This window comes from Alnus glutinosa, chromosome 12, assembly GCF_958979055.1.
Source record: "Alnus glutinosa chromosome 12, dhAlnGlut1.1, whole genome shotgun sequence".
NCBI classification, from domain to species: domain Eukaryota; kingdom Viridiplantae; phylum Streptophyta; class Magnoliopsida; order Fagales; family Betulaceae; genus Alnus; species Alnus glutinosa.
The window spans coordinates 19,974,964-20,035,911 of record NC_084897.1 but is presented as its reverse complement, the minus strand read 5'-3'; the positions used below and the strand labels follow the sequence as shown (position 1 = coordinate 20,035,911).

At 34.5% G+C, this 60,948-nt stretch overlaps 6 protein-coding genes across 12 annotated transcripts; all 6 read right to left on the bottom strand.

Moving 5' to 3' along the window:
- Positions 1-5,780: 5,780 nt before the first annotated feature.
- LOC133851367 (uncharacterized) lies at positions 5,781-12,074 on the bottom strand. The gene is made up of 4 exons (XM_062287756.1): positions 11,979-12,074; positions 8,433-9,252; positions 7,136-7,252; positions 5,781-7,042 (listed from the first exon to the last, which is right to left on the bottom strand). The coding sequence occupies exons 2-4, from the start codon at positions 9,210-9,212 to the stop codon at positions 6,164-6,166; spliced, it is 1,776 nt and encodes a 591-aa protein (XP_062143740.1). The 5' UTR covers positions 9,213-9,252; positions 11,979-12,074; the 3' UTR covers positions 5,781-6,163.
- A 1,003-nt stretch (positions 12,075-13,077) lies between these two features.
- Positions 13,078-16,549, bottom strand: LOC133851883 (uncharacterized). 5 transcript variants are annotated; one of them, XM_062288498.1, is made up of 4 exons: positions 16,442-16,476; positions 15,422-15,562; positions 15,074-15,266; positions 13,078-13,666 (listed from the first exon to the last, which is right to left on the bottom strand). In XM_062288498.1, exons 3-4 carry the CDS (start codon positions 15,182-15,184, stop codon positions 13,214-13,216), a joined length of 564 nt encoding a protein of 187 aa, XP_062144482.1. In that variant the 5' UTR covers positions 15,185-15,266; positions 15,422-15,562; positions 16,442-16,476; the 3' UTR covers positions 13,078-13,213. The 5 variants fall into 5 exon arrangements, with proteins under 5 accessions (XP_062144482.1, XP_062144481.1, XP_062144480.1 ...); XM_062288497.1 differs by lacking the exon at positions 15,422-15,562 and having other exon boundaries at positions 15,074-15,250; positions 16,442-16,549; XM_062288496.1 differs by lacking the exon at positions 15,422-15,562 and having other exon boundaries at positions 16,442-16,541.
- Positions 16,550-18,308: 1,759 nt separating this feature from the next.
- On the bottom strand, positions 18,309-23,472 carry LOC133852162 (uncharacterized). 3 transcript variants are annotated; one of them, XM_062288852.1, is made up of 3 exons: positions 23,326-23,472; positions 22,432-22,592; positions 18,309-22,272 (listed from the first exon to the last, which is right to left on the bottom strand). In XM_062288852.1, the coding sequence occupies exon 3, from the start codon at positions 22,147-22,149 to the stop codon at positions 18,682-18,684; it is 3,468 nt and encodes a 1,155-aa protein (XP_062144836.1). In that variant the 5' UTR covers positions 22,150-22,272; positions 22,432-22,592; positions 23,326-23,472; the 3' UTR covers positions 18,309-18,681. The 3 variants fall into 3 exon arrangements, with proteins under 3 accessions (XP_062144836.1, XP_062144835.1, XP_062144837.1); XM_062288851.1 differs by having other exon boundaries at positions 22,436-22,592; XM_062288853.1 differs by lacking the exon at positions 22,432-22,592 and having other exon boundaries at positions 23,326-23,470.
- Positions 23,473-27,629: 4,157 nt separating this feature from the next.
- Positions 27,630-33,027, bottom strand: LOC133852474 (bifunctional 3-dehydroquinate dehydratase/shikimate dehydrogenase, chloroplastic-like). The gene is made up of 11 exons (XM_062289240.1): positions 32,889-33,027; positions 32,300-32,532; positions 30,875-30,980; positions 30,376-30,594; positions 29,900-30,246; positions 29,562-29,625; positions 29,279-29,384; positions 29,052-29,192; positions 28,674-28,822; positions 28,109-28,271; positions 27,630-27,989 (listed from the first exon to the last, which is right to left on the bottom strand). The coding sequence occupies exons 1-11, from the start codon at positions 32,910-32,912 to the stop codon at positions 27,946-27,948; spliced, it is 1,596 nt and encodes a 531-aa protein (XP_062145224.1). The 5' UTR covers positions 32,913-33,027; the 3' UTR covers positions 27,630-27,945.
- A 4,490-nt stretch (positions 33,028-37,517) lies between these two features.
- On the bottom strand, positions 37,518-42,207 carry LOC133883140 (bifunctional 3-dehydroquinate dehydratase/shikimate dehydrogenase, chloroplastic-like). The gene is made up of 11 exons (XM_062322360.1): positions 42,051-42,207; positions 41,696-41,931; positions 40,228-40,333; positions 39,874-40,092; positions 39,424-39,770; positions 39,190-39,253; positions 39,004-39,109; positions 38,768-38,911; positions 38,371-38,519; positions 37,849-38,011; positions 37,518-37,741 (listed from the first exon to the last, which is right to left on the bottom strand). The coding sequence occupies exons 1-11, from the start codon at positions 42,063-42,065 to the stop codon at positions 37,698-37,700; spliced, it is 1,593 nt and encodes a 530-aa protein (XP_062178344.1). The 5' UTR covers positions 42,066-42,207; the 3' UTR covers positions 37,518-37,697.
- A 4,154-nt stretch (positions 42,208-46,361) lies between these two features.
- Positions 46,362-51,995, bottom strand: LOC133852100 (bifunctional 3-dehydroquinate dehydratase/shikimate dehydrogenase, chloroplastic-like). The gene is made up of 10 exons (XM_062288775.1): positions 51,521-51,995; positions 50,442-50,547; positions 49,713-49,931; positions 49,063-49,403; positions 48,704-48,767; positions 48,442-48,550; positions 48,155-48,304; positions 47,749-47,897; positions 47,501-47,663; positions 46,362-46,484 (listed from the first exon to the last, which is right to left on the bottom strand). The coding sequence occupies exons 1-10, from the start codon at positions 51,733-51,735 to the stop codon at positions 46,441-46,443; spliced, it is 1,560 nt and encodes a 519-aa protein (XP_062144759.1). The 5' UTR covers positions 51,736-51,995; the 3' UTR covers positions 46,362-46,440.
- Positions 51,996-60,948: the final 8,953 nt, after the last annotated feature.

Sequence of the window (60,948 nt, the reverse complement as noted above, 5' to 3'; positions counted from 1 at the left end):
AAATGATTAAAACACTCACAATGCACAACAATGACACAACACCAAGGCACATTGGGTGGAGTACACACATTGGGTCACACCCCAATGTGCCTTGGTGTTGTGCCATTGTTGTGCATAAAGAGTGCAAGGATCACTCCCCTTTCACTAATGAGAAATGATCCATACACTCATTTCTCACAACAGCCTCACAACAAGCTGACGTGGCTGGTAATATTTTATTATTTTTTTGTTTTGTTTTATTTTCTTTTTGTAAAAAAATAATAAAATATTACTAGCCACATCAACTTGTTGTGGGGCTGTTGTGAGAAATGAGTGTAGGAATCATTTCTCTTCACTAATATATTCATTTTACACCACATTTTCTTAGAGGATAAGTTTTGTTCAAAGCTCATTGTAGTTAGAGGTTACAATTCTTGTTTACATGTTAGGTTTATGTCGTGTTAAGGCATTGGTATATAATTATATAGGTCAACCATAATTCAACATTTTTATTTAAACAAGTCAAACTCATCAATCTTAATCCGTTAATTTCGTGTTAGGTTCATGTTAGGTTCACATGTTGTGTAAAAAATTGGCAACCCCGAATGTTGCTCATTGAGTTTAGGTCGTATCGAGGCATTGATATAAGATTATATAGATCAACTATAACTTAACCTATATATTTTAATTAAACGGATAAGACCCATCAACCCTAGCAGCTAATTATTTCGTATTGGATACGTGTTACGTTCACGAATGATATATTAGGCTTTCATGTGCACCAAATTAGTGAAATTAATATTTATGAAATTTTGGACTTCTAACCTTTTCAATTGAAGTTTCTTCATTCTTGGTATATATTTTTTATAGTATAGTTTGATTATATTTCCTCTTAAGAATATTTTTTATTTAGGTTTAATTCTAATCAAATCTCAGATATTTGATTATATACTTGTGTTATTTCACATACTACAGTTTTTTTTTTATAAATATGAACATTTGTACTATAAAATAATAATAATAATAATAATAATAATAAAAATAATAAGAGCAAAATGTAGCTCTTTGGACAATACACAATGCCAAACGTAGATATCCAATACCGAACTACCAAAAAATTCTTTATATATTTTTTTTTTCTCTATATTTACTTTCACTATAATTCTCATATCCGTGTACCATTTGGACGGGAAACGGATCCTCTCCATTCCAAAATGAAATGGAGAGGAGCCAGTTAGTTCATTATTGAAGGGTAAAATGGTTTTTTTTTTAAAAAATCATTTTACCCCTTTTAAATATACTAATTAGGGATGTAAACCCGAAGCGGGTTCTTGGTTATTAGGTAATAACCGGGAACCGGCTCCGGGGTCCTTAGTTATTGGTTTTTAACATCCGGCTCCGGAATTGGGTACCTCGGTTAACCGGTTTTTACCCGGATACCCGGGTAGAACCGGTTATCCGGGCCGGGTAGTATTTTTTTTAAAAAAATTCCTCTATCCCTCCGTCTCACTAAAAAGAAATTCCAGAAATGCTTCCAAAATCAGCAATCAAAAAACAGCTGGATCTTCAAAAAACCCTTTTCTAACTCTCACTTTCAGAAGACACTGACCCAGAAAACAGTTTCCCAGAATCAGATATGGCCAGAGCTCATTTTCGTTCCCTAAGGAAGAAACTGACATCAAACGGTCGAAATCATTTAAAAGGGGGAAAAAAAAAACCCAAGAAAAAAAATACAGAAGAATCTTCAACCTGGAAAAAGAGGAAGAGATCCAAGTTTGAAAAACGCACCTAAAGAATTTCAGCTTTTACTACTATAAGACACACACAGAAATAGTGCATAACAATCGCAAATAAATTCAAAAATCAAACTTCTTCTCTCTCTCTCTCTCTCTCTCTCTCTGTGTAATGGTCCTAATTAATGGAAGAAAATGTCACTCTCGATCTGTCGAGTCGGCGACTGGCGAATGGCAAGTGGCGATTGGCGAAGGAGAAGACTCAAGAGTGAAGGAGCTAGGAGCCGCGGCCGCGGCAAGTCTGAGATCCGCATGGTAATAATTTTGGTATCCCAAATATGTGTTGATTATGGATGCGTTTGGGATTGTGATTTCGTAGTGAAAAAGTGTGATTTTAAACAAAATTGTAAAAAATAACCTTTTAGAAATTGCGTTTTTAAAAAATTGCAATTTAAAAACACAAAAAAGTGCTTATTCAAATCGCAGGCAATGTGATTTTTTTTTTTTAAAACACAATATTTTAAAAGGTTAACCTAGGATTTTAAAAGTCAAACTGCGATTTTATCAAACATTTAACTGCGTTTTTAAAAATTACTTTCTTAAATCGTACATTTAAAATCATTATTTTAAAATCGCAAACTCAAACGGAGCATAAGTATAAACGGACCCTAAGTATAAAGTGTAAACCCAGAAATCAAATCAATCATTTTCACTTAGATTTATTAAATGGATCGGTAATGGCAACGCAATACATGCCCTTGACTTGTGCCTCAAGACGGAAGACTCAACCGGTCAACCCTTCCAATTCAAGATACACGTTTTTTTTGTTTTTTTTTGAGAAATATCCTTCCAAAAAAAAAAAATTGAGAAATATTATTATTTTGCATTCTAATTTTTTATTTTTTTTTAGCAAATTTTGTTGACCTGGTATGTTTAATTCACCTTTAACTTAATTTTAATTAAAAAAAAATTATAAAGATGGAATGAATTGGGGTGTACATACAGGTGCAATTATTTATAATATCTGCAACCGCACCCGCAGAATGCGGATATCACTTTTAGATATCCGCATCTGCATAATTCTTTTTGTTATCCGCATTCCGCGGTTATTACGTTTATTAAATGTGATTATTATCCGCTATTCGCATATTAAGTAATTAGCCTTTTTTGGGTTTCTATTATGTCATATTTTAAACGATTTTAAAAATAATTTAAGCCTAATTTTAGTATTTTGGACTTGTTTTAATTTTTTTATAAGCCCTAGTCTTTTGAAAATATATTGATTTCACATTACTTTTACCTTTTTGCCCAAGTGTTACACGATAAAATAACATAACCAACCAAACAAATGTAAACTTTATTCATACCCAATCCAAAATGACGTCGTTTTAGTGAATGTATGTATTAAATATAATAAATGGTTTGCAAGTGCGGTTTCGCATACCTTAAAACCGCTATCCACATCTGCATATGCGGATAATAGTTTTTACTAATCACATTTGCATGTGCGGATAGCGAATACAAACAGTTAATATTCGTCTGCATATATACCCCTAAAAATAAATATGTCCCGTTAGCCAAACATGCTAAGAGAAAAACTGAAAAATAAATAAATAAATACGCAAAATGCAAAATAACTCGTCTCTAAATATACAAGTGGAATTGCATTCGAAGAACATAAGAAAGGGAAACCAAACAAATATTCAAGAAAATTGACTTTTCCCCGCGTACACGAAAAGGTCCATATTTTTCTGGTCAAACTTCCTTACCCTTAACTTTTTGTCTTCCCTTGACCAGGGAATAAATATTTGCTGGTCAAAGTTTAAGGATATTTCTTGAGAAATAGCTTAGCCTTTGATTCATCCAATCTGGACGGAAACGACCATACATTCATTGTTCAATTGTCCTATATCTGCTTTTGGTATGATCAATTATCGTTTGTAAACTTCCCATGATATTCACATGAAAAATGCTGCAAAACTCAAGACAAATTAAGAACTCTGATTATCAACAAGAAACGGTAAAACCAAACGAGTAGAATTAGAATTGTTGCAAGGGTTGAATCTTCTAATTATGAACTTTTGGCTTCTTCCTTGAAATTCAGGAGTAGGTGTCCCAGAATATACAATCCATTGCCCAAGAACGACTTGCTTCTGAGCAAATGTATCTGGCCAATTTGCATGCAATCACAAAGCCATATTCAAGACCAATCGACCAAGTTAGATAGTCCACAGTTTAGACCAGTTTTGTTTGTACCCTTCTTGACAACAAGATAGATCGAAGATATCTCTAACCCCGAAAAATCCTACAAGAAAACGGTTGTAAATGAACAGTTCTATTTGATTTTGTCAGACCGTGAACTGCTATTTCACCTCAAACCAATCGGTGTTAAGGAAGACAAATTCAAATTTTTTATGAACCTTGGCATCGTGCCCAACATGCTTGTTTTTCGAGCGGTTGCAAGAAGTGGCATTGTGTCCAAACAATCCCTCCCTCATGATGACGCTTCCGTGATCTCGTACTATTTGTCGAACTGTGGCTTGATACCCGCTCGTATAAACTAGACTCTAATTCGGTTTGTTTGATAAATGAGTCAATCATGAAAATAAAATTAGGCTAAATTATTATACAAGCTATACTTGTATAAACTCGTATAACTTTACGTTTGTAAAGAGAAATTATTTTCCTAATATAATAGATATAACTTGAATTATTATAATTGTAAATCTTGATATAGATATGTGTGTGCTTGTAGAGTAATGATAAACGTCTAAGTCATGTCTTCCTTATGTCCCCAAAATTGATGTGGCGTTTAAAATCAATATTTTATCACAATATAATAGTGATATATCACAAATTCAATGATGATTTTAAAAGACATTATATTTTATTAGGAGACACAAGGGGGATATAGGTCATACATTTTAGCATTACTTGTGTTTGTTTGTATGTATAATACATGTGTGCATACATAATGAACTTAAAAATTTGAGTTCGGACGGTGGCCTAGGCCACTCCCAATTGCTTTGGGGGTGGTCGCACCACCCCCCCGAATGCCTGGGGGGTGATGCGACCACCCCTGGCCCTCCATAGTGGCTGGCCGACCACCCCAATGGGTGGTCGGCCAGCCACTTTAGGGTTTAGTTTTTCTCTTTTCTTTTCCTTTTTTTAAAAAAAAAAAAAAAAAAGAAAATATTTGAAAGAAAATAAAAAATGAATTTTTTTTTTTTTGAAAATTGTATTCTTTACCCTAAGGAATAGGTATTCATCTTCGTAAGAGAATAGCTATTCCATGGAATAGACTCCTACCAAACAAAGAAATGGTTATTCCATAGGAATAGCCATTCCATTCCAAGGGTCTATTCCGCAAACAAAACGGGGCCTTAATACTCAGCTCGATTACAGTCCTATCCATCATAGAATTTGGATTGATATGAAACCATATGGCTTGTTAAGGATACTACCGGAAAAGACTCTAATTGTGAGTCTTATGCAGCTCCATAGGAAATCAATTTCTACTCAAACTCTAGTGTTAAGCAAGATAAGGTTCAGTTATCTTAAAGTTCAAACTCTATCAAAGATAAATAAGAGAAGTTTATATAAGAGTTATAGTCCTATTGTATAGGAAGCAGACGCGGTTATGTGTTGTTATTCAAACTCTCTTGTAACCTTCTATATATATCAATGAGAGCTCACATAGATGAGCACAATTTAATAGCCAAATTATCCTTGTTCTATCATGATATCAGAGAGAGTTTGAATAACACATAACGGCATCTTATTCCTATACAATAGGACTATAACTCTTATCTAAACTTATCTCTTATCTATCTATAATAGAGTTTGAACTTTAAGATAACTTAACCTTATCTTGCTTAACACTAGAGTTTGAGTAGAAATTGATTTCTCATGGAGCCGCAAAAGACTCACAATTGGACTGAGTCTTTTCCGGTAGTATCCTTAATATGGCTTAAACTCGGTTGGCTTCAACGTTTGTAGCCAAATTCGTTCCCTCACCCATACATTATGCAAATGAAAAATGGCTGAGCCGCCCGTCATGAGCCCATAAACCGAAACCCAAATGCATACACGTAGATTATCGTACTAGAAGTTCCTAGACCCCAAATGAGAAAGTTCATAGCCCAATCATCACTAGTAATCATCCATCGTTTCAACAGCCCATTGCAACAAAAGTTTATCAAAGGAAAGAATAAAATAAGGGCAGTAACAATAACTGCAAGCAACCGTAGTTACTAGGCAGTCTCATACGACTCAGCCTTTGTCAAAAGTTATCAGAGCCTAGAGCCCAGTGCTACCCTTTGTAATCCTTCCTCCTCCTCTTCTTCTTCTTCATTACCCTTTGTAATCCTAGTTTGCGATTCACTAAATTTATGGCCAACAATTGGTGACAAAGCAATCACATTCTCTGTCCATGAAAGATGCAAATTCAGTCACTGGGGTGGGAATGATAGACAAGCAAAAGAGTACCGAGATGAAACTGGCACATTTCCAGCTTCAGGCCGGGTACCCTGATAGTGCTGTGTCCGGTTATAAGGCGGTGGAGCATCGGCAGCATATGTGGAGTATAACCCCTCAACTTGATCACTTTCTGTATGGCGCAAATGAGCGATCTCAGTCGAGTACGCTCCGCCAACAGGATAAGAACCTGAAGGTACTTCCTGCCTCCTCAGATTTGGATCATATGGATCCACTGATGAAGCACCATAATGATAAGCATAGTATGGATCGTTGGTATAGGAGCCTAAAGCAGTAGCTGATGCTGCAGTTGCAACAGGAACTGAAGATGGCAATTCATGTCTACCAACAAGACCATAAGCCTGATATTCTCTCTCATTCAAGTAGAGAGGATCAGCACGAATAGTTTCTCTGTGTGCAGAGACGGCATCCCTATACATATGGTCTGGCTGTCTTAGCAGGTGCTCTCTTTCATAGTCTCTCTGGTACGTTTCCAAAGTAGGAGCAATATGAGATGGGGGAGTTAAATTTCTTCTATCTCCCTGAAGCCCAAAAGCTCTGTACTCCTTTTCAGTCAGGTAACGTTCACGAGGAATTTCCTCTCTCTGTATGGTTGTCATGTCTTGGTATGCAATACGCTGATGATCCCTTTCGTGAGACAGCAAAGGGTAACTAATAGAATCACCCTTGGTATAAGGATCCCTAGCAAGTGTTTCCATATGAGAATGGGGCCATGTTTCTCTTGCTCTTTCATGAACTTCCCTATCCCGAACTCTAGAAACTTGTGGAGGGTGGATAGGCAGCATGTTCGAATGGACTTCAGCTGGTCGAAAAAGTTCCGCGAGCTTCCTAACCTGAAGGGGAGAATTGGAAACATTGTAAATACTAAATTATCAAAAAAAGGAAACGATGACCCCAAACTACCTGAGGAAACAAGTGAATCTTACTTGTTTGACAGTAAGTTCTGTTTTGAATTTGTTCTTTTCATTATAATTTTCCTTGATTGCCTTCTTAAAAATAGTCTCAGGTACCGGAAGACAGTCCTTCTTAATACCGAACCGCACCTGAAAATTGAAAAGTCATCAGCACACAAATTGGGCTAGATGAAACTGCCCTTTGTTTCACAAAATATGCTGTTCTGAAAGTCCACTTTTTTCAGGAAACTGCGCGATTGTGTTAGTGTTCAGCGAAAAAGGAGAAAATGTGCTACGAAGACAAAGTGCTCCTCTCTACTGACAGGAAGCATGTTTGCGAGAGAGATTGAATGTTAACTAATGACGAATTGTAATAACATCCAGTTTTCAGAACCAGATGTGAAGAAAAGACAACAATTAGTATATCAACATGAAAATAATATTTACGGCCAGACTACAGGTTTTGTTTCTAACACTATTAATCAGTATCTCTGCGATGTAAATTACTAGCGCTTCAGGACTGGGGATTGACTTGGGGAGCCATTTTCTTTGCTCCAGGCTAGGGGAGAGCTAATTCCCAAAAACCCGACTGACCTGACTGGAAATGGACTGACATCAGTTGGTTTACAAACAGTCGGTAGGTCAACTCGGTTTCTGGGGTTCTATTCTCACCCTCCAACTTCAAGTCTCTCATCTTTCTTTATCCTCCTCAACTACCACTAGACAAGCTTTGTCCTCTCGAGCCCAACTCCACCGCACGTCTTCAACACAATAGTATCCATGTTGGCTCCTTGTTCTCATCATTGTTGTTGTTGTTGTCGTCGTTGTCGGGGTCGGGGTCGGTCAAGTTATGGAGCAATTAGACGTGGATGGCAATGTTGGTATTCTTGTGGGTGAGAAGGTTGAGGGGGAGAATGGCATTGAAATTGATGGGGTCAGGCCCATTGGTTAGGATTTTGAGCTTGGAGTTGGCAAAGGCTTTACCGCAAAGCAGCTAGGCTGGTTGGGGTACTTGAGGCAAGCTTCAAAGGCCAAAATTAAGGGTCAATAGTAAAACACAAGCCACTCTATGTAATCGGCCCAAACAGGTAAAGTAAAATCCATAAATCCAACCTAATTGACCAGCCACTGAAGCCAACTGAGGACAGTCGATTCGGCTTAGTTCAGTCTCTGAGGTTTCGGTTCATGTTCAGTGGCCAGAGTCCGCCAACTGACACCATTGGTATCCGAAGAACACCAACCCAAGGGGTCCATGCTCACCCCTAGGCTAGTCAAAGAAAGAAAACCACAATAATTATAGTAGAAGAAGTCCGCTACAAGAAAACCTGACCTGAACAGGGAATGCCCCACCGAAAGCTCTTGGCTCAAGTTTCATGCCACCATTAGAGGATGCCTTATATATCCCGTACAGAAGCTTCAGATCAAAGTCATAGAGAAAAAGTGCAAGCCCAGGTTTGACATCCATCACAACATCTTTTTTACTTGGTGGAACTCCCATTACACGATAGCGGAAACAATCAGGTTTCGTCTTTGCATTGCACATAAAGATCAAACCACCAAGTTTTTCTTTGTTTTTCTCATCATGGTGGCTCTTTTCCATGCCATCATGCTTTTCTTTGTTGTTTTGATTCTTTAAGCTACTGTCTGACCCACCACGCCTTCTTTTGTTTCTCTGATTTTGGTTGTGCTTTTCCAACTGGATGATCTTCTCTTGGTCCTTTTGAGGCTGACCGCTCTCATCCTTACACTCTTCATTATTAATATTCTTCTCTGTCTCTTCTCTAGATTTTAGCTTCTTCACATCTCCTTCATTATTGGTACTTTCTTTGTTGCCCTTAAATACATGCTTATTCTTCTTTCCTTGTTTCCACTTTGCAATTCTAGTTTTGGACTTTAATGATTGGGGGGTGTTCTTCCTTGATGACTCTGATCTAGTAGATGCCTCTGCAGGAGTCTCTGCTCCCTTCTTGTTAGAATCTGGTTTAGTAGATGCCTCTGCAGGAGTCTCAGATTTGTTTTTGTTATCTTGTTGTTCCTTCATGTTAGATTCTGGTCCGGTCGATGTCTCCACAGGAATCTCTGCTTCCTTCTTGTTTTGTTTTGGTTCCATATTCCACGAACCGCCCAGGCTGCCCAACCAAGATGTATCCCTGCAAGTAATTTGCCAATGAAATGATTTTTCTTTGTTTTCAGTTTACCAGAAGCAAATGGGATTAAGTAATTACGAGAGGAATGAAACTGAAACTAAAAAGAGACAAAATGAAACCAAGAAAGTCACAAGTTTGCAGCAAACTTTTCATTTTTATTATGGCTCCATTGGAATTGCACCTACATTTTTGGGTAAAACTAAAACAAATTATACTATCATACTAAAACAAATTATACTATCATAATAAGAACCTCTTCCCTCGTTAATGATTGACATGCCAAATGGGGGAATCATATTTCTATCAAAACTAGAAGTAGTGCCATACCAACTAGTGCCTATCACCTGACTTCAACAAAAAAATGAAAAAAGAAAGAAAAATAAAAAGGCTATCAACACCACATCATCAAATGGGCGAGCAAAGGAAATAAGAGAAGAAAAAACCCTAAGTTCAGTCTTTATGTGCCTTATACTCCCAGAACGTTGCATTATGTGCTACTCTGTATATCTGTACTGCCAGAACGCTTATAATTACGACTTATGGGGACGAGAGAGAAAGAGGTATCCTCAGGACCACCAATTTTTGGGCAGACTCGGTATTTTATTAGCCTCCTCAATCAAATTAAGGATAGTCCTACATATCAAACAAAGTAAGTTGCCATGTTCACATTTTAACTTCCTCTCATTTATGAAGACATGATTTCCGCAAATTTCCTTCAAGAAAGGAGTAAATCAAAACTACATTCTCCAGAATCACCATTGACTATCTTATTTAAAATATACTTGCCACCTTCTTTAGTCCCCTCCTATGACCAAGAAATGCCAGATTCATGGAAAAATATCAAGCATGGAAGGAATCGAGGGCTTCCTGAAATGCCACATTTTAATATGGAAGGGATCAAGCTTCCTAGAATGAGAGTTGCAGAGCAGTCAGAAAACAACTGCAAATGCCATTTGGAATATTGAGTTCTTTCTCATTTCAGCAACGAGTTCATGGGATGGAAAGCTTCCTCGAAATCTGTTCAGTGAGTAAGTTTTACTGTCATGCAAGGAAAAATGAGAAAATATATGTTCAATGCGAATTTGGAAGGTACAGACAACGGTGCCAATTGTCGCTGCAAGACATCTGATCTCCAAAATTCTATTTGACATCTTCAAAGAACGTCTCAGATGCAAAGAAAGCATTGAAATAGGGAAAGGGGAGTGGGAGGCTTATTCACTGTTAAGATATCAAAGAAATCCAAAAAACAAACGAAAGAAAGGTGCACAAGACAGGCATCTGGTGAAACAGCGATTTAACAAATGAAAATTCAATATATATATGACGAGGAACCTCTCCAAGGCAGGGCCACTTCATGTACCTACCCATGTAGGGTAAACCACGGACCCGTGCAAAGCATCCCCTCCACACGGATTGGGTAATACTTTGGCTTCGCTAGTAGGCTGCCCCAAGGAGAAGCAGGGAAAATATGAAGTATCACTATATCATTGCTAATCCTCCTTTACCTCCATATTTTGCTTTTCCATATACTTACTGTCTTTACACTTCCTATAGTCAACAACTTCCAAATATGGAGAAAATACATTAATTTTGGCCTAGCCAATAACCACAACAAATGGTCTCTAAAAAACCATGATACAATGCTTTAACCACTGAATTTCCGGCCATACTTGCTGTCTCAGCAGGAACATGCCGCACTTGCATAGTTAGGGGCAATATCCCAGCAGCCCAAAGATCTTAATTTCATTTAATTTTTTTTTCTTTTTCTCATACTTTTTGGTACCTTTTACAGGAAACCACGAGGAAAGTTAACTTTGTAGCCTTTCCACCAGTAGATACGTTATTTCCCACCATCACTCTTCTGAGCAGGCAATATAACAATTTCAATAATATCTAGCCGATAACAATAATTCGAATGACGTCCAATGCTATTCAATAACACTAGCACACATCTCTGTATATAGTGGGGAAAAATGTGCAGAAAAATCCTTTTTCCATTACTGCCTTTCTTTTCCTCCCCCTTCCTCTTAGTTTATTTAAAACACCTTTTTCTGGCAAAACCACCAAAAAAAAGTTTAACTGTGTACCACCATCACTCTTCACGGCACACAATATAATTATTTAAATAACATGTAATGTATCCAGAATTGTCATATCATCATAAGAATTTCGATAATGTCTAAAGTATGCATTGCTGTTACAGTCACCTCCACATGCTTCACAAGATAATGCCACCACACACATCCCTACAGTAAAAAATTTCTGGGAAAACCCTAAAATCCATCATAAATAATTCCTTTAGAAACTCACCTCCAATAAACTACATCTATCATGTGAGAAACCATTCATCCACTTAAAACCCTTTCTTCTATCATCTAAATACTTCTCCAAATGAACAACATAAACCCGTGAATAATAGACTTGATCCCAACGAATCATTCCTATCGATAAAGGAACAAATTCAAAAACCCAAACTGTATTTACCTTCAAAAAAGCAAAGTAATCGATAATATTAGATGTAGAAAACCTCAGCCCTGTGCTTGGCTGACCAGAAAAACGGAAATGAAAAGAAAGTAAAAGAAAAGAAAAGAAAAAAAATCCTAATCTTTTCCCACCTCATTTTCTCGGCAACCAAACAGAACCCAGTAAATTTTGAGAAAGAAATTAAAAAGAAAAGAAATCAAAATAACCAGTTATAATTAAAACCCTAAGAGAGGCAGAAAGAGCACCTGGAGAAACAGAGAGAGATCTGAGCAACGTCAGAGAAAAATCTGGCCGAGGAGTGAGGACACTACACGAAAGAGATTAGAAGCGGTGCTTGAGTGCGTTGGAACGTGAAATGACGATATTGGCCTCCTCTATATCGAATCGAGATCCCATGCAGCATGGGTGCAATATCTTTTTTTTTTGGACCGTCCTTTTGAATGGACGGTCCAGATCTCGCCAATCAATGCAAAATTGCAAAAAGAATAATAATAATAATAAAAAAAAAAAGGGGGGTGGGGTTGAGGAGAGGATCTTATTCCGAGTGATGGTCGGCGGTGATATGGCGGATGATCGTGGTAATTATGGCGGTAGTTTTGGAGGGGGGATGGATAGTGCTGGCAACAACCGTGGTAAAAGTAATAGTAGCTGCTACAACAGTTGTAACGACTAGTAAAAGTTTCGCAATAACACATTTCTCTATAACATTTAATTTTCAAATTTAAAATTCTCTTCAAATAACTTTTTTTATTAGTAAACAAGATAAATGTTACATATACTTAAACTTTTACAAAAGAAGTCTTATTAACTGATATGGAGCTTATTCACTGAAGTTAAATCCGTCTTCCATCTAATAAACAATGAGACTTTCCAAATTATAAATCTAATAAAATATATTACTTTATAATCCATCTTCCAAACACAGGTACAAATTTATTTCAATTTCTTTATGAGCTTTTAATTGCGCTAACAAGAATTGAAATTCGTAAATATCTCATCTTTAGATTGAAGTAAACAAGGTGAGAAGTAGATCATTTTCCTCAAAACTTAACATTAGCGAAAAGATTTTGAGGTCTTCTTGTATGAATTCAAAATCAAGCAACATCAACCACTCATGTCCCTTGTTGATTGCTTTTATAAAATAGTAATAGTAGATTATGTAATAATGCTATTTAGTATATTGTTATTGGACAGCGTAATGATGTAATAGTAAAAATTAATCATTGAATCAGCACTTAAAAAAAAAAACGACCTGATTTTTACTGCTTAGTTGAATGACAATCATATGACAGTCTACTAAATAATATTACTCAAATACCTCAAAGAGAGAGAGAGAGAGAGAGAGAGAAAGAAGCAGCCACTTCACTTTTCTTTGATTCTCCCAAAAGATGACTTCATGATCGTTACAGATAAAAAGAATTACAGACACCATTTTTGCAGGGGTCCCAAAGAAAGTTGATTAACTAACAATCGCAACAATTCAATCAAGATAAATTTTGATATCAATCCCATTATCTATAAGGGATTGAACCACTGCTCTGATCTTCCCTTCAAACTTGTCCCTGTCCCTGGGAGTATAGGAAGCAGTGTACACATCAGCTTCTCTTGCCCTATCAGACAAAATACGACCAACAGCCAAACACGCAGGTATATCTGATCGGGACTTGAGCACAGCTTTAATGTCTTTAGAGTTGGTACCAGCAACTGCAACCTGTTTGCTCGTCACCCTGTGGGTGAGTGAGGCTGACACAAAGCGCTTTGAGATGAAAACGTCGAGTGTAAATGGCTCCAAGTAGGCAACAGTGCGTTGTTTGAATGATACATGCTTGGTTGGATTTTTCGACTTCTTTCCCTTCTGGTATGTGTATGGCCGGCTATTGTCATCATCTAGGAAATCCTCTACCCCAAAGAAGCTTCTTGGTGCGTAATGAACCTGTAAAAATAATACATTATTAAAGACTTTATCTTGTCAAAAGTGACAAGTTCTGGGAAAAAAACCATGGCTGATTCTATCCCCCCCTCAAGCAAAGAAGGAATAAAATCAGCCATTAACAAATTTGAAGGGGTGACAACAGGCATAAACAATTACGACTTCACTATCAATCAGTTCATAATTCATGGAAAGTGTTTAAGGAATTTGAACATTCCAGTTCCTGTACTTCATTATTTATCCGGTAACTCATGCTGATACATCAAAGTGCCCCTGACATTAATCAAAATATTTTTATGTTCATTACCAATCACTATATAGCAGCTAACTCAATATCATTAGCTCTCTAAATAAATGCCCACATAAATTGCAGCCAAAATCTTAGGCTTTTACAAGCTCTACAAGCAATTACATCATGATTCTTTTGTGTCACTAATTTGGCAAAGGTTTCTAAGCATCTTTCATCGCGAGTTCATTCAAGGCCAGCCAACCATATTCTTTCAACATAAAACTGGCAGCAAAGTTTGCCAAACCTCACAAATAACTGAAATAAGCAATGTTGTGGATTTATTGAGGGGTTGGGGCACTTTGCTGGGTCGTGGTCCTGTTTTTCGTATATGGAAGCAGGTTCCTTTATGTGTTTTGTGGGACTTGTGGCGTGAGAGAAATTCTAGGCTTTTTGAGGATGTGGAGTTTTCAGTTGGGGCTATTTGTAGAAAGGTGCTTAATTTGTTATATCTTTGGGTGTCGGCGCATAGCCCGGGTAGTTTGTTGTTCGCTGACTTTTTACTTTCTTGTTCTTTCATTTCCTCTGTTTAGAGGCTCTTTTGTATACTTCCTGTGTACTAGGGTTGCGCCCCTCTGCGCTTTTTAATGAATTCTTACTTATCAAAAATAAAAAGTAAGAAAGACCTAATATTTAAAAAAGACAAAAAGCTAAAAATCCAATAATAAAGTAGAAGCTTTTACAATCATCAAATGACTTTCATTCCTGCATGCTTCTGCCGACTGCCAATATCTTCTGTCAGCTACCTCTTGGAGTTACTTAGATTAACAATACAAGAGTACATCCTACAGTCTCATTGATACATACACTCACCATATCTTTGTTTTATATGTGTGTAGCACTTGTGTCTATGTCAAAAATCTATATTCCAACAGATTCAATGGCACTTGCAAGTTGCAAATATGTTTAAACCAATTATCCCCACTGTACCACTTACTTCAATTCCAACTTGCTACTGGCAGTAACTAATACATGACACAAGAGAATTAACTATTTGACTCTGCTAAAACCTAATTGAATTAGGGACCGAGGATTCAGCGGTGCCTGTATTTATTTTTACTTTTCTTTCAATTTATAGTTCTGTATAGTGCATAGAATGTCCAGAGCTAATTGTAATCAGGTACCTGCCCATTGTGGAAACCACTTGTGAGAACATACAAGCAAGGCCTAACTTTGTCTCCTCCATATGTATTAACTCCTTTGTTCCACACCTTGCCAAGTACATGCTTCAACATTTTTTTTGCACGCCAAACACCCTTTTTCTAACAGAAAAAACTTATTTCAGTTGCAACACAGCCTACCTGAGAGAAAAGAAATCTGAAAAGAAAAAAGAAGAAAGCATACAGTTAAAACACCCTCGCTAAGAGCTATATAAGAAAAAACTGAAATTGTACATTAAACTTGTTATTGAAACAAATTAAATTCTCAAGACAAATAGCGAATGCTTTCGTAGGTCTACATGCAGACAACACCTGTTTTTCATATTGGTTGTTACATGTGCACTTGGCAGGTGTTGAACCCACGATTGCACCCTCCACCCTATTCTTTCAGTTGGAGGAGATGCCAGTTGAGCTCTAGCTCATTGGCGCGCACACACACCACCTTCTTTCTAACTTTCTAACAAAGACAATTTGTTTCAGTTGCAATACAATCCCCACAAAGACAAAATAACACAAGATTAAAAAAAAAATTAAAAATTAAACAATAATGCCAAGAGCTATATGTATAACCTCAAAGCAAAAAATCGACTGTAGACTACACTTAGCACATAGACAAGTTAAATTCTAGGGATACTAGATAGCCAAGACTGTAGTCACCAAGAGGTCAAAGCAAGCAACATTGGGCAGTGCCCATCAAAAGAAAATACCCTCAGTCGCGCATAGAATCGTGCCAGCTCATATCTATGCGAGGCATGAGATTGGCAAAAAGTATGAGGCAACGCAAGATAATTTATTAACAAATTCAGATAATGAGAAATGTGAAAGACTGTACACAGTTGAGCAATTTGTCGAACAACTAACGTGCACTGTGAAAAGTCCAGCTTTGGGAAGAATCCGTCTGTTCTAACGATCTGGGGTTTTTGGGAAAAAGGTGCATTTTCAATCAGAGGAATCTCTTGTAGTATGGAATTATTCAGACAACATCAACCTGGTTTGTGGAGCATTTGAAAAACCCACACCTTCCACTTCAAATGGGATAATAATTTCCAAGTATTTCAGCTGGAACAGCTATATACGTTTTAGATTTTTTATTCACTCCAAATCACGCATGAGCTAACCTCAAAATCTTGATTTAAAACTCAAAGAGGTTAAATTTGCCTATAACCCATCCTGTCTATGTCGATTGGAGAAAGGCAGTGTCTGCGTTTCTCCACTCTCAATCCCATGAACCCTATCGTCTACACTTTGTTTTTTTTGTTCTTTGGTTCTCTCCTGTGATGAATTCGATTGTTCTGAAGCAAAAAGCAACGAGGGAGAGAGCCTGAGACTGACCTGGAGAAAAATGACTCGGTAAGAAACGGGGATGAGTTCCTTCTGCGTTTTTCTTCAACTATACAGTATTCATTAATTTCCAAGATGGAAGATATATATATATATATATATATATATATATATATATATATATATATATATATATTCTTACAACCCCGTTTCTAAAAATTGATCCGGCCAGTTTTACCAGTTTTTGTTCGATTCGTTTTACTTAAAAAATCGTATTTTTTAAGTGGTTTGATTCTTATACTACACCATTACAACAACTGCACAACAACCCCTCACATGAGGGTGGGTTTGTTGTGCAGTTGTTGTATTAGTGTTGTAAATTTAACATTTTTCATTTTTTAATTCTGATATCGGATCGAGACATACTTGATGGCGTTAGAAAGCTTATTTAGAGGGCTACAATTTTGTATTTAATGATAATTTCATAATTTCAACTTTTACAAGGCAAAATTTGTTGTTTTTGTATTATTTGTATTATTATTTTTGGGTTTCAAATTTAGGCTTTACATAAGCCTATTAAGATGTCTTAGCCTCTAGCTTATGTGTTTTGATGAGTTTATCAATATGAAACATCTATCGAGTGATTTTCTATCTCTTTTGTCTCAATTTCATGATAGAACTCACTACGCCACCCTGCGTTAAAAATATCATGTGTCTCTTAGCATATTAAAAGCTTATAAGCTTTTTTAATATAACATTAATAAAAAAATAAAATAAAAGTATTTCTTTTTCTTTTTTTGGATGGATAAAAAGATATATATATTTCTCACATGATCAAACGACACAACATTTTTTAAAACTGTGTAAAAAAAAAAAAAAAATCTTTCAACCAAATTTGAATGAAATTTATATCCCTTCTTTTGGGCATTATAGTCAATGTGGGTAGTGGTAAGATGTGATAAATAAGAGCAATGCTATACATTCCAAAACTTGGTCCCTAAATGATGTGTCATAATTTCACATGATCTATTATTTTGAAAAATGTATTATCATCTCGTGAGATTGTGACACGTTATTTAGAAATCAAATTTTAGAAGAAAAAAAAAATGAGCAGTCTAGCATTTATCGATAAACAATGCGTAAAAATGTCAGAATCAGGAGCATCCCAAATCAAGAATCATACCAATAGACCAGATGCCCAACATGGTAAAGACTTCTAGTAACTTTTATAGCAATAATTTTGGTCCTTAACATACATAACAAGTGCCTAGACTTGCGGCGCTGAGGGCTGCGAGTTTTACTAAGGAATTGGGATTGTTAAAGGTGAAACTCTAAGGCAATGCTTTTTTCAGATTGTGCATGCATTGAGAAAAGAATGAAAGAATTGGTAGAAATATGACCCAATTGATTTATGACACCAGAGTTGTATTGAATAGTTTGCATTTTTAGAGTGCGAATCATGTTAGAATAGAGGCGAATCAAATAGTTCATGGACTTGGATCTTCTCCAGTTGTACTCCTAATTCGAAGTTCATAGGCTAGCCAAGGAAGCAATTTTTCTAATTAATGAACAATTTGATAGAGAGGAAGCTCTTTTTTGTATTCTTGCCATTGCAATTGTTGAATGCAGTATTCAAGATTTTTCTCATTAACGTGACTGAATTCAAAAAAATAGACCTCTTTTTCAAGGCGGAAGAATAGTAGGCTATAAAATTTCCTTTCTATTTATAAACATAGAAATCATAAATAACTTCATAAATCATAATGGCTGATATCTTTTTAATTATAGAGCATCATTGTTTCATTCCCACCAGAAAGAACTTCAAAAACACAAGGAGCCAAAACATCTCTGAGTCATGATACTCGTTCAACAGTCACAAGGAAATCACAAGGAAACCAGTTTTCTAAAGAAGTATGAGTTGTTTCCAAAGTTGCTTTAGAAATAGGCATATTAAATACTGCACACAGAGAAATATCCTGAATTTAAAGTTGGGAGTTACATCAAGGACAACTCGGCTAATACTCCAGCCAGACACTACATGTCTACATCCAAAAGGCCAAGATACATTGCAAGGAAAAAAAAAAACAGAACAAGGTGTATCAGAAACTAGCCAAAAAACCACCTCTTCTGGGAGACTGGGAGACTGGGATAAATCTGGACTGACAAAAGTTGACTTTTGAAGCTTCCCACGGTTACAGACAAAAGAGAATAATCAAACTTGACTGTTTCTCCTAAACTCATTTCGTTTTTCACATGGTGCATTGTGGCACAAGTGTCTGCTTACACTTGTGTTAGCGGACATACGATGTATAAACAGTACTGCATTGCTGATTCACTCTAGACAGATAATAACGAGGAACTGCAGCAGGATCAAGCTCCCAACAGCCCATCAGGCGACTATCTTTTTCCCCCAAGTGCTGGAAAGCAGGAATCTGATGGGAGAATCTGGCAATCTCAACATGCGGTATACCAATCATACCAGATTTTGATCTCTGGATTCTTGGAGACTTGAAAACTGATGTAAACCCACTAAGAGGTGACAAAACAACAATATCTGTGCTCTGGTCATTAGCTTCTAGCACCTCCACTATGTCACATTCTCCCTTCCTCGTGTCAGAACATGTCACCTTGAAGTTCAGGTTCTTGTATAATGCCCAAACCTCACCTTTCCTAGGGTGAATTTTGTATATGTTCTCACCAGTGGATTCAGCTCTTAATCGGTGAGAAAATGCAGAGCGGGAAAGGACCTTAGTCTTTCCATTTTTTACCTTGAACAACCCACAACAAACTGACTGACTTGTGTCTTTCGGCAATGAACAGGGTTTAAGCAAAGCCACATGCAATCTGAACTCAGGGGTAGATTCAATCTTCTTAACTTGTGCATAGTTCTTAGGCATACCATCCCTTTCACTATATATTGCCCATATCTGATCAAGCTGAAAGTTCTCTTCTGACTTTTGGCCATTAAAGTAGTTGGGCTCAGCTTCTGAAATTTTGCAACCTGAAGTCATGGGTGGAGAGACACCAGGGCTTTTCGTGAAACTATTGAAAGAATGGTACTTCGCATCTAAATGCATTTTCTCATCAAACTGACAAGAAACACTGCCTTTGGACTTGGTGAGGCTGCATTGGTTTTCTTCTTTGTCATCATCTGAATGCTTAAAAGTTCCCTCCTCATTTGTGGATTGAGGTTCATTTACTTGACTATTTTTCTTGCTTAAATTCCTTGGTGATCTTCTAAGATTTAAGGATTGTCTTTCGATATCTTGCTTCTCCTGCTTATTTGGTGTCTGGAATTTTTTTGGTGTGTTGATATCCTTATCAGCCTGACATGAAGTAGCCATTCCTTTGGGCTGAGCGAGGTCACAATGGCTATTTTCTTTACTAGCACCCTCTTTAGCTATACATCGACTGGCATCTACTTCAGCATGATTTGTATGTGTGCCGTTTGACTGTCTTGATGACCTTTTAAGCATTGGTGTCTCTCGTTTTGGTTCAATTCCGTCAGAACCCATAACATGTTCCACTTTATTTTCTGAGGACTTGCAATACAAACCACTGAATTCAGCATCCATGTGTCCATTCTCCATCTTCACAACACCAGGATCATCATGCTTGTCAAGATCAGTAGGCAGAGAAGCAGGATCGAGTTCAAAAGATCCTTTGGGAACACCTTCTTTTTCCTCCCCGGTCATTCTGAAGGATGGTATTCGATGCGAAAATCTATATAGCTCTTTAACTGGAACTTGAAATGAAACAGTTCCATGCTTCTCAGTTCGCTGAAACAGGCTAACAAACCCCTTCAACTTTCCCAAATACGCAACCTTAATGCCAACATCCTCAAAATCTGAGAGGACTTCCACAAACTCAAATTTGAATGGCAAATGCTTTTCTGGGTCAGAACTCCATCTAATATCCCAATCTTTAAAGAGGGCCCACGTTTCACCCTTTCTAGGATATATCAGGTAAGAAACTCTATCACTGCCTTTTATACACTGCATCTGATGAGAAAACATAAGACGATCGACAGTTTCTTCAGTGGCACCAAGTCTGTACTTACCACATGCAATAGGCAAATCCGCACTAAGCCAATCAATTTCGCCTTGGTCATGTGGATCAGCCTCCAACCATGTGATATGCAGCTTAAAACCAAGGGAAAACACTTTCTTGACACGAGCATAAAATCTCGGCATGCTATCTATTGGATCATACATAGCCCATGTTTGATTAACAACAAAGCAGTTTTCTTTCTTACAAGTCTCAAAATCACTGAACTCTGGATCGGCAACTTCAATGCTACCGACAGATTTCGCTTCAGGCATATCGCCAGCTTTGGACTTCGAATCGTCACGATCTGAAGTAGCTGCTTCTTCTCTTTCTGTGTCATATTTACCGGTTTTGCTCTTTTTGTTTAGCAAACTTTCTTCAGGGGCATTTGCTTTTTGCTTGACCTCTTTCCTATGTCTATCCTCAGCTGCATAAGGAGCTGAATTATCATTGTTACATACCCCTCCATCCACAGCTGCTTCTTTCATCTCCTCATCACTGATACTGAATGATCTACATCCCCGCTTGGGAGGATTCACAAAATCATCATCATCAGCATTAAGATTTTCCTGGCAAGAAACATTTTGCTTTTGTCTTGACAATCTCCTATCATTTCTAGAATTCTTTCCAGAAGGATTGCTACCATATTTGTGAATACTCACACCTTTGTCATTGGCATCACTGCTTCCAGCCTCATAGCTTTCACTGGATTCCAAAGCCGACTTCCTCCTCTTCCTGCTTCCATTTTTTGATAATCCTGGTTTGCTGGACTTTGCTGCATTTGACTTGGGCACTTCAACACCTTCCTTTCCCCTTCCCACATCCACATGTCGATCTGCTTCCACTTCAGTTTTAGAACCCCCGTGAACCTGAGCAGTACCTCCTGCCTTTGAAAATGGATCTAACCCGACAAATCTATCTGGAAATCTCATAGCGGATGGCTTTCTACCATCAATTTGTGAGGTTACTTTGGACGGCCCCTGATTTGAAGCTACTTTCTGATTGGGAGATCGATGGCAGGGATTTCCTTTTGGCACACCTTGAGTACCCAAGTCATGGGCAATAAAGGATTTTAAGCAACTTTGACAACATAACCGTTTATTCACATAATCTTTATGATATTCATACCATATATTGCAATTGATGCAGCATGTCCAGAATGTCTGCTGTGGTGCTACCCGCTGATAATGCCCCAAATTTGTATATGGATGAGGAAAGCTATGAAGATTATTTTCCACCCTAGGCTGTTTTGTGACAAATGAGTTCTTATTCGACTGAGGGGGTGGTGGCATTGGTGCAGTAGGTTTTAATGAGCATGTATATTTCATGTCATATAAAGAACGTTTTGCCTGGTCTGTGAGCACCCTATGTGCTTCCCCAACTAGCTTGAAAGCAGCCTCCGCACCAGCAAGTTGATTCTTATCAGGGTGAAGTAACAGTGCTAGCTTTCTGTACTGTTTCTTGATGGTTGCCTCATCAGCCGATTTTTCAGTCTGAAGAATTCTATACCAGTCCATTCCTGACCCATATAATTTGTTTAGTGCAGAGCAGTGAACCTCACAGACTGCAAGCAATTGAGACATGTTCTCAAGCTCAGGAAACAGCTGCTGAGCCTTCTTTGCAATCTTCATAGCCCCTTCAAAATCGCTGCTCTGCATCCTCTTCTCTGCAATCCCCTTAGCCCTGATGGCCTCATCTTTGTTGCACTCCATGATTGGTTTGAAATTCAATGAATTAATCACCTAGATTATATAAAATAAACTATATGAACCACAAAAGGGCAAATTCCCTTGCCCTGTCTCTTCACAATCCAACAATCATCCAAAATCCTCATCCTACAAGAGCACGAGCCATCAAGCTCAGTCAAATTCTACCAAACAATTCTGTAGTTATCAACAAATATGTGTAGTTATCAACAAATATGTCTCTACACATACCCATGACGTGTGTGTTTGTGAATTAATTTAATATATAAAACAGAAATAGCAGCTCACCCACCATCCCAGTAACAACCACCAAAGCAACATGAAGCAGCGACAGCCACTAAACAGATTAGACACTACACATTGGCCCTTCAGAGCCAAAAGTTTCTTAGCAACCCCAGTGATTCACAGTACAATCTGAGCCCCAGAGCCTCACACCCTGGATTTCAGACCTGAAACCCAAATAGAGATACATGAATCAATGAATCAGTATCACTTAATGACTACCAAAGAGAAAGACAATAACATAATGTTAATAGTAACCAGGGAAAAAAAAGTCACATGTTTAATGGTTCCGGTTATATAACTTCAGATAAAAATAAGGAAAAATGTCACATTCACATAGAGGAAAGGAGGCAAATCCAGCCCTAAAGACCCTCACGTAAACATTCTAGTCAACTTATGAGAACAAAAGGCCATACCCATTTTCAGAATAACAACTACCTTACACATGAAAGCAAAAACACTCTGTTTGGTGGCTCAGAAAGTGTACGAAAACAAATCAGATAACCAAGATGCTGAATCAGAACTTCTACTCCCTTACCGACAGAAACCAAAAAAGACAAAGTTCCCCTGAACTAAGCCTAACAAAACTATCAATAAACTGAAAATCCGTTTCCCTCCATTCTCTCACCTACCAAACAAGTTCATACACAACAAAACAGCAAAAAACAGTGTGCATATATATCAGAACCCTAGATTATCTGCACCCAATACCTGAAGCACATTATAAAACAAACACAACGCATAAAGAGACATAAAATTCGACAAAAATAAATAAAAGGAACACAAACCCTAGGAAGAGAACGAGAACAAAAAGAAGATTAACATTGAAACATAAATGCAAGTAAATTACTGCGAAAGGAAGGGCATTTATGTAGAAGAAGAGTTCCAAAAAAACCTAACCTTACAGAGAAGAAAGCGATTCCACGCAGAGAGAGAGTGAGAGAGGACTTGAAGCTGTGGTTTATAATTTGGGTTGAGAGGGAAAGAGTAGCGGGAAGAGAGAAAGTGAAGCAGATTTTTTTTTTTCTTTCGATGTGAAAAGGACAGCCTTTGGTTTATGTGAAATTTTCTTGTTTGAGAGGGGATTTTTTTTTTTTTTTTTGATTAAATACATTTTATTCTCTTAAACTGACATTCATGTGGGACAGTAATGTGTAACAGGGCTTAGATACATCAAATTATTTTATTTTATTTTGTCGAAACTAAGCCCCTCCAATAGCGTAGATGAAAAAAAAAATCAAATTTGACCAAAATTTTCTTATAATACTCTCATTTTTATCATTGAAAAACTAAATTTGTACAATTATTAATCAATAAAAGAAAATTAAATTCATTTTTAAATATAAAAAATAGAAGGTGGTCTGCCACCCAAATGGAAACGGGGCTGGCTTGCTGGCCATCTCCTCGATTTTGGGTGGCAAACTACCCCATCCTTTGGGTTGTGTTCTACTTTTTCTTTTTTCTTCCTTTTTTTTTTTCTTTAATTTCAAATTTTTAGTTTTGTATTATTTTGGTTTTTAAGAAATGAAAAGTATTATAAGAAGGATGACACCACTTTTCCATCCAAATTAGCAGCTAAGGCTAACGAACGAACTTAATTGCAACAAAATAGTAGTTTGCTATATATAAGTGTTATACTTGTCAATTCGTGAGGTTAATTTGAAATGGATGGTCATTTCAGGAGGTTAAAGTATATTTACCCTTTTTCTTTTATAGTATAATTTGTTGTCGTCACGTTAACTACATTTACCCCTTCAATTTACTATTATTCTTAGAAGAATAATGTTACACACACTTTTTCTATTATGTTTCATGGAGTGTGAGAGTGGCAGTGTGTATGTAGCATTACTCTTCTTGGAATGTTCTCAAAATTTTAATTTTTTTCAAAGAATATTTTTGTATTTTGGGTAAAAGAGGCCTTGCAACCCAATACTCGATATAGATATTTTAGGAAGACATGACCACTTTTCCATCCAACCTACCTGTCAAGGCTAATAGACGGGCTTAATTGTTACAAAATAGTAGTTTGATGTATCTAAATGTCACACCTATCAGTTTGTAAGACTTTTTTGAGAATAGCTAGTAGTTCAGAGAGTTTAAGTGTATTTAACCCTATTATTTATTATGGTTATCTTCCTATAGGGCCGGCTAAACGATTAGTGGTCACCTAATGCCCCTAATTTAATAAGGCATTCGATTAATAGTTCTTAATAAATATTTATTCCATAAAAAATATTTAAAGCCATAATTACAGTAAATATTCTTTAATTAAGGCTCTTAATTATGGGTATACAAGTGATTAGAGAAAGCATTAATATAATTTGATTCTCTTTAAAACTTTAATTCTCCAATACTCTATTCTTGAAACAACGTTGCATTAAAGAGGGGAATCAAACAATATTAAAGCCATTAAATGCTAAAAACATGGGGGAAAAAAAAATCATTGATCTCCTTTCACACGTTCAAAACTTCTAATACTCCAACAGTCCAACCCAACAACATTCAGGATCCCAACATTCATACACTATACACGTCCTTCAAAATGAGAAAAAAAAAAAATGCTAAGAAGATGAATGTTCCATTATTTAAAGAGATAATTGCACCGTTGGTCCATGTGGTATGCCATAATTATTTTTCACTCCATATGGTTTAAAAAGTTCATGGAGGCCCCTGTGCTATGCAATAATTACGTTTTATTCCCTGGGTCGATTTTTCGTCCATCATTTTGACGAAATCTGTTAGCTCTACACATCAGCGCCACGTGTCGCCAATAAGATGGCATTTATTTATTTATATTTTTTAAAAAAATAAGTTTATTTATTTATTTTTTATTAAGATGGACACGTGTCGCCATTTTATTGGCGACACGCGACGCTGACGTGGCATTTGACGGAATCTGTTAAAAAATTTAACAGAATTTGATGCTAGGGATCGATTTGTAATTATTGCATAGCACAGGGACCTCCCATGAACTTTTTAAACCATAGGGAGTGAAAAATAATTATGGCATACCACAGGGACCAACGGTGCAATTATCCCTTATTTAAAATAAGATAATATTAAAAAAAAAAAAAAAAAAAAAAAAAAAAACCAAATTCAAAACTGATTGATGGTTTAAATTTATTTCAGAACTAAAACTTTCAAAAGAATTTTTACAAATAGAATAACGTGCTTGAATTTACATATTAAATTATATAAAAATATTGGTTTTTCCCTCTAAATGCATGTATCGCTTATAGAATCTTATTAACAATACTTATTACAATAGCTTTTACATAAAAAATTAAAATTAAAAAAATAAAACTTTTCAAAAGTAATATTGATAAAATCCTACCTAAGATTAACGTCACAGGAAAGATTAAATGAGTTAGTTGATATTAGAAAAAATTGAATATAAAACTTATTTAGGTATTTGCATCACGAAAAGCGATAATAATGATTTTTTAATAAAAGTATAATATTAAAATAAATATTATTTAATTAATATTTAAATATAAGGAAAGGGTCCTGTTTAAACTTGTCGCCTTAAGCTTCAAAATATATCAACTCAACCCTGTCTTTGAGTTACTTATTAGGATTTATGGAGATCATTGTTAGAATATATGATTGTAATCATATTTGATTATAATTTCCTACATTTTAAGTAATGATATTTGATTGTATTCTAATCTAATTTGATATTATCTCTACCTACCATACTTATATTATCTTCATATACCCCAATTATCCTGTAAATACGAGTCTTTTGTATTTTAAATATTTTCAAATAACCACCTGTAAATCCATTATATTATTATTATTATTATTTTCTTCTTTCCTTTCTTCCACAATTTACATTTTATTAAGAGTTTCTTCATGGTATTAGAGCCGGTGTTCGATCCTAATGGCCATGTGGATTATTGTTTCCTTCATTTTCCCAGCAGTGCCTCCTTTTTTGGGATTCTTCACTACCATGCAATAACCTTTTTGTCTTGGATTCTTGTTTGCCAAGAATCCCATCAAGATTTTGACCACATCAATTGAAATATTATTGGCCGATCTACACAACACCATAAAAATTAGCCCCAACGGAGGTCTCACGCACCCACACGCGCCACCAAAAGCTTCTACCAAAATGACAAGTTGTTTAGGTACTTCATCTTTCTATGTTCTAAAAGACAGGTCATTTAGATGACTTCATCATTTTAAAAACGACATGTTGTTTAGGTGGTTCAACAATTTTGACCCTTAAACGAGATGTGGTTTAGCTCTTGTTCCAAAAAAACAAAAAAAACTGTTCTTCTTTGTTGTGCATGACACGTCGTTTAGGTGGTTCAACAGATTTGACCCCTAAATGACATGTCATTTATCTGCTGGAAGAAAAAGAAAAAAATTGGTTGAAAAAAGAAAATAGGGGCCAAGTGGCCTTTGGCCCATGTCGCCCATCTTTAGGCCCCTTGTTGGCCAAATCATTTGGCTTTTGTTGGTCTTGTTTAATGACCTAGGACTTTTTAAGACTCATAGTTTGCATCATTTCGATCCATTTCGACCAAAGTTGACCCTCACATGTGGCCCATAGTTGGCTCTGTTTTGTCCCACTGTTTGACTTTTTTTTGGGTCTATTGATTTTAAAAGCCTATCTTCGATCAAAGTTGCCGACCACTACCATTTCTAGCCACCATCACTGGCCGCCACCAACTACTGCAATTTTCCAGCCACTGTTGCTGGCCACCTTTATCTCCTTTCCACAAAATAAAATAAATTAATTTTTTTAATTTTTTATTAAAAAAAAAAAAACTCAAGATTCCATAGATTTCACCCTGAGTTTGAGGGGGATGTTGGAATATATGATTGTAATCTCATACCTTTTAGGTAATGATATTTGATTGTATTCAAATATGATTTGATATTATCTCCACTTAATATAGTTGTATAATCTTCACCTACCCCAATTATCCTATAAATAGGAGTATTTTGTATTGTAAATTTCATCAAAGAATAAAAGCAAGATGTAGCCCTTTTGGATTCTTCTCTAGTGGTAGGTATAGATGTCTAACACAGAACCACCCGTAAATCTTTTTTGTTATTTTATATTTTCTTCTTCCCTGTTCTTCCACAATTTACATTTTATCATGAGTTTCTTCAATCATGACATGGTTCAACCTATCTTCTAGACAAGCTGGTGAAGCTACAGCAGAAATCCATATCGTATTGGACAATCAATCTGAATAAAAGAGAGGCAAATGACCCCATCCTATTCTAAACTTGATTGGAAAAGCATGTCCCAAAAATTTAGAATTGGCTACATGAATCCTCTCTAGTGAATCTGCCCTACTATCTGTGCTTGCCTATACACGGCATAAGGCAAGCTTGACAACTTTTGAAATTCATGATCACAAGTCACTCCATAAACAAAAATGAAAATTTTATTGTTTCAACAGAATAATGCAACAGCTGATGGCACATTTAGGAATTGAAATGAAATAGCTATGGTGGAGAAACACAGGTTCATCTGCAGTGAGTCACCAGATATATTCCTTCTTATGTGTTTCTTGCCAAGGTGTCCCTAATCAGTTGCTTTGGTGCTGCAAGAAAAATTGAGGGAAAGATGATGAGAAGATAAAAGAAAAGAGTGAAGATACATAGATATGTAGATTTTGATACAGAGAATCCTAGGTTTGATGATTTTTTTGGTTCATCTTACCTGGCAAACCACTGAACTTTTCAAACTGTACAAATGCTTGGTTAATGAACATTTCTGTCCCATAAACAGTAATGGCTCCAGACTCTTGTGCTTCTCTTAAGAGTCTGGTCAATTTTGGTGTGTAAATGGCATCAAAAACCAAAGAATAGTGTTTCAGAGCTTTCTGCCAAGACAAAGAAAGAAAAAGGTATCAAATTACTCATCACATGAAGATGAACTGTTAATACGCACCATGATAAACAAATGTACTAGACTATATGATATTTTTGTACGTTATTTCAAGAAGCAAACTTTTAAAGGAAACAAGAGCTTGTATGTAAATGCTGCAGATTGAACATATAATTTTCTTAGCATTTTTGGAAGAGTATTATTTCAACAATATAACTAAACAGTCGAGTCCATTATATGTACCCACTAGTCCACTCAAAAACGAGAATCAAAAGTAAAATAGAGAAATTATGCATAATAGTAATTTTGGCAAGACAACAGTGAAATTCCCAAGAAACATTGTCCTGCATTACATCACTGACAGAGCATAAAATATGAAAATGACAAGGAGGCAAACCTTGGCAAGGGGTGTGTCCTCAATTTTTGGTTTCATTCCAACAGAAGTAGTATTTGCAAGAATCATCCCTTCTTCTGGATGGAAATTTTCTAAGTCGGCTAGAGTTATAGCTTCTCCTCCAACTTTACTGGCAAGTTTTTTGGCTTTGTCTAGCAATCAGAAGAAACAAAAATTATTTCCCAACTAAACAAAAAATATAATGCAGTCTCAGAGTTTATGGTATTGTTTGGCATATGCCTGCTCTTAACTGAAATTGGAGATGATTCATGGAGGAACTCTAAGACACCCTTAAAAGTTCAACTCAGATATCATTGTGCATCAAATACATATTAATTACAAAATAAACCATAACTGTAGCACCAAGTAAAGATTTCTCACCATATGTGCGATTGGCAACTACGACTCTTGCTCCCTTTTCTTTTCCACCAAAAGCAAGTGCTTTTCCAGCACCACCAGCACCCATGACGACAAACAGTTTCCCAGCCAAGGGAGAACCAGATGCGCCGTTTGCACCATTTGCTGCATATAGAAAGTTGAGTTGTTAAAACCTGACCCACCAACTGAAGTTGAATAGAATATTTCATAGCTTGTAATATGTTCAAAACCTCTAAGTCCTTCCTCGATAGCTGCAATGGCTCCAAGATAGTCAACATTGTAGCCCATTAAGTTCCCATCAGGTCTCTTGATCATGCAACTGATAGCTCCTATTTCCTGAAACAGAAATTGAAAAAGAAATTAAATTCAACATGCATGACACTGCAAAGATGGTTAAAAAGAAAAGAAAAAATAATTTCCAGACAAACTTAAATTCATGATGATGATTGTATTGACAAACAGTACAGTGGGAATAAATAACTAGAATTCTGCAGTAAAGAGATGACTGGATACCTTGGCAATTGGATCAATCTCATCGCAGCAATTAAACCCAGCTTCCTTGTGAGGAATTGTATAACTACATTTCAAGTAACAATTATTTACATTAATAAAAGATAGCAACTTGAAAATCTGCCTAGTTTACCATTTCAAGTAAATGGTTATTTACAATTATTTACATTAATAAGTTCAAAATGAAGTCAAAGACTAACAACCTGCTCATCCATAAAGAATTAAACAAATAAAATCAAGAATGTGAAAAGAAGAAATTTATGGTTCGACAAAAAGGACAATACAACTGAAATATAGTGAATAGTGCAAATTATTTTGAAGTTTCTGAAATGATATTTTACCTGTATCCAACAAAATCAGGAGATGAGTATGTCTTGAGAAAATTTGCGACATTATCAACCAACAGAGGCAGATAAATTCCATTAAAATTGACAGACTTGAATGCTGGATTGTACAGATGAGGACTTTTGCTGTGTCCAATAGGATTCCCAATAACACCATGTACTTTGGTATCAGGCCCTAACAATCTGAAATTGTATAAATCCAATAAATCTTTTATACTTGGTTGCCCAGGAGCTGATACCACCCCAGCCTCAATCGAACCAAATGTGAGAAAGCCACCGAATTTTGCACTAAGAATTCTTGAAATGAAACCCCTCTCACCCATGACAATTCCTATCATAGGGACCTACAATTTCATTCGAAGTGTCATTCAATAATTTAGAACTTCAAAAGATTTAAAGATTTCTAGCTTTAGAAAAAAAAAAAAAGAATACTAAAGTTCATTAAACATGAATATAGTGTGTAAGTTACTTACTTGAGAATGCACAAGAATTTGAAATATACGTGCAGAGTCTGTGATATCTACTGCAGTTGTTGCAACCTTCACTATATCAGCTCCAGTAGCCAGTATTCTTGCCACGAGATTGCCAATTTCCTCAAGAGATGGAGTATTCTGATAGTTGTGTGAAGAGACAATTATTTTGACCTTTTCAGGTTTCTTCCCTTGAATGGTATTGTAGAAATCATGTGCTACCTTCAAGAGGCAAATTTAAAAGTCTGAGTAAGTTGTTCATTGGAATCGCCAAGGAAAATCTACAATACCAAAAGCAATAACTGTTTAAACACCATTATAGGCTGTGTGGAATATGTGGAGTTCAATGATGTATTCTCAATCACATGTAATGATTATCACAACTAGAAATATTCCCAATTCATATATCATATCCATAGCCGAAGAATTGAGGGGCTTAATGCCAAAAGAAAAAAGAAAAAAATAGCTTAGCTAATTTATGGAACATAGATGAGATACAAACCTTAAGCTCAACATCAATATAATCTGCTCCCAACTCCATGGCTAGACGTAATGCAGTTTGTCGCTTGTTTTCATCACCATCATACTCACCACCTTCCCATTTTGGTCTAAAGGATCACAGTAAGTATTATTATAAAAGACACAGAATGTTGGAACAAATTCTTACCAAGTTAGACATAACATGAGAGAAGAACTTTAAAGGTTTGATAAAAAGAAAAAAGACAAAAAAATTACATCATAAATAATTTTAAGAAAAAAAATCAGAAATGAAATAGAGGGGGCTTAATGTCAAAGAATAAGTCTTTAATATGATCACTCATTAACAAAAATTTTGATAGAGATATTTCACTACTTAAAGGGTCCCTATATGGTAAATCATAGAGCAACAGGAATGTGGCATTACATTGACATGGTCAATATGTGATGTCTATATAAGAAAATGCAAATTAATGGAGTTTTTAATAAGAACTATTTTTAATTAGAATGATCAGACCGTGATGTGAAATGGTGTTTTACTGGCACCACATACCAAGACTGGAAATTTGGAAATGTGATCTAGTGCTTGTTATGACCCTTAGAAACAATATTACTTAGGCTTCTGACTATCAGCTCTCTGAATCTTTCCACTACTAGTGCCCCTTTTAGTTGCTGAGGTAATGTAGAAAGAAAAAAAGAAGGAAGACATTTAGGTCTTGACAAAATAAACTTCTATCATTTAGGGTCTGCAACTCATTAAGTCCACTAGAGTTATATGACTTAGTGAAGCTAAGTTTTAATATATAGACTATTTGAGCCCTGTAATTGGCTACTACCAAGAGCACAAAACCTCATAAATATAGAATAAATAACTGTGGATGAATTTCTAATTAATTTTACCAAAAGAATAAGATGACAGAAAATAGACTAGCACAAGCTAACATCCCCCTGACCTGCAGGCCCTGAAATGAAGGATCGTGACAGAGGCCAGGATGAGGACCCAAAACACATACAAATTTACAATGCCACTTTCATTACAACATGGAGATTTATAGGATTCAGAACCAAAGCAGACAACAGATAGTCAAAGGGGCTTCCCAAAATTCAAATAAAGTACCTTTCAGACAAAAGTAATGCTATTTTGTAGATTGCTATACGACTGCCATACAATTGGGACGACGTGACAGTGAAAATCAATATTTGAATAAACAAGGGTTTGTAAAAAAAAAAAAAACTAATTGTTTATTTTTCTTGTCACGTCATCCTAGTTGTATAACAGTTCTGCTTTTAGACAACAGTTTTCAATCATGTTGCGAGTTACCAATTGTCCCTAAAATTTAGGCTGATGGGAAATTTGGTTACCTATCTAACACAAGCTAACAGCATATGCATCAAGCTAGCACAAGAAGATTCAATAAACTAATGGACACATTTCATGATTATTCATTACCTGTACGTGATAAGAGTGGGCAAAGGACACTGTTTAATCAAGATTTCGAGATCCTGTCTTGGACTGAAGTTCTTCAAGAAGTCCAATCGAATCTCAACAAGGTCAGCCCCAAGTTCCTTGGCCTTTCTCGTCTGAATCAGCATCTGATCAACTGTTTCCGCCATTACCGGCGCACATATTAGCGTCGAACTCCTTCGAGCTCCATCCACAATTTGAAGATCCGAAGTAGCCAACTGCAAATAATAAAAATAGGACATAGTGAAATTTAGTGAACTGATAATCTCGAATTTAGTTGTACAATTTCCACAAACACACACGTGTTCTCTTTTCATTTCCTTGGTTTTCTCAGAAACCAAACTGAGAGAAATGAATTGCCTCGAATCAACTTTGCCCCATCATGACTGATTGACCCAGTTGCGCGACCCTCTACAGTTTTAGACAATCCAAAACAACAAGAACAATAAAACCCAAAACCGCATTTCCGTTTTCTTTCTATTTCGTCAACTTTCTAAGCAATCGAACAAAGAAACGGAAAAACACACACACACACACGCACATACAGACACAGGCAGTGAGAGAGAACTGTTACCGGAACGCTGCCGATCAGAGTCATTGTGCGTGAGAGCTTGATGCTTGAGCAGAGAAGGTGGCGAGCTGCGGAAGCTTTTGCTTATTGTATTGGAGAGACAGAGAAACTGTTAAGTGTTTGGTGGGCGGGGTTAGGTGTCTATATATAGGAGAAGGAAGATCTGTCGGCTGTGATGGCATCATTAAAGACGACCGTTAGCTGGTTTTGGTTTTATAAATCTCAAAAATTCATCCGGTTGTTTTGGACGTTTGAAATTTGTACCGAATATTTTTGGGAAGATTTTTTTTTTTTTTTTTTTTTTTTTTTGAAATGTCCGGATTCGAACTAGTGACCTTCATTTCATGAGGCGTGATCACTAGCTGATTGAGCTATTCTTTGGGGACGGGAAGAATTTGACTTAAAAGGTGTCGAACTATCGACTTATTTGACTTAAAGATACTGAACTTCAAAACGTTTTACATTAGGGTATTTAATTTTTCAAACATCTCAATAACAGGTATTCCGTTAAGATTTGCAATTACAAAAAAAATTTAAGATTCAGGCACGAGTATTTTTGTAAATTCCGTTAAATTCTTATTAACGCCTAAATCCTAGTAATTTTTTCTTTCTTTTCCAAAAAAAGAAAGGTATTTTAAGAATTTTGACAGAATTTAACAGCATATCTTAACGGAGTACCTGTTATTGAGACGTTTTGAAAATTAGAGATGCTTTAAAGTTCCGTACCTTTAAGTAAAAAAGGACAATAAATCGGTACTCTTAAATTAAGTTATTCCTATTTTTTGTTTTTAATATAAATTCATATGCAAGTTAGGATTTGGTTATGTGAAAAGAAATAAAATTTGAACCTTTTTTTTTTTTTTTTTTTTTTTTTTTTCTCTCATGAAAACTTGCTTCCAAACAAGGCCGACAAGTAAGTGACGGAATTTTCAGCTATGGCCAGTGGACCTATAGTAATTTTACCATTACATTTTAATTATTACTTAAAAAATAAAAGGGAAAGTAAATACGATTTTTAGTAATTTCCCCCCATTTGAACATGTGATATTTGCAATATTTTGTTGTTCCTCATGTTTGGTTCTGATTAAGCTTTTGAAATTAATCCACAATTGATAGAGATAATTAATAGTATGGGGATCCAATAATTTGTTTTAAAAAAAAAAAACTTGATCATATGACTATATATTGGAATACAAGTTCTATATTTAATAACAATAGACAGCTTCTTTGTTTGCTTTTTTTTTTTTATTATTATTTTTTTATGAGTAATGTTCTATATATTGATTATGGTTACGGCTTGTAAATTAATTGGGATAAAATTTAATTGATTTTAGTTAGCTAGACCATTTAAACTTATCTATTTGATCTATCATAAAATATATGTATCATATATGCTCAAAATTCATTATTTTACAGAAAGAGAATATTAATAATCCACGATGCATGTGATTTTATGATTATCTTTTGTTATATATATATTTTTTATATATATGGTTGAAGATATATAAACACTCATATATTAGTTTCTCCTTTTCTGAGCAAAAAGATGAACAACATTTTACTCCTAACAAAGTTGTAAAAATTCTACACAAAAAAAAAAAACCCAATGTTGTAAAATTGTAATTTTTTCATTTCTTTTAGAAGTATTTAATTACAATTTATCTCAAAAGTTTTAGCTGCTTGAGTTGAAACTTAAGACTTTTGTGTGATATCATATTGAATCATCACTTATCTAAAAAACTTAAACTGATCATAGAAAATGATAGACTTAATAATTTAAATTATATACTAACAAAAATTACTAGAATTTAAGGTTATTAGGGGATAGTGGTATGGTAAATAATAGCGCTAACAAGGTGGAAAAAATCATTTATATTAAAAATATTATTAACGATTATGAGTTAGTCTTATTATATTGGATTTGGTTTCTGTGCCGTAAAAAAAAAAAAAAACCAATGGCATTAATTTAATTCCAATTTTTTGCATTAACTTACCCAACTAATAAAAAAAACACAAAACTCTGAACCAACTAACTTTTGAATTTTTTTGAATCGGCAATTCATCGTTGGAATTAGGTAGAGAAAACCGCCGCGTGGGCGTCAAACTGGGCGGCTAAATTGCCCATGTCGCGTAGCTGACTTAAAAAGTTCGTTTTACCGAAGTGTCTTTTCCTTTAGTCCCATATTTTTTTGTGTTTTAGTATCCCATTACGTTAGACTATGACCTACAGTTACAAAGGTTTGGTACGGCCCACCATTTTTTTTTTTGCCCTTTTCTTCTTCTTTCTTTCTTTTTTATTTTTTATTTTTATTTTTTTATTCCTCATGCTGTTCCTATTATTATTATTATTTTTTCTTTCTTTTCTAATTTTCTTGCATTTTGCTTTCTTTAGACTAGCTACAATGATGAGATTAGGTGTTGGCTTGGCTCTTTAGCAATCCTATGCAACTTGATGATGAGAGTGACTCGTCCTTATTAAGGCTATTAAGCATTTAAAGATTTATGATCATTGACAATTTAAAATTGAATTATTGGTGGGGTGAACTCTAATAAATTAATGGAGTTCAAGTACAACAAAGATCAATGAATGTTGAGAAAGAAGTTAATTAATGATCTAACGAATATAAGTCTTGGTGATAAATATTATACTTTTTGAGAATTAGGGCATTGATTTGGATGTTTTGGATGTTTCAACTATATTTTAGTTGACTGCTATGGATGTTCTTGTAACACTATAATTTAGTTGATATTAATTATTGTGGATTTAGGATTCAAATTCAGGATTTCATTATGATATCGTATTAAATTATCACTTATTTTAAAAGTTTAAGTTTATAAAAATAGTAAACCTAATCGTCTAATCAATATTTTAACAAGGGTTTGGTACATCATGTTCTTAGGGTTTTGGTTGGCCCCTATGAATCTATGATCCAATTGACATACATGGATCTTAGTTTGTCATGACTCTTCTATAAAATGATGTAAAATTTCCAGACAGCTTGTGATCAACATACATGGATCTTTTGCTTTTCCATTGTTGACTTTCCTTCATTATACCGTCTCTAGGCTAATAGAAGTAGCAAAACTATGTGTGTATATATATATATATTACTAATTGAATAATTAAATTAAATTCATCCTTTTTTAATGGCTCGAAGTTTTTAGAACAATTTAATGATTTACTATCCTATCATAGCAATGATTCCCATAATTCACTTCCTATTGATCAATGTTACTTGTAAGAACTAATAATTATTTAAAGAGAGATAAAGGAAATAGAGGAAACATATATTTTAAGTGGTTCGGTTATGACCTATATCTACACGTCAAAGCTTTTTGTTGGGTACATCTTTTCTTGATATATTTGATTATATACAAGACTCTATTTATAGAGAAATAATCTAAATCAACTTGTAAGTCATGTCTTTTTAGTGCATGTAATTTTTGTCTCTTGAATGCTTGTAACTCGTCTCTTGAATTCTTGTAACTCTTATTTTAACATCACTTACTTATTAAGGGACGGTCTGAATGGACATGTGGGGGAAGGGGGGTGGAAGGGGAGTATTATAATATTAATACTCCTCCCTACCCACACTTCATAGGGCATGGCATATCAGTCAACCGTAAAATTAAAAAAGGAAAAAGAAAAAAAAAAAAAGGTGCTTCCCATAACGATGAATGACTACCTAAATGTAGTTTCAAGGTAGTAATTAATTAATAAGCTTGTCGTAGGTGTACATGGGGTTGATGACAAAAAAACGGAACGGACCACACGTGAGAAATTGTGGTTCCGTTGACCCATTATTTGATCCAAACATGGCACAGTCTCTCTATGTCAACCCTTGATTCTAACATTCTACTAGCTATTCTAGGATGCGGAAGTATGGTTCTACTTTTGTTTCAAGGCCAAACTTTCCAAACTAACCTTTTATATATATATATATATATATAATTTTTTTCCTTTTCTTTTCTTTAAGAAAGACAAAAGAGTCTTCTTTTTGTACGTGCCGGTAGGGTGGCCGGTGGGTGCCAAATTGGACCTCAACAAGAATGGGGCACTCTTTATGCAATATAATTAGATTGAAAGGATATGTGTGTATATATATAATTTTTTGCCTTTAACCCAAACTAAGTTTATATGGACAAACGTTTGGCTATCAGTGTAACTACTAAGAGAGAAAGTACTTTAACAATCCCCATAATGAATTTGGAGTAAAAAATTGGGATAGTTAGCCATCGAATAGCCACCTATTTTTTCTGCATTTGAGTACCGAGTGTTAGAATATTAATTAGATGATTAAATTCGTTAGTTTCTATCAATTTAAACTTTTGGAATAAGTGATTATTCAATATGGTATCATAACAAAAGGCCTAAATTCGAACATTATTTTCGTCATTTAATCCTTATTTCAATTTAAATATTTCACGTGTTGGTTTTACTCATTAAACGTTTTGTTTGAATCATGGATGACCGATCGAAGTTCCTTTTGGCCGGTTAAACTGCTTTCAATTCATTTGCACCCTTGAAAGTGGCATGTAAAGAAACTCTAATACAGAAAGGAAAAAAAAAAAAAAAAAAAAACCTTGTCTACATGAAATCATTCCCATCATTTCTCATCGCTCAAGAAAACATTGCAAAATTCTAGCATCCAATTTCCATAAATTGTTTCATTAATAGAAACGAATATTTATTCATGCAACAGGATAACTCAACAGCTGATCACAGAATGCCAAAACCGGAGAAATTTGAGCGGCAATGGTGAAGTACAGATTCAGCTGCAACAGTAGTAGAATACCGAAGCAAATCCCCATTTATGCATGCTTCTCCATGAGTTGCCTAAACAAGTCTTCTGGGGCTGGAATTATTTATGAAACAAATTTGAAACATGGATCAATGAGTTAGTAATAGTAAGAAATAGCTACTCAGGACACTAAAATTCAGAAGTGGTTTGGTTCATCTTACCAGGCAAACCAGTGAAGTTCTTGTATTGTTCAAAGCCCTGACGGATCAACATCTCTGTCCCATAGACAATAACGGCTCCAGTCTCTCTTGCTTCTCTCAAGAGCCTGGTGTCCTTTGGTGTGTAGATGGCATCAAAGACTAGGCAATAATGTTTCAGAGATTGCTGCAGAATTAACAAAATACAACAATTCTTAGGCACATATGAGTACAATGAAGCCTATCATGATGTAATTACTCTGTACCAGCAAAATTAACCTTGAAAATCTCTACTTTCTATACATCTTAAGGTTTCATCTAGTTTTCCCACTATTGTGCAAAGTTTCTTTGACTCAAATCTTTTTTTTTAATTCCAGAAATGAAATCAATGTAGTCAGCAATCTATGTCATTGGTCCAGAGTACAACTTGTGAATAATCTGCAGCATATAGTCTATAGGAGACTGACATCATAGAGGAAAGGTTTGTTGGACCTTTAGATGCAAGATTTAGTGAAGAAAGTAAGATGAGGAATAGATGATGCAAACCTTAGAGATAGGGGCCTCATCTATTTTAGGTTTCATTCCCACAGATGTAGTGTTTGCAAGAACCATCCCTTCTTCTGGATGGAAGTTATCTACTTCAGCAAGAGTCATTGCTTGTCCACCAACTTTGTCAGCCAGTTCTTTAGCTCGTTCTGTAAGAAAAGACTCACATCATGATTCAAGTTTGATAAATTGTTCATAAACCTACAAGGCATATGGTTTTTGTGGTAAAAAAGAATTTTCCAAAGTTTTAGCTCATTGTTCCTTGAGGTGCCTTTTAAAGTATTAAGTTACAACTTGTTATAAAAGCTTAAGCTGATAGGAATAGGTAAATTTAATTATTTAATCAATACTTTAACATAAATAAGTAAATGTCTTAAAGCAAGAGCAAGATTATTACCGAATGTACGATTGGCAACCACAACTCTTGCTCCCTTTTGTGCAGCACCATAGGCAAGTGATTTGCCAGCACCACCAGCTCCCAAGACAACAAACAATTTTCCAGCTAAGGGAGAGCCAGCTGCAGGATGTTTACCATTCAAACCTGCAAAAGAACAAAACCAACTTAATGACCTATTAAAAAAGAAACAAGAAATTGTCTAAACAGAACTTGCATAGCTTGTAAAACATGTAAACCTCGTAGTCCATCCTCAATTGCAGAAATAGCACCAATGTAGTCGGTATTGAAAGCAGTTAATGTTCCGTCGGGTCTCCGGACAATGTTATTAATAGCTCCAATTTTCTGTAAAGAAATCAAAGAGGTGATTGTAAGTAACTAAAAAAGTTCTGACAAAGAAATCAAGGTGAAGACAATCATAATACCTTGGCAATAGGGTCAATCTCATTCATGCACTTGAGAGCAGCCTCCTTATGTGGGATTGTACAACTGCATTCCGAAGTCAACTTGTTATGAACAAATTCCAAGCAACTTTTCTATACCAGGGAACATATAACATGGTCTATGCTAAATTTCTCTAGCAGATTAATCTTCTGCTAGTACTTTTTCAGCAAACTGAAGCTATAATATGATCAGGCATTTCCTAGAAGAGATCATACCTGCATCCAGCCCAATCAGGGGAAGAATAGGTATCGAAAAACTTTTTGACATCATCCACCAAATAGTGAACATAAACTGCATTAAGACCAACTGACTTGAAAGCAGCATTGAACAAAAGTGGACTCTTGCTGTGACCGACAGGCTTCCCAATAATTCCATACACTGTGGTATCAGGCCTTATAAGCCTAAAGTTGTACAAGTCCAACAAATCTTTTGCTGTAGGTTGACCAGGAGCTGATATAGCACCTGCCTCAAGTGCACCATATGTGAGGTATCCACCAAACTTGGGGCTAAGTAACCGCGAAATCAAACCCCTTTCCCCCATAACAATTCCTATTGTAGGCACCTACAATTTTGGTAGATTTGTATAAAGATTGAGTTACATGGAAAAATGTTAAGTAAACTGAAATTTAGAAAAACAAATCCATGGAATGTGCATTATTACATACTTGAGAATGCACCGTTATCTGAAAAATGCGTGCGCAATCTGTAATATCCAATGCAGTTGTTGCAATCTTGACTATGTCAGCTCCTGTGGCTTGGATTCTTGCCACAAGATTGCCAATGGCCTCAGCAGATGGAGTGTTATGAAAATTGTGAGAAGAAACAATGACTTTGAAGTTTTCTGGTTTCTTCCCATAGATGGAACTGTTGAAATCATGAGCAACCTGCATAGTAGGTGAACTTGAATGTATCATTGCATAGTTTGCCATCAACTATTTTTCCTTTCCTTGCTTTCATAAAATTTCAACCGAATGGAGAGAAAATTAGAAAAGATCGATGATGGACAATATATATAGTACCTCAAGCTCAACATCAATATAATCAGCTCCCAATTCCATTGCCAAACGAAGTGCATCCTGCCGCTTAGTTTCATCACCTTCATACTGACCTCCTTCCCAAACTGGTCTGAAATGTACATGAAAAAGGACCAAATTTACTTAATAATCTTTTTTTTTTTTTTTTTTTTTTTTTTTGTAACACCCCAGGTGACATATAACTTATGGACAAACATAATGGTGCATTTGGGATTACGATTTCGTAAGTAAAAAATGCGATTTTAAATCAAATTGCAAAAAATAAATCGTTTGAAAAGTGTGTTTTTAAAAAATTGTGATTTGAAAAAAATGCAAAAAGCTTTCATTTTCAAATCGCAGCCAAGAAGTTGCTTTTTTTGAAAACACAGAATTTTAAAGGTCAAACTGCGATTTTGCCAAACGCTTAACTGTGTTTTTAAAAATCATTTTTTTAAATCGCAAACTCAAATAAATCATATTGGAAGTTATATTGTTGTTCAACTTTTTAGAGAGGTATAAAAGTCTGTCCGGACAAAACTTTTTTTTTTTTTTTTTTTTTTTTTTTGAGGAATATATGGACAAAACTAGTTTCATTTTTCTTTTTTCTATTTTGTATTCCAACCATACGATTTCAGGATTTGACTGGGTCTTATATAGGAAAAATGTATGAGTACGTATCAAAATATTTAAGTTAAAATAAAGAGTAATGGTTGAACACTACCTAAAGACACAACTTTTCACAACCTTGCCTCATAGGCAAGGTGGTCCCCCACTACTTTTTGAGTTTTTTTTATTTTTTAAAAATAAATTAAGGTAGGGGACCACCTTGCCACATAGGCAAGGTGGTGAAAAGTTGTATTTTTGGGTGGTGTTCAATCATTACTCTAAAATAAATGAACCAAAAAAATTCTGTATCCTAGTCAGCAAAAGTATAAACATAAACATAAAAATGAATAATCATTTTTTATTCTACATTTTTATTTATTTTTATTTTTTTCTTCACATACCTTCGAATCTTCGATATCGGAACAACAAAAAAATACAACTAACTATCAAGCCAAAGAAGGTTGGTTCTATTAATTTTATACTATTACTAACAGTACGTATGTCATATATATTGTCACAATTCACATGGTAAGCTTTATGGCCTACGGTTCGATTTTGTACAAATATGGACCAGTTAAAATTAGTCACATCATTCTGTGTAAAATAAATGTGATAATAAATAATATTACTCTTTTCTCTAGCCGAAAGTCCAAATTTAACTTTTGGTGATTCTTTCAAGTATTCACAGATCAATTAATATTCTTTGAATATTAGACACGTTATCAAATAATTTTGTTCTTCCATTTTTATTTTTTGTTTTCTTTTGAAAGTAAATTTATAACTTCATCCTCCTCACTTTTTATTTCAAGGTGAAATAATGTGGACCAATTTTACAATTTGGTCCCCTGTAACTAATTAATTAATTTACCTGTAAGTGACAAGAGTTGGCAACGGAGACTGCTTAACGAGAAATTCAAGATCCGGGCGAGGATTAAAGTTTCTCAAACAGTCAAGCCGGATCTCAACGACGTCGGATCCAATTTCCTTTGCCTTTTGCATCTCGATCAGCATTTGATCCACCGTCGTTCCCATCAACGGAGTACATAGCAACGTGGGACTGCTCCGACCTCCGGTGCTGCTCGTTTGCAAACCGGACACCGTAAACTACAACATAACAAAAAGAGAAACGTACATGTTTTCATTGAACATGCATGCATGGAGCTAGTAAACAAGCAAAGAGAAAGAAAGAAGAAGAAGAAGAAGAAGAAAATGCATGTACGTACCGGAAGGCTTCCCATGATGAAGGAGTAGTACTGCAACTGTGGGTTGGGTTTGCTGTATGTTGTTCAAGTGTTAGGACGAGTAGAAGAAGTGGTTTCAAAAGTTGATTATTTATGGAAGATGAGATGGGAGACTTTCAGAAACTACTTGTTATCGAAGAAAGTGTAGGATTAAATAAGGAAGGGGAAGTTTATAATATTATATTATATTGTATATTATTTAAGTCGGCCTTCATTGTGTATAATATATAATATATAATATATAATATATAATATATTCGTGACAGTATGTTACCAGTTTTTCTTCTTACAAGGGAGGAGGGTAGGTACTTACCAATAAAATAACAAGGAACACTAGGTTGAAAATTGGGTGGTAATGGCCTCGATCTCTACGTATAATGATCAAACCATCTTCGATCTTAGAACATTAGGTGCATGGCCTCTTAAGCAACTATCCGAATCCCTAGCAATTTTGTTGTTTGAATTGATTCGGGTAAAAAATGTGTGAGAACTTTTATAGAGTTTACCTGTCTCAACAGGTAAGTGAGCTGCCCGAAACTTATTAGGAAAGTAGGCTCATTAGGGCTTCTTTACATTTTTTTTTTGTCTGAATTACTGACAATTCGAACAACAAAATTATTAAAAATCTTTATCGAGCAAGGAAACCTCACTCGATCATTTTCATTTAATTATGATCAAAATGTGTCAAACAAAAATATGGGGTTAATTAAATACAGACAATTTCAAATTTCATGAGGGCGCGCAGTTGACGGATCTCTACAATTTTTTTTTAGGGGGTCAAAATGTGGATCTTTTTGTAGAATCTTACTCTTAATATGGTTAATTTTTAAACAAAATCTTATGAAAATATTAAAAAATATAAAGCTGCGTCCATAAATCCATTAAGATAATAATGTCTACTAATTAAGAATTGTGATATCAAATGAAATGCTCGTTAATTATGAGTACCCTCTTACAGCGCCATTCTTTGTCTTTCAATGCCAAGAATTCTTGTTTTTCTTTCTTTCTTTCTTTAATTTCAATTATTTTATGGTAAAACATATCTTTTAAAAGCTTGGCAGATTATAATTGTCTTCTGAAAGGAATCCAGCAATTATTCTAAGCTCCTATCTAACCATTTCCCCAAGATACCGGCCATTCTTACCTCCTAGCTTGTCTCAACCTGAATTACAGATGAGATAGCCCCGAGAGAGAAGAAAGGATGGTTAATAATTTAAATTGTTTAATAATTTGTTAGTAACCATGGTTTTATAGGTAGGTGGGATTTTAGCATCGATCAAAACCTTGCCCAGTTATCAGAGAGTTTTAGAATATGTTTTGCATTGCGATTTTGATAACTAAAAGTATGATTATAAGTTAAATTGTAGAAAATGTATAGTTTGAAAGTGCATTTTTAAAAAATTATGATTTAAAAGCGTAGAAAAATTTACATTTTTAAATCGTAGGCAAATGATGCATTTAAAAAAATGCACAATTTTAAAGGCTAGCTAAATTGCGATTTTACGAAATATTTAACTACATTTTTTAAAAATAGTATTTTCAGAGCCTACATTTTAAAATTTATATTTTTAAATCGCGCTTGAGAACACACCAATTTCTTTCATGGCCAACATGTTGGAGCTTATTATATACAGCCATTTGGGTCATATATTAGCACCTCTCAGAAATTATATGTATTAAACCAAAAAAAATGAAGAAAGAAAGAAAGAAAAATGATGAAATAAATAACCCATATATGTTATCTGTGCAAAAAAGTGGAAGTGAAAATGAGATTACATATTGCCCCAAAAATTTCAAGAATTATTTGAATATTCGGACCTGATAAGTACTCATTCTTGATCGTGGTGAAAGAGAGTGAAAACTTTGAAGAATAGGAGAATTGTCTTCCTGATTTTGATCATGTGGGCCTTATATATATATATATATATATATATATATATATATATATATATATATATATATATATATTTTTTTTCTTTGCTATGTGCAAGAAAGACTTTTGACTATGTTTCATGATTTAACATACAGAACCCTCATCTAAAACCCCACAATTTTATTAATTTTTTTTTTTTCCCAAAGCAAACAACAGGAGAAAAGGGGAGGAGAATTTACAAAAAAAAAAAAAATGTAAAAGGGCCGGACAATCCAACAATAAGCCCTAATACAACCATATTAGTGCAGTAAAGCATAACATAAGAGGGTTTGTGTCACATAAATGACACGACCTATAAATTCTTGGCACATATGCCAACAAAATTGGCTTCCCTATATGCCAGTTTAAGGCAAGAGAATGGGCACGAACCACAAACATGTATTGAAACTCCGCTATGAGTCTACTACAGTGCACATTTGAAGGAGAACCGCATCAACAAGAAAGGCATTGATAGAGGTCGGATTAGAGTCATCGGCAGAAGACACGAGCCCGGTGTCCGAATGACCCCACAAAACCATTTGCAACCATTTTTGAAGATCACCATAGCCTAAAAAAAAAAAAAAAAAGTAACCCAACCATGCAGATCCAGCGTGGGAAGGAGCAGAGAGCCAAAGATCAAGTGCGTGCACAACAAAACTGCAGGAATGGCGGTGGCGTGTGGTTGACACGCGCTGAGGCAGAGGAATTGAAGAGGCGTTGAAGATACTGGAGGTGTGTGCATGGAGAAGGGTTGAACACAACAAGTCGGGCTTCCAAGTTGAAGAGAAAGGAAAAGAAAAAGAAAGAGGAAAAAAAATTAGGTGAAAAAAATCGAGAAAAGGAGGAGGAAGAAGAAGTGCTCCTCCATCCTCCCCAAACGGCGACAACAACGTGATTTTCTCAAGTGTGGATGTACTATAGAAAACTAGAGGATACGAGAGATACAGAGCTCTTTGGAAGGAGACTTAAGAGCATTCTTCGTAGTCTCATCAAATTTTATTCATCAAAGTAGTTAAAAATTATTTTATTTTATTTTTTTTTTATTTTTTTTTTTTATTTTTTTTTTAAATTCTGGTGAGCCACTTTTTTAAAATTCTCCTAGTAGTCTCACTATTTTAACTATTTACTATCACTATTCCATTTAAATAATATTTTTTCATATTTCTTTATTATTTTTCTATTTAATCTTTTTACAAAAAATCCTTCGTGTTCATGAAATAAGGACTTTATCGTGTGAGAGAGATGGGAGATGGGAAAAGAAAATGAGAGAAAAAAAAAAGAAAAAAGTGTGCTGATCATGTGAGAGAGAAATGTGAAACAAAATTAGTGAGTGGGTTGGTGAGTGAATATTACTCATCAGAATTGGTGAGTAATTTCACTCATCAAAACTTTTTAGTTAAAATGGTGAGGCAACTGATAGTGATTTTTTAGTATTTTTATCAAATTGACTCACCAAAATAACTAAAAAACTATTTTCATGAGGCTATTAGGAATGCTCTAAGGGACTTTTTTCTTTTGTATATCTAAGACCTCCCAATTAAAAGTTCAAAGCATAGCCTTTCCCCACTTTTTTTTTTTGGAAGGGGGGGGGGAGAGAAGTCTTTGTCAACTTTCTTTTTTAAAAAAATTAAAAATTAAAAATTTTCTCTTTTGTTTTATATATATATTTTTTTAAAAAATTAATAAACAACAGAAAATATAAAACACGAAAATCTACTTTCACCGTTATGTCTATGTCGCATCAAAATACTTTTAAAGCATAATAAATAAATAAATAAAAACTCATAAAAAGCATTAACAAACTGAGTTTAACATTCCTTACTCAAACTCAAGATGATCTAGATGGGTCTAGGTCAGTTCAATTTGCCCAAATTTAGGCTAAAAGTTTAGGCCCAAAATCCACTTTGGGCCAAGTGCAGCCAGGAAGAGTTACTTCATTATCTATATTTGTAAGTTATTTTAAATTTTGCGGCCCATATTTCATTCAACATAAAATTCTTAAATCCAACTAATTCATTCAAAACTGTTGTTTTGAAATAATCGAAATAATAGGCCACGTTGATCATGTCATACTAAAACTGGTTTCATCACTCACTCAGCTTTGGTTCATTAAATTGAAAAGTCACACACCACATTTTTGTTTTTTTTTTTGTTTTTTTTTCTAGGTCTTACTAATAATTTATTCAATTTCTGCATATACATATATTTTTATTATGCAGATTCCATCAATAAACAATGAGAGCGTAACGAGTAATTCTATTAGTTTCTCTTGTGTCCTTCTAATAATGATGTGGCTTTTAAAATTACCATTTGATCAAAATTTAATATTGATCGATCACAATTTCAACGGTAATTCTAAAAGCCACATCATTATTGGAAGGGACACAAAAAGAACTTCTAGTATTACTTGATCGAGCATTAAATGTATAAAATACAACATTTTCTGTTGGATGCAATGCATCAGAACTTTGCATAGACGATCTCCCGCATGAACTCTTCAGGTGCTGCAAAACAGAGGAAGCCAAAAGGAGTTAGATGAATCAATTATATTAGGAAATCTGAAAATCCAGATTAACATTGAGGGTTCTCTCCACTTCAAATCTGGAAACCAATTTGAGGAATAATGATTCTCTCAATAGGGCTTTTGAAATTGACTAGTGGTTAAAACTTTGGGATAAATGTAAAATCAGTCAATGTGGTGAGCTTAAATTATAAATCACTCCCTACGATATAAAAAATAATTTAGAGGTTATCGAGGTAGGCCAAAATGATACTTAGTCATTGCAGTTAAATTCCGTCAAAACAGTTCACGAATTCCGTTAGTGTACCATGCTAACACCAATAGAATAATGACACGTGACACGTGTTACTGTTATATATATATAAAACCTAAAAGTTTAAAACTTGAAAAAAGAAAAAAAAAAAAAAAGAAAAAAGAAAAAAAGAAACCCCAACCAATGGGAGTGACCACGTGCCACCTTTGCGGGTAGCTTGTGAGCTACCCTTTTCTTTTTTTATTAAAAAAAATGATTCATGTCATCGTTTTATTAATAATGACGTGACACATTAATAGAATCTGTCAAGTGTTTTGACGAAATTTGACTGCAGTGACTTAATTGTTATTTTAGTTTACCCTGAGAACCTTTGAATTATTTTTTTATATCGTAAAGAGTGATTTGTAATTTAGGCCAACCACAACCACATAGATTGATTTTTTCATTTATCCCTAAAACTTTTAGACTATCATACAAATTTATAGGATTGATTTTAGCAGATTAGACTGGAAAAGACTTCAATATGTCAAGTAGGTGGCATGCCATTTTTCCTCAAAGATTTTTTCACCATGATCCCATAGAATGGCAATTAGCTTTTGCTCCCAACTATGGTTAAGCTACATGCTAGAGCTTCAATTATTTCAGCAGTCACAGTGCAGTTAATACCATTAATTTGAGAAGTTTCAAAAACCTTTATGCATGAATATTCAAATTTTTCAGTAGCAAGTCCAGGAAGTTGAAGGTACCTTCTCTGCCAGTGAAGAGATTGAACTGGCCAATGGCTTGCCGGAGGAACATTTCAACTCCGCTCACAATGATGGCTCCTGCAGCCTCAGATTCTTTCAATAGCCTGGTCTTTCTAGGTATGTAAACAGAATCAAAGACAAGCTGGTAATCTGCCAAGGTCGCCTTGAAAAAGCAAACAAATAGTTTTAATGGCGAAAACCGAAACAGGATGTTGTTCAATTTGTTCTAGTAGGGATAGAGTATAGACCTCAGATACAGGAATTCGATCTGTATTTGGATGCATTCCCAAAGGTGTTGCATTTGCAAGGATTGCTCCTTTATTTGGCTGGAAGTTAACTATGTCTTCGAAAGACCGAGCTTCACCAGATACAGCACAAGCAAGAGACTTTGCTCTGTCTTTTGGACAAACGATAAGAAATAGGACAGTGGGTTCAGAAGCAATATACAATCAGCTTGTTAGATACCAATCATTGTGCTGCAGTTATGCAGGTGAAAGAAATCAATAAGATTCAAACTAGTGACCTCCATTTTATGAGGCGTGGTCCCTAACCGATCGAGCTACCCGTCGGGAAAAATGGCAATCATATATATTAGTATAGAAGAAAAAAACTATTTGTTTAGCATTCTGGAGTTTAGAGTTATGGTTAATTTACCAAAATCAATGTCAAAAATAAGCACCCGAGCTCCTCTACTTTTGGCACCAAATGCTAAGGCTCTTCCTGCACCTCCAGCACCAACTAGCACAAATTGTTTCCCAGCAAGAGGAGAACTGAAAGGTGCTTCCCCATTAGTGCATCCCTGTTCTGTGATATTTCGAATGTACAATTGTTGGCATGTCACTTTCTATGATTGAGTAACTATCAATGAAGAAAATAAGTTTTGCAAGGAATTAAAAGACACCATTCTGAAAGTACAAGTATATAGTTTGGTATTTCAGTACCTTTAAGAGCATCTTCAATTGCAGTTATTGAAGCCTCACAGTCTGTGTTATAACCAATGAGCTTCCCATCGCTAGGTCTCCTTACAATAGTATTAACAGCACCTATGGTCTGATAAAGCATGTGTGAATGAATCTTTCATCAACCACCCATATACTCATGCCTTAGGAATGGGATATATACAATAAGAAAGTGACCAAAATTCTACAAAACTACAATACCACGGCATAATATAAAAGATGAAACGTCTTGAATTAAGCCAACCTGAGCAAGTGGGTGGACCTCATCGCAAAACCCAAATATAGCTTCTTTGTATGGAAACCCAACACTGTATTCACATGAATCAGGAAAATGAGAAGTCAATGTTATTAGCAAAAAACAAACCAAAAACCAACACACACACACACACACACAAACACACATATATGTATATATATATAATTGGATAATGTGACTCTGAAAACTCAAAAGGAGCAAACACCTTAATTGACCCAAACAATCCTATCAAACAGTAATGAGAATAAATCATCTTAGGCACACTAATTGAATCATTGTAGCTCAGCTAAAAATAAATTTTATTTTAGTAAACTTTCAAGTGTAACATACTCTCACAAATGGCATACCTGAATCCAGCAAAGTCAGCGGTTGAATAGACACTAAAGAAATCCCTGAGGTCATCGACAAACATTGGGACATATATTCCATTATAGTTCACATGCCTGAAAGTAGGGTTATGCAATAGGGGGCCCTTGCTGTGGCCAACTGGTTTGGAGATGAGCCCAAAAACTTTAGTTTCTTCATTTACATACTCAACTTTGTAAGCCTGTCTAAGGCTGTCTAAAGTAGGCAGACCAGGAACTGAATTTCCTTCGATAGATCCATAGGTTAGAAAACCACCAAATTTTCGGCACAATATCTGGCTTATAAGACCTCTTTCGCCCACAGAGTATGCAATTAGTGGCACCTACAGGTAGCAGCAAGAGGGGATGTCATACTACAAAAAATGGAGCAATTTAAATACTTGGAATGTTCATTTGATAATCACATTATATACATCTTGCAGAGAAATAAAAAAAAAAAAAAAATGGTATTATTTTTTTATCATATTCTTGAAAAGTACACCCTTCTCTTCGATTTCCCTTTCTTTTTTTATTAATTTGCTTTTACTTTTCAATGTTTCTATAAAATCTGCATCCTTCATTTTCAGTTTGAATTGCCAAATCACTTGAATGAAAGTTGAAACAAGACAAACTTTTATCACAAAAGCTCAAACCTGGCAATGTGAGAGCAGATGAAAAATTCTTGATATTTCTGTAATACTAGTTGCATTTGCAACAAGTTTGATAATATTTGCACCAGTTGTTTGTATGCTTGCGACAAGATGGCTCAGGTCTTCTTCTAAAGAGGCCATACTATTCACATAGCATGAAACAATAATTTTGCTACCACTGTGACGGTTCTTTCTCAGCTCTCCCATAAGATCAGAAGCCACCTGCACAATCATGACAGAAGTCAGATGAGACCCTGGACTCCATGAAACGCTTAGATCTATATAAAACTGATGAAAAAGCTAGATCTCAATGTCCTTCAAATTTCTACTCCTGAAAGATGAAGATGACAGGCCACTGAGAGGGAGGGCAATGCGACCATTTAACTGGATGGTTCCCCGGCTCTCATTTCTCACCTTCAAATATTCTCTTGCTTTAAGACAGAGTAAATGGAATACTAGCATTATTTATAGAACATAACAAAAGTCATTTGATTTCAAACCAAAAAGAAAAAACAATGTTTTTGCTGTGTGTCTAAGTGGGTTTCCTTCCAGTACTGGTTAAATATGGAATTGAGATCCCCAAGGAAGCAGCTAGGTGCATGTGTGGCAAGAGAAGCAATCACATTAGAAACAGAAGGTGCTCCACTTAACACACAATCTCAAATTCCATAATCAAGTTTGAGTAACTCCTGTTCTCACTTACAATCTTGAATATTGATTTCAAAGCACTACCTTGAGCTCAAAATCGATGTAATCAGCTCCCAGTTCTTTGGCCAACTGAAGTGTTTCCACCCGCGTGTGCTCATCGCCTTCATACAGACCACCTTCCCACTTTGGCCTGGAAAAGAATCATATAATTATTGGAATAGATAGCTGTTGAAGACTAACATACATCTAGTAAGAAAATGATCTATATATATAAGGCTTTCTCTAGTTTGATGAAGATATCCTTGGTTATTTACAAGGGGGAGAGAAGAAACAATGAGGATGCTCCAATAATACCAATACATTCATGGCAGTCCTGATGAAGATATCCTGCAACAATTATTCCTTCTTTCCTTCCAGGTTTAGGATTTCACACCATACATAATCTTGCAAAATCACAGTGGATAGTGCAGTTTATCTTACATACACATACTCGGGGAACAAGTCATTGAATTTTTTAGATCTTCTTGAATGGGTGATCCTGCTGTTTTTTACTTCCCTGTTAAACAACTCCCTGAATATTTTTCTGCAACATAACTACTAATCCGCCATCTAACAGGCTCAATGTCCAAGCTGCTTTCAGAACTAAAGAAGAACTTAACATAGCAGAGGATCTACACGAATATTAGCATAAAAAATATATATATCCGCGTGATATATATAAAGCAAAATTCCCAAGAATCGAGCGAGGCTTGTCCTTTCCATATGGCAGTAATACGAGACTTTTGGGACTTGATTAGGATTACACCATATCAATCTTGAGTTACCAGATGAAAGTAGTTGTTTTAAATCACTCTTTATCTTAAAAGCGGATAAAAAATAGTAAATTTAATTATTTAATTAATACTTTAATATTTCTATTAGATGAACTATTTTAATTAAAATGGAAAAAAATGGCAATGTTAAGATCTAAATTAAGAACATGATACCATGTTAAATAATCATTCATTTCAAAAGCTTAAACAGATAAAAAAATGATAAATTAATTTACACTTTAACCCTTGTCACGGACAATATTAGTTTTCTATGTGCCTTTTACATATTTACGAATGTAACTTTTTAGCTAGAAAACAGAAATAAAATCAGTTGGGATTTATGAATATTACCGATAGACGATGATGACTGGCAATGGCTTATTTCTGAGGATAATTTCAAGGTCTTGGCGAGGCTGGAAATTCTTTATATAATCCAACCTGACTTCAACCACGTCCGCACCCTCTGCTTTCGCCTGCTTCATGTCAATCACCATTTGCTCAACGGATTGAGCCACTAATGGAGCACAAATCAGAGTCGAATTCTCCAATATTCCAACACTTCCCATTTGAGCAAACGATCAAGAGAACGAGAGTCAAGCGGTGTTGGTGAGACAGATTGAGTTTTGGAGTATATATATAGTAAAATGGGTAGTAATGTGGGAAAAAAAAAAAAAAAAAAATCAACGGTACCCCATAGCGAAAGGGAAAGAGAAATGCTGACCAAATATGCTCAGTTATGGACTGTTCATTATATTCAAAGCAGCAGTCTTTGAAGGAATGGGAGAAAAAGAGAAGAAAACCCAATACCAACTATGAAACAACAGATTGAGGAACAGAGTATATATAGCATCTAATTCAGGGTTGGTGAGTGGCGTAGGGAGAGGAAGATAATTGCAGATAAAAAGTTTGGTGGGGCTTTACAGACAGCAGTAAAAAATTCTTAAAAATCCAAGAGGACCCACGAGGAGGAGGAGGTTTGCATGAGTTGTAAAGCTATTTGTCCAACAGTTGAGGAAGCCGCCGAGGCCTTGATAGCGCTGGCTCTGGTTTGGTTTGGTTGGTGGGTTAGGTGGGGGACTGAGTCATGCTCGTTGCTCTGTGTCTCTTCTGCGCGCCTCTGAGTTTCTTTCTTTCCAATGAGTGGGGGATTCAAACGAGTTATTCTCCACAACGTGCGTCTAAAGAGTAATAATATTGTAATCAATGAAGAGTCGGCTTTGGGCTTCAACGAGATTATAGAGGGGGATTCGGGATTCCGTAAAGATAACTACAAATCTTTGTATTGATTTTACATCTATTGATGTGATTCGTTAAATTATCATCGCTTTATCAACTACCGAAAAAATAAAATATTAATGTCTTTCTTAATGGTAAAAGTATTGTTCAAAAGCCGTAATCGATTTGAGCTGAACCGAATTTTAAGATTTTAAGATTAATTCTTTTATGAGTCAAGCTTAAAAAATAAAATTCAAACTCGAGCCGAGCTATAAAATATTATTTAAGATCGGCTCGATTAAAACTCAGACGAATTCAAGCTTAACTTCGAACTCATTGAGAATATTATTCGAGCCAAATCGAATTACTCAATAAACTTAGTTTAACTAAAACTCGAATTAAGCTATTAAATTTTTTAATATGTGATTAAAGCGGAGTTTAAGCTCGAATTTGTAAATGTTAAATTATTATTTATTTTTAAAAGATTAAGTTCATAAGAATAGATAAATTTAATCATTTAATTAATATTTTAACACTTATTTTTATGTGTAAGTCCAAACTCTATTTCAATAAATGAAGCATAATATATGAAAAAAAAAAAAAAAAATTAATTAAAATGAGAAGTAAATTATAGGGTTAAGTTTCCAACCAACATCGTTTACCTCTAATATTACGTTAACCTTGACTTTGACCCTTACCCCTGATTGGACCGCCGCCACCCTGGTACACTGGTTGTTCTACCGACTGGCTGGCATCTTTTTTACAGACCCTATAAAACTTGAAAGCCATTTACAAGGGAGCGGCAAATATTTGCTTCTATTAATAAAAGAAAAAAAAAAAACTTGAATTAATAAATTAAAGAAGAAGGAAAAAATAACGTTATCTTTGCTGAATAGCTTTTTCTTTTACGTGATTGCTTTCATTATTTTTGAGATTTTGTGAATCTTTTTAATTACTAGTTTATTATTTTTATTATTTTTTAATAGATTTTAATTACTAGTTTATTGTCTTAGAAGTGTTGTGTTTGGTTCGAATAATATTCAGAATAATAATTTTTTTTTAAATAAATCATATTTTATTTAACTTTTTTTAAAATTTTATTTCATAAAGTAATTTTCGTAATTCACGCAATAAATTTAAAAAATATTCGAATTTGAATAATATTTTTAAGATTCACTGGTTTTTGTCATTTTGTGAATATTTTTATCTTTTTCTCTTGTTAGTGTTTTACCTATTTTTATAGGGACGGCCAAACCAATTTCTTGCAAGACAAAAAAAAAAGAATGAGATTTGTACCAAATGGTATGTACTATAAGTAGATTCCCTCATGGCCGACCGGTTATATTTTGAGGCTTAAGATAACAAATCTAAGTATTTTTTTTTTTATAAATTTGTAATATTAATTAAATAATATTTATTTTAATATTAATATTATATTTTTATTTAAAATTATTTTTCTAATTTTTTGGGAAGCAAATTACAGATTATTCAATTGGTACTTGAGATCAAAATTTATTGTTATCCCTTTAAATTCTAATAGGAATTTTGGATGTTCAAGGCCCAAAAATCTTCCTAAGAATAGAACGTTTCAAGTTGGAAAATAAGTTTTATTTAAAAATGTCTTTAATATTATTTGACTTTCTTATTTAATACTATCAATTTTTTAAAACTTATTTCAAGAATTGAATGTTGAAGAATTAAATAATATTAATGCATTTTTAATTACTTATTGCTATAATTAGGGACCTTAATTAAATAATATGAACTATAATTGCCTTAAAATATTTTTATTTTATTTTATTTTTATTAATATTCATTAATTAAGGACTTTATTAAATTAAGAGTCTTAGACGATGTCCTAATTTTTCAATGGTAAAGCCGCCCTGGATTCACCTCATCTCATGGAAACATTATTTCTTAATTCACATTCCTTTTCCCTCTTTTCTTTTCTTTTCTTTTTTCTTTCTTTCTTTTATTTTTTTATTTTTTATTTTCCCTGGTGTCTCCCATTACTTTTGCTTTGGTTTATTTAATTTTATATTTGTTAAGAAAACGAAAAAAAAATTAAAAAAAAAAAAGAAAAAGAAAAGAAGAAGAAGCAAGCCCCCAGTTACCTTGATATGGATGATCAATAGTAATAGTGTTCGCACTTTTACCCCAAATCACGAAGATCAACGGCTACGGGTAACCTATCCGTCTAAAATGGTCATTCTTGTCTAACCGTTGACGAATATTGGTAGATGTTACATCACAACCAATCAATGATTATAGATAAGATATCAGATGACTCACCACATGACGTCATTTGAATATTATATGATATGTATGAGAAAAGCACACGTACCAACTTAAACTGCCGAGTAATATTAAAAGTTTTTATTAGGTCATTTGAATGTCTTTTTAAAAATAAAGTAATTTTTAAAATTATTATTAAACTTATGATTAATTGTTATTAAATTTTCATCGAACGATGATTTTAAAAGTTGTTTTATTTTTTAAGAAACACAAAAATTATACTTGAGAGACTTCTAAAATTACTCTAAACTACCACCTAATCGTGACAATATCCTCCCCTAAATTACTAAATAATGTTAATATATAATTTTTTTTCCTTACATTTAAAATAATTAATCTAAATCAGAGCCATTTAACATATTTATCACTTTATTTTCTTTACTTGTCAAATTTTTCTTTAAAAATCTAACATAGAAAAAGATTTGTTAGTTTTTTACCTTATCCAAAAAACTAAAAAGTCCTTTTCTATATTAGATTTAAAAGAAACCCGATAGCTAAGATAATAAACAATAACAACTAGGGCAGTAAACAAGTAGTAGTGGTCGTTTGAGCTCGGCCCGTTTAGAGTGTTCACTAGCTCGAGCTTGTGACAAGTATTGAATAAAGTAAAAAAAATTAATAATAATAATAAAATTTAGATAAGTGAAAACAATGATAATAAAAATATAAAAAATGATTTACCACTTACAAGACATATTTTTACAATTACAAACAAAATTATGCAAAATAAATTAAAACAATCACAAATCAAATACAAATGGTCAAATGCAAATACCAATCAAAATTATCTTTAACTTCTCCAGCTTTGCTGAATTGCTATCTTCAGAAGTTGGTTTTTTAACAACCAATATCTTAATAGTTTTAGATGGAGTTGATTACAAACTCATCATTACCAGGAGTCCTGAACCACTTGGATTTTTTGTCGAAAAGCAAACTTTATACATAAATGTTAGTACTCTAATGAGAAATATTGCAATTAATCCAAACTAATGTATGCCATATTTTAGAAACAGAAAGAAGTTTAACAAACTATAATTTGCTTTGCAATCAAAAATATTACTAAGAAATAATATATCGACTTGTGCTCAGCGTATACTTTCTCATAATAAGGAGTATACCTTTTGCTTCTTTATGGTTTTACCTACCCACACAAACAAAGGTATTGCCAATGGTATGGAGTAGGGAGTGGTCATACCATCCCTAGAATGCCTCGTGGTAGACCCCTGAGGTGTTCCAAGGGTGTTGTGACCACCCCCGGAGACCAATTTAAAAAAAAAAAAAAATTTATTTATTTATTTATTTTATTTTATAATTTGATTTTTTTTTTAAAAAAAAAAAACTTTTCTAAAAAAAAAATAATGTGAGGATTTATTATTATTTTTTATTGGATTCCAATTAAAATATATGAATTTTTACCAAAATAAAGAGTAGGAATAGCCATTCCATTCCATTCTTTTTTTTTTTTTTTTTTTTTCCTGATAATAACTATTTTATTTTCTAATGGAATACTCATTCTGCAAATTAATTTATCACCTAACTTATAAGATCTAGTATCATATAAATTGTTCTATTAGTTATAACTTATAACCTAATCTTTATATTTTATATAATTATATTACTATGAATTGTATACTTAGAGTTAGGAAACTTAAGATTTGGGAATTATATGACATTATGTGAATATAGTTCATAGTTATAACCTAATAAGCTTATATATATATATATATATATATATATATATATATATATCGTATAAATTAGATCTTATCACATATGAATTGTTAAATCATACTTAGGGTGCGTTTGTGATTGCGATTTCGTATATAAAAAGTGCGATTTTAAACCAAATTGCAGAAAATGAACTGTTTGGGAATTGTGTTTTTAAAAAATTACAATTTGAAAACGTAGAAAACTGTTTTTTCAAATCGCAGGTAATTGTGTGCTTTTTTGAAAATGCAAAATTTTAAAAGAATAACCTACGATTTTAAAGGCCAAACTGCGATTTTACCAAATGCTTAACTGCGTTTTTAAAAATCACTTTTTCAAATTGCACATTTTAAAAATTGCTATTTTGAAATCGCAAATCCAAACGGACCCATAGTCAATAGTCATACAAAATAAAAGTTGTTTACTTGTTAATATGAATCATATGATATTACATAATTTATATTATATAATGAAAATACATTGTACCATATCAGTATATCACCTAACTTTTAAGATTTAGTATTATATAAATTTTTATATAACTTATATTTTATATGCTGATTCAACTACCATTAGATACTTAGTTAGATCATTTAAGATATGACCATACGATTAACCTTTATCATTAAATTATATATTATATAGATACTTATAGACATAATTATATGTTGTATACCAATCAATTATTGTTAATAATTAAAATTCAATATATACATATACATATATATTATATAAAATCACAATGACTACCGTTAAATTGTTACTTAATAAGTAATATACTATATAAGTTATTCTTAATAATTAATATATATACATTTATTTTTTAATTAATATGTATACATTAAATATATACGAGCTGCGTTAATAAGCAAGCTGAGCCCTCAAACGAGTATGTTCGCGAATTTTAAATAAGAGAGCCGAGTTTTATATTGGTATGTATTGTTTAATAATCAAGTATCGTTTTATGTCTACAAATAATTTATTTAATAACTGAGTTGCGGATGACTTGAGTTTAATCGAGCCGAGCCCGAATGAGCTCACGAATAACTTTGTTTGTTTACATTCTTGTCAATAACCAATACCTTAGATAATCAAGATGCTTATTCTAAATTAATCGAAGTCAAACAAAATTTTTCCCTTCTTATGTAAATGGGTGAAAAACCAAAGTCAAGGATCAGGCAAGTTGAAGGACTAGGTCAAATATTAAAATTAAGATCACGGTCAAACCAAGTCCAAAACTTGGATCATTCATGAATCAGGGCAATGAGGGTGAAGTTGTATTTTCAATTGGGATAAGAATATGCGGTAGTTATTTGTTCAAATTAATAAGTAATTTGAACAAATAATATGAGAAATTTTATATGAGATTCACATGTTTGCTCATCATTTTGTCTCGACGAGTGTAGGACCACATTTTAGTTTGTGAAACCATGGGGTGCTCCCTCTTCCTTCACTCTCCTTTCTTTATATGAACCTTGAGTCATTAAAACCTTTTTGAGTCAGTTAATTTGGGCCAATCGCCCCACGTGATTGGCCCTTCAAAAGGCGAAACTCCCATTGTAGTTTGGTGGCCTAAGGGGTTGATACTTTTGTTATCTAAAGGTAAAAGCTCTAAAGTGGGCGAACATGCTGGGCTCCAGCTTCGTGCACTTGCTAACACCTATTGAAGCATTTTCTAGTGTGCACTTTAGTTTTAGAATGTGTCATTTAGTGTTACGAGTCTACAAGCCTTTCTCATTTCGGTGCTCATCTTTTGAATTTTCAGTAGGCCGGAGCCTTCAGTCTTTTGATTAGAGTAGGGGTCACGAGAGAGAGCACTGCGTACCGCCCTGCCATAGTCACAACTGTTGTCATGGTTAATCCAAATAAATTCAGGACCTTCCGATTACGTACCTACTCAGGCATAAGATCTTATATGAAATTTCTCATATTATCTATTCAAATGACTAGCAACTAATTTAGATGTATAATTGCAGTGGATTCCTGTCCGTTTGGATCCTGATAAGATTGTAGCATGAATCATGTTCGTGGTTGGTGGGGTGTAGTAGGTAGGAATAGCTAGGTGACATCCCAGGAAGGATCGATCTGTCTCTTTCTTTTCAAGAATAAATGATTGCTTTCGTAGCAACTTCTTGCAACTTGCAACTTGCAACTTGCAACTTGCAGAGGGAAATCTGATTTAAGCAAAATTGTTCCCAAAAGGTGAACATATATAACAAGATAAAAACCAAAACAAAATGTTGAAAAATTTATAGAAAAATTAGATTAATCCTAAAGAAGATAATTTATTTTGAAAAGCAAAAATCCAGGAAAGAACTCGATCCCTTCTCGTTTATAAAATTGTCTAACATATTCTATCTATTAAAGCTAAATTTTGCAGTATAGGAGATTATCCAAATGATCAGGGGTGGACCTACCTTAACAGTTGGAGGGGTCCTTGGCATCCCCCCAAAAAAATTAAAGTCCTGATAAAAATTTGATTTTCTATACTATGACACGGGCAATTATCACTTTTTCACGGCGCCCTTAGTTGTAGCTTTTTTAAGGAAATTGCTAAAGATTGAGAAAGAAATCACTAAAGATTTCACTATTGAGATGATGCTGGATGAATTTTATTCTATGAAAAACCGTTGTCGAGCATAATTTCAAGGAGATGCCAACTCTTTCTTTCTCTCTTTTTTTATTTATTTTTTTTATTTTTTTTTTATTTTTATAATTTTATTTTATAGCAAACTAGAAAACTTTTATATTTAAAACAAAACTTCATTTTAAAAATGATTTTATTGACATGTAACTTTTGTATACATTTATGACCTACGACTTAATATGAAATTGAGTTTAAGACTTGCCGTTTCCTTTTATTTTACATAAACACGTGCACATAAATATAGATGGACTATAAGTATTTATGTATTTATTGATTTATGTAAGTTTGGACTCCACTTTGCAACTCGAACTCAAAAAAACCTTTGGCAAAGATGCAAATATATTAAATCCTAATTCTATCCTTTTTAGAGGGGGTTACATGTTGAAAGAATACAATCACACCAATATCGCTATGATTAACAAAGTGGATAACCCTTCTCACATGAATCATTTTCCGCTAATCAGCCTCACAAACTTCAATTACAAAATTATCTCTAAGATATTGTCCAACAGATTCAAACCCCTTCTTAAAAAAATTATCTCCCCCACTCGATCTACCTTTCTTTAAGGGTACGTAGATCCATTCATGACAACGCTGTAATGACCAAGAAAAAAATGCAAGTCACATATGCACTATCACCTTAAAAGAATTAGTAAATTTTGTTAAGAAATTTATCTTATTTTCCAAGACCTGTGATATGTGAAAAATAAGAAGACGACAAATTTAAATAAATCACACACGACACTAAGATTTAAGTGGTTCTCTCAAACTAAGGTACGTCCGCTGGTAGAGACAATCCCAGAGAAAATTCACTATCAAAAGGTGAGTACAAGAAAGTAAAAGGTCGAGAAAACCATTCCAACCCAAAACCTTTCCTTTTTATGGAGTTCTCATCTTTTTTTTCTTTTCTCACAATTTTTGCTCACTCCTCACATAAACACAGCAGCCCACACTTCACCGTGTGGCTCTTGTTCTACCCTCCTTGTTTGCACACTCCTCATTTTCTAGTAGTCAAGGTTGGCAACTTCTCCTTTTCCTTTTTTGTAGAAGAGAACCCAAAAAAATTAAAGTGCCCCACCGCCTTGTGACACCACGCTGAAAAGGAGAGGACTCCAATTCCATAGGGACTTCAAAACGTGTTGGCTGACGTACCCACACGTTTGTTTGATTTAAGGCACCAAACTTTAACAAATTTGACGCCTTCCTATAATCATTTAGTAAATAAGTAATGCGAGACTTAATACTCATAAACATTTCTTATAAACTACCCGATCACTATATTAGCTACTCATCTTTTTTGAAAGATTGCTTAGAGTCTCTTGCCCGTCCGAGCTAATATTAATTGCTCGGTTTGTTGCTAGTGTGGTGGATCAATCTGATTGGGTTTGCCTTTTTTTAAATAATGTTCAAGAAACATCCTCACATACTTTTCTTGAATGCTCTTTCGCGAGGATTTTTTCTGTTGTTGCTATGGTTCTTAGACATACTCTAGTGGTAACATTCTCCATGCTGCAACCAAACGACTCTCCACGTACTACTCATGCTGCTGCTGTTGGTGGAACCCAAGTAGCCATTCTTGCCACACATTTTGCTTTTTCACATGGGATCTACTCTCTACAGATTGAAGGTGATGCTATGATCAATATCATCATTGCAGTTGATCAACAGCTGGATCTCTTTAAGGATTGGCTTTGGCTTCTATCATTTATGCAATATTCATTTTCACTTGCTCTCTTTTCGTAACCGGATGGCTTATAAAGTGTCTAGAGTACAAATTAGCGTGCATAAATATTCTTTAGTTAAATAAGTCGTTTTCAACCTTATATTTGGAGGCATTTTCAGGACTCTTCTTTATAACCCTTTCCTACTATCTTTTTGTTGAGTAATGCTAAAGATATCGTTTGGATGGCTAGGA

Excerpts from the sequence above, each read along its gene's own strand:
- LOC133852100 (XM_062288775.1), bottom strand. The coding sequence starts at position 51,735 with ATGGGAAGTGTTGGAATATTGGAGAATTCGACTCTGATTTGTGCTCCA. Across the intron at positions 48,551-48,703 it reads AGGTCCACCCACTTGCTCAG|ACCATAGGTGCTGTTAATAC; the intron begins GTTGGCTTAATT and ends ATGCTTTATCAG. Across the intron at positions 48,305-48,441 it reads AATTGAAGATGCTCTTAAAG|AACAGGGATGCACTAATGGG; the intron begins GTACTGAAATAC and ends GAAATATCACAG.
- LOC133852162 (XM_062288852.1), bottom strand. The coding sequence starts at position 22,149 with ATGGAGTGCAACAAAGATGAGGCCATCAGGGCTAAGGGGATTGCAGAG.
- LOC133851883 (XM_062288497.1), bottom strand. The coding sequence starts at position 15,184 with ATGTTGAAGCATGTACTTGGCAAGGTGTGGAACAAAGGAGTTAATACA. Across the intron at positions 13,667-15,073 it reads GTGGTTTCCACAATGGGCAG|GTTCATTACGCACCAAGAAG; the intron begins GTACCTGATTAC and ends TTATTTTTACAG.
- LOC133851367 (XM_062287756.1), bottom strand. The coding sequence starts at position 9,212 with ATGGAACCAAAACAAAACAAGAAGGAAGCAGAGATTCCTGTGGAGACA. Across the intron at positions 7,253-8,432 it reads GTGGGGCATTCCCTGTTCAG|GTGCGGTTCGGTATTAAGAA; the intron begins GTCAGGTTTTCT and ends TTCAATTTTCAG. Across the intron at positions 7,043-7,135 it reads CAGAACTTACTGTCAAACAA|GTTAGGAAGCTCGCGGAACT; the intron begins GTAAGATTCACT and ends TCTCCCCTTCAG.
- LOC133852474 (XM_062289240.1), bottom strand. The coding sequence starts at position 32,912 with ATGACTCTGATCGGCAGCGTTCCG. Across the intron at positions 28,823-29,051 it reads AGTTGCCAATCGCACATATG|ACAAAGCCAAAAAACTTGCC; the intron begins GTGAGAAATCTT and ends TCTGATTGCTAG. Across the intron at positions 28,272-28,673 it reads AGGACACACCCCTTGCCAAG|AAAGCTCTGAAACACTATTC; the intron begins GTTTGCCTCCTT and ends TTGTCTTGGCAG.
- LOC133883140 (XM_062322360.1), bottom strand. Across the intron at positions 40,334-41,695 it reads CCAACTCTTGTCACTTACAG|ACCAGTTTGGGAAGGAGGTC; the intron begins GTAAATTAATTA and ends TGTACATTTCAG. Across the intron at positions 39,110-39,189 it reads AGATTGACCCTATTGCCAAG|AAAATTGGAGCTATTAATAA; the intron begins GTATTATGATTG and ends ATTTCTTTACAG.